We start from the raw sequence: 72,089 nt of genomic DNA on the forward strand, positions 1-72,089 counted from the left end.
AGTTTAACATCTTGAGTGCCTACAATTTTCTCACTGTTATTTCTTGATTTGACTTGTGATGTGGAGTCTGTATCTCAGATGTTTGTTCATATGTATGAAGCTTCTTGCTGAAGTGACCTATTTCTTTGCTGAGGTTTTCTTGACTGTTTATTATGTAGTTCTAGTTGTGTCCCTTTCAGACTCTTTATTTTTATTTCCTCCCCCATTTTGAGACTGCTGCTCTGAGTGCTCTAACTCATGAGTAGATCTCTCTTGGGTCTCTGCTTCAGAATTTTCTTTGGAGCTATCCTCCAAGCTTACACTGGGAGTCGGCTCCCTTATTGGTTCAATCTGTAATAGGTCCAATGGGACCTTATTTAATCTCCTCTTTCTATACACATGAAAATCTTCAACATCATCTGGGAAGTAGTGATGCCATATGCGTCACATCTAAAAATGTTTCTTTTTGTAGGAAGAGGTCATCGAAGGTGTCTTCCTCATGGGTGAATGGTTTCACTTTCACCATAGTAGTGAATTCCTTAACAATGCCATTTGCGTCATACTACCTTCATGGCAATGTAGCTAATTTCATAGATTTCATAATCTTTGCCTCTTTGCAAGCATGTCCAAAATCATCTAGTGCAAATGTGCCACATTGCAATGGAAATGTAGGCCAAATGGCCTTCTTCTGTTCTTTCAACCCTTTTCTCATCCCACCTTCCCCTATCATTTTGGGAGGACATGCAGTGAAGCAATGCTCCCAAATACTCTGATATAGGTAAATGTCTCCTCCCCAAAGCATCTGGCTATAGGAAAAATATCCACTTTACCTTCTTTCGAAAACCTAGGGGCAGTTGCGTTGTAGAATTGTTTATGGATGGGCAGCATAACTCCTTGACAAATCTTGTAAAAATAGGGGTGAAACTGAGACTCCCACAAACTCTTATGGTACACATGGATAGGAAGCGGGTCTTGCACAATCCACTTCCATCCGATAATAGCAAATTTAGAGCTAAAATAGATTGCGTCCATTACAAAGGAACTCATGAAAAATAGGGGATAAACCATTAAAGAGGGACTCCCCTTTCTCCTATACTCCCTAATGGCTTTCACCAGATTATAAGACAAAATTTTCAGCCCAATTCATTATTGTTGCATTCACAACTGCTTCTATTAATGGAAATCACTTCGAGGAAAATTTGGTACTATCGGTCTTACCAAATAATCTACATAGCATGGCTACTGCAAAACTATAAGGGGAAGAAATAGATGCCATAGAATACATACCCATATTATCCCATTTGATCTTGCTTTTGTTTTCTGTCCAGGCCCACGTAACGTCTGTTGGGTCTTCATTCTCCTTAGAAAATTTCTCGAGGAACTGTTTATTGTAGATATTTTGTAGCTCTGGTAGATTGTACATAAGCCATAGGTTGTCTGTTGAAAAGGATCCCATAACCTCCTACCTAATATTCTTGAACTCTTTGTCTGAGACGTCCACCACATCAATTATCCACTTGACCATATCTGTGTATGGGATTATCTTCGGCCTTGCGGCTATGCGGTGTAGAAACGAGCATGTTGTCTCGAAGTAAGAGGCATCAGAGGAAACATGAGCATTGACTGTGTCCTTTGCTATCATAGGCCTTGGTTTCTCTTCTTCTAACAAGTCATACATGGCTTCCCATGTTGAAGTTCATCCGTCTCTACTGCATGTAGTATCAGAGAATACAGGGATCACTTCTGACTTTTTAGATGCAGATGCCTTTCCCTTCTTCACCATTGCTACTAACGATTCTTGGTGCGTATTTTTCCTGAAATGAAGAAAAGCAGAAGCTATTGGATAGACACAAGCGAGAATGAAAATAAGAATGAATGATACAGATAACCTTGAAAAGGTGACAAGTAAGGAGTTTTAGTTAAACGCAGATGAAAATATATTGTATCACATCGAGCCGCTTTTCAAACATAAATGTCATTAACCTATACTAAATTCCCACTAATTGTTTGTTATTGCTACCTTTATTGCTCATTAATGTTCCGCATCGTAAAATGGGAAGAAAACTTTTTAAGGTTATAAGCTTTGATTTGCGAAAATGTCGATTTTGCGATAGTGATGCAATATCGCAAATCGTATTATTGTGTATTGATTGTGCGCTTTATTTAAAGTTCCTTAGTTATCTGTAGGATGCAAGATGCAGGACATTATTTATTGTTTTTTAAAGCATAGCTTGTTTAACGGGATTTTACCCTATAAAGCATTTTTCATTTGCATAGTGGACTTAAGTGTTACTTTATAACATCGGCTCCAATCGGGTCCAGGCTTTTATCACATTTCGCAACATCGCGTGGTTTGTAAGATTTCAAACCTTTCCTAAATATTTCTTATGCGATTCGATAAGGTTAACCGTCACATCGCAATATCACATTTCGCGTGATTCAACATACTTCGTGAGGATGCAACCTTTGTGAATTGTGATACGTGATACGGGCTTTTTTTTTAGAGGAAATGCCTTAGGACCTAGTTTTTAATGAAAAAAATGCCCAATGATATCTAGGTTAAGTGTGATGATTCCTTTAGATCACATTTCACGTGTTTTTCTTGTTAATAAGGCTTTTGATACACTCGGTTCAACAATATGCAAAAAGGCGAGCATTGCTAGCTTTCACAAAGGGTTTTGTCTTGATATCTTATTTTATTCCAAAAATTTAAAAGAAAGTATCTAAATACTAAATTTGTTTTTTGGAAGGATTCTTTAAGGGTCCCCATTTATTGATACAATATTAGTTATTATATTAATAAATGGCCGTAGGGTGTGGGTGGTGTTGTTGAATAGCACAACGGAACAATATTACGATGTCGGGAGCTATGAAGATAAATACATAAAGTGGACCACGCTATGGTAGGGAAGGGACCAAGATGTGTTGGAGTTCAAAAATATTTTCCACACCCTCCACACTAAGTTGGCTATCAAGGATTTTGAGAGGCATTCGGTACTCAAGTACTAGGAGCATCTACACAAGTGCATCTAGGATGAGATGGAGTTCCTTAACATCTCCTCTCTCGACACGACATACCAATACATTGTCAAGATTGAGCAGAAGTTTAAACAAAAGAAGCGAGACTTTGGATCTGCAAATTTGAAACAAGGATTAGGCATCCCCAAACTACAGAGCAAAGGCCAAAGCCAAGGAAGTGCATCCCAGGAAAACTTGTCGAATCCACAAGCAAATAACAATGACACGAGGACAAATATGGAAACGGGAAAATGGTGTGAGTTCCATAAGAGATCTACTCACAACATAGGTGAGAGTCGGGCCAAGCAGTCACTAATGGCCGAGCTGAAGGCTTCTGAATCAGAAGCATGTTTTGACTCTGAGTCAAAACCTGACAAGAGGAATGACAAAGGGAAGCATATCATTGACGCGGAGCCTAGTGCCATTGTGGCCACCACCAAAATCCAGAAGAATGAGCCTGGAGATCTAGAGGAGGGGGAACACCTCTTCTGCTCAAAGATGTGGGTGAAAGGTTCTCCGTTGCAGTTCATTGTTGACAGTAGGATCCAAAAGAACCTCATTTCAATAGAGTTCATGAAGCGGTTGGGTCTACCGATGACAACAAATCCACAATCGTAAACCATCGGGTGTCTTCACCAAGGACGATATCTCCGTGTTAGCCAATAGTGTCACCTTCCCTACAACATCAATCCCTTCATGGATGAGGTACTGTGTGATGTTGCTCCTCTTGAATTTTGTGATGTATTATTAGAACAATCATACTTGTGGAAGTGACATGCTATATATGAGTCTAGACCTCACTCTGTGATTATTACTTTGGGTAATAAGTTGTACAAGATACCGGAGTGAGCCCCGCCTACCACCATCTCTTTGATCAATATAAAGAAATGTAGTATGATCATTTCCCAGAAAAGGAGATTTGTTTTCCTTATGATTTTCCCTTAGGGCAAGAAGGGGCTTGTGGCCACGACTTCCATATAGAGCTCCTTCTCACAACAACAAGAAAAGGACAAGGTCATGGAGGAGTATAGGGACATTTTCGGCTCACCTACAAGGGTACCTCTACATTGTTAGGTCAAGCACTCCATCGATCTGATCCCAAGCATGCTGCTACCTAATGGACTGATCTATCAACGCTTTGTTTTGGAGAATGATGAGAACAAGAGGAAAGTTTAGGAGCTATTGTAGAAAGGGCATATTGGTACAAGCTCAACACCATGTGTGACCCCTATTATGTTGGTACAGAAGAAGGATAAGACCTGGAGACTCTATATCGACTATCGAGCACTGAACAAGATCACTATTCGGAAGAGGTACCCAATTCCATGGGTTGATTACTTTCTGGACCAGCTCAAAGGGGGCAAATATTTTAGCAAGATTGAGTTAAATTCTGATTATCACTAGGTGCTTATTTAACCCTTTGATGTGTGGAAGAATCTCTTCAAATTCAAGGAGGGCCTCTTCGAATGGTTGGTCATGCCTTTTGGGTTGACGAATTCCCCCACAACCTTCATGATATTGATGTACGACATCTTGCTATTGGAAATACTAAGAGGGGTGGTGGATGAGTATTCCTTAGCAATTAACACTTTTAAATATTTTCAGTGCATTAGTTAATATTCAATTATTATTAATGTTTATCCAGTAACAATAGTAAAAAAAGAACACAATAGGCACAATAATTTTAGGTGGAAAACCCCCTCTGAGTCAAAAGTTGCCAAACAATTCTCCAATAAATTCTTTAATATTCAACCCCAACTGAAATGAAAGTTACAACTTTCTATAATTCTATAAAACATTCTTCTCCATCTCCCACTAGAAGGATGCCCCAACACCTTGGTTCCTTCAGTAGTCAATTGAAAGTATGCCCCAACATCCTAGACCAAACTACCACATTGAAGAGTTCACAGGCTCCAACCTATAGGCGACTCCATGCACTTGCCTAGAACCTCCCTGCCACCGTATAATGAGAAGAAGTGAGACAAGAGTGTGGACTCCCATACCAAGGGTAATGATCCATGATACAATATGATTTATAATTGTTTTCTTGTACTTGATTGAACAGTCACACTATGACTTGCAACCCAACCATGACATCATCCTAGCAGTGACTACTATACCTCCCAACAATGCCTCTTTAACTCTAGGAAGATTGAATCTTTTACAATAATGACTCTTTCAATGATGATTCTTTTACAAATTATATTGATTACTCTTTTACAAATTTATAATGATGACTCTTTTACAAGTTTACAATGATGTCTCTTTTACAAATTTACAATGATGACTCTTTCATAGCACTAGTTTTTTGACAAGATTTGATACTTGACTCAACATTACTTCTTATATCACTTGCAGATGCTGAGGTACTCTTATTCTTGCTTCAAGTAATGGTACTTTGGAATTTCATTTCCTTCTAGTATGTGTTTGAGTTGTTCTAAAGTGTCATCCTTCCTTCACATGCATTAACAAGCAAGACCCAAACAAATACAAAAAAAAATACTTACGTTGTCCTACAAAAACATACATCAAAGATGATGCTAAAAATTCAAATGCAAACATTAATCATACATACCTTGTTGTAGAATACTTACCCTTGAATGTTGATGTGTGTTCCTTACTACAGTGATCCTTGAATGCATACTATTTCTTGCCTTCTAGGAGCTCAATATTGAATCTGTTGTCTCTGTGTAATTTTGGATCTCCAAGGTCTAAAATTTCACCTTGTGGTAGCCCTTTGAGTTCTCTTTCCAACCCCATAGGTCTAATTAAGATTGATTCTTCAAGAAATCCTTATGCCCAATCTCCCACGATAACCTTATTATAGACTAGTTAGGTAGAGAGAAATTGTAAGAAGTTCCACATGTCATTGTTTCGACCTTCGGCCTTGAAAATGATACCCAACAAACTACATTTCTTCCTCTTTCTATCACTATTTATGAAATTTTAATCCAATGCCAGAGATAAAGTTATGATGATTTTACGAAGGTCACATGTTTGAAATGGAATTCAGAGCCTGAAAAAACCCTAACTTGATCAGATCATATCTCTGAAAATATACGAACCAAGATTTTAAATTATGTCATGAGGGGCATCAAGGTTTCAGATCAAATGGGAGTTGATTTCAGCTTATGAAGCTTCATAGAAAAAAATAATAACAAAAATTCCATGATGACCTGTTTGAAGTAGAGAAATCCTAATATCAAGGCTCTAAACTTGCTTCAAAGCATACCTTCAGACTTGATAATAATTTTGTTCCCTAACCAAACCTCAACTAAACCTTAAAATTCATGTAATAGATCTTGCATTAGAAGCTCATGAGGGCCGAAAAATTATAGAGGTATTCTCACAAGATAGTTCGTTGAAAAGTGCTTGCTAGAGGAGGATATGAGGGTCACTATTTATAGAAATGTCTTGAGTTGAGAGGGTCCTGAGCAAGTGAATGTTGGAGGGATTTTGAGAGCATAAAACATTATTAATTATTGAATATTCAATGACCAAAACCAATGATGAGTGCGATGCCACAACCCCATGGGGTTTTAGCCCACTAATTGAGGTTACTAAATTCAAACACAAATAAATCTCAAACTATGAATAACTACGTGGCGTGCTATATATCAATGGAAACATCTCGACACATAGAATCTGTCTAGAAGATCCTTGACTCAAAATATGATTAGTTGTCAAGTCAAAATTCCCATGAAATATCTAGGTAGACCCTGGTACTACTTGGGTTGACATCAATGACAACCAATGATCAACAATATCCCCCTTTGGCATTAAGGGAAACACAAGTACTCCCCCTGTGATCAAGAAACCTCTTCCTACTACCTTCTCTCCCCTTTTGTCAGCAATGGCAAAGGGTATCTCCCCCTAACAAATTGTCATCCTGTGGACCTGTACACACCTCCACTCCCCCTTTCTAATTAGTGAGATAAGTGGAAGAGTCTAATCAGAATTTGGGAGAATCCCAAGCTTTTGGTGAAGATACTCAAATGCTTCATGAGGTAATGGTTTGTAAATATGTCAGCAATTTGTTCCTTTGTGCTAACATATTCAAGCTTGATAATATTTTCAGTGACCTTCTCTCTAATGAAATGATATTTGATTGGAATGTGCTTTGTTTTGGAATGCATCACAAGATTCTTGGAGATATTGATGGCATTGGTGGTATCGTAGAGCATGGGAATAGGCTCATAAAACTTGACTTGAAGATCTTGCAAAGTTTCCTTCACATATGTTTCAAATTTTCTATTTGTGATATTCCTGGTTAGGTCACCCACTGCAGCCCTAAATCCACCACACAGTCAACAAACAAGCCCTTTAAGGCATGTGACACACCCTTAGCCATATTGTAATCTAGGATGGGTATCTACCCTTAAACACCTCATACATAGCCCTAGTTGTGTGTTATGTCCTGCGACCTATCACAACTACACCCCTATAGCACCAGCCTCCAAAACAATGCCTAAATAATCTATAAATAGAAGTGTTTCCCCCCTTAGGAACTTGACCTAACAGCCAACCTCCTCGTCCCCCATCATAGCAAAATCAGACCCTTGTTCCAGTCCAAAAACAATCCTTGACCTCCCTGTGGTGTCCTTCTCTTGTTGCGGCTAGGGATTGACTGTTCCTTCCTCCACCAAAACTCTTTTCTAGGGAAAACATTTCTCCAATGGATGCTCTAAAACAAGTCAAATCACCCTTTATTTATATCCAAATGAGGGGCTCCATGAATTAGTGAAGAGACACATTTATTGGACAAATTTTACTTCAAGCCTACATGACATGAAAATCAATAATTATTTATTAACTTCAAGAATTATTTCTCCACTTCTACAACTTGAAATTCAATGATTCTCAAAGCATTGGATTCTCCTTTCTTTCCTCTATTGTCTCATGCCATAACATGTAGAAGTGTTCTTCCAGAAATTCCCTAAACACAATTGGGTGCAAAACCCCATCCTTGGGGTCTAAGCCCACCAGTGATTCTTGAGGCGATTTTCCCTCCAAACTATAGACCATAGGGCTTGGAGTACCTCCAAAGCTACACAAATAAACACTCCCTCTTAGTGAGGGAGTTACTTCCAAGACTAGGAAGTACTTCGTCATCATCATCATTGCTCGCAACACTTGCCAAACTCCTAGCACTCACAATCGCAACAAACACAGTATGGTGAACTACACCATTCTCGAAAGTGTCATTGTCACTGCTGGAAGCACCCTACTTCTTATTCATATCTTGTAACTTCTTCCACTGTCCATTATTCCTTCTTGCTAGTTTTATGAGCACCCTTTCTCCTCACTAACCACATGCTCTTCTTGGGTTGCAAAGTCTCCCTCTAGATCTGCAAGCTCCCTCTCGAACTAGATTCCCTCTGAGTCTTTGGAAACTAGAACTTCTTCTCGAGAAAGTGCACCTTCTTCTAGAGAACTTGTGCCTACTCCTCTGAAGCCTGCATCTTCTCCTTCTTCTTTGGAACTTGTACATGCCTAACATACTTCTTTCCATGATCCATAGGCTTTCCCTTCAACCTGTAGAGACCATGCTCTCTAACTCTGAGTACAATCCCATCAGAATTAGAGCCTCTGGGCCTGACTCTTGCCTTCCCATTCTAGAATAAGACCTCCAACCCCTTCCTCTCAATCATTGTGATGGAAATCATGCTATATCTAAAACCTGGCAAAAGCAATACATCTTGGACCTACATCACACGTCTTGTCTCCATCCTGAATGGCACAACACTCAATCCTTGGATCTCCAACTAACTCTTGTTACCCAACACCATGTGAAACTTCGAATCCCATTCAACTAGACTCTCAAAAGCCTCCTGTGATGCTATCATATGCTTCATTTCACCACTGTCCACGTACTACCCATCTTCATTGAGAGTATCCTATGAGAAATGAGAAATCATAGCAAATCCCTCCTCTTCCAATCTCCTGGTGAGATCATCTATCTTAGATGAAGTGGCAACATCGAAGGCCCGCTTTCCTGTCCTCTTCTCATCATCACCCTTCTTCTTCATCATACATCTTGATGAATAATGACCCATATCTCCACAGTTGAATCACTTGACTTTACTCAAGCCTTCTTTTTCTTACCCTTCATTCATGCTGCAAGTGCCATGTCATCATCGAAATACTTCTTCTTTTTATGAAGATCCTTGTCCCACAACTCTTCCTGAATGAATTCATCCCATAGCCTATCTTATTTTGGAAGTTTCTCCCTGGCAATGATCCCTTTGATGAAGGGCTTCCATTCCTCGGTGAACCCTTTCAAAGAAATCCTTACCATATCTCCATCTCAGATAGTCACACTGATGGTAGCACGATCATCTTTAACCTGAGACAATCTCATCAGATACGAGGTCACACTTTCAGCCTTTATAATCTTCCTGGACTTCAAATTATCCTCCAATACTAGTACCCAGTTCTCGTTCCTTTTCTGGAAAAAGTTCTGAAGAGCCATCTACATCTCATGTTCATTGTTCTTCCGAGACAAATGAGGTATTAGGGCATCATTCACACCATTGATGATGATCAATCTTTCCCTCGCATCCAGATCATCCCATATGTCCATCTCCTTTAGTTCGGTTGCCTTCTTGATCTCTTTCTCGGCGAAATCTGAGATCTTGTTGACTTGCAAGACCAACTTGATCCTTTCCTTCCAAGGAGTATAGTTGGACAACCCTTCTAACCTATCCTCATACCGAAGACCTACCTACAACTTGGAGATTGTAGTGATCCCTTCACTGACAATGTGATCAACTCCCTCTCACATTGTACTTCGTTGCACACAACTTTGATTTACTTACTTCCAAAGTATCTCAGACACGCTCTGATACCATGTTTTATTTCCATGACCTTAGGTCTAGGTTAGAGTCTTAAAATCACTGACGTAACCAAACTAATAATCTCAACCATAAACTACTTTTCACAGTGGAAATATAAAGAAGTAAATCACATATGCATAAATATACACACTTTTTTAACAAAATTGTACAATCACCAATGTTCGTTATATTACACCAAATATGAATAATACAACATTCTATGGTATACAAGGTACAATGACAATATTCATTGCATATTTTATGTCATATCTTGTCCAATCGGTCCTTCGCTTCCATACTGCTCACTAGTAGTGCCTTAGTTCATCAAGGCCACTACACATTGATACTCAAGGAGGGCTTCCACCTAACAATGTTGCATGTCACTTCTGATGCATGTACATGGGCTCATAAATATTCTCTCTAGGTAGGTCTGATTCCTGAGCTCTAATTTTCCTTCTAGTAGCCTCTTGTTTTGATCAAAGAGCTACTCATAAGGCTAAAAACTTCACCCAATCACACACCCAACAACGTCCTTCTTGTATGTTTCTCTAGGGCTAATTTGGGTAGCTAACACACTACCATTTAATTAGATCAATTTCACCTAATCCAATCAATGTCGAATTTGCACCAATGAAGGCTTATGGCCACCCAAACAAGCCTCCAAATTGGCTCCCACATGGTACAAATCAAACTAATCCAATCTGGTCAATCCATGACCCAATTATCTCCAAAACACAGATGCACATGGAGATGACCCAATTATCTCCAATTTTTTCACTTCATTGTTTGTGACAGTCCTAGTTAGGGCACTTGCTGCAGCCCTAAACCAACCACATAGTCAAAAAAGATGCCCTTTAAGGGTTGTGTCACACCCTTGATGACCTCCTCCTTAGCCACGTCGCAATTCAGGATGGGTATCTACCCTTAAAAACCCCCTACAAAGCCCTAGTTGTGTGTTATGGCCTGCAGCCTAGCACAACAACATTCTTGTAGCACCGACCTCCAAAATAGTGCCAAAAAAATCCACAAACAATAGTGTTTTTCCCCCTTAGGAACTCGGCCTAATAGCCAGCCTCCTTTGCCCTCATCACTACAACCTCAGACCCTTGTTCCAACCCAAAAACAATCCTCGGCCTCCTTGTGGTATCCTTCTCTTGCTTCAGCTAGGGCTTGACTATTCCTTCGTCTATCAAATCTCTTTTGTACAGAAGACATTTCCCTAATGGATGCTCTAAAACACATCAAATCACCCTCTATTTATATCCAAATTTGGGGCTCCATGAATTAGTGAAGATACACATCTATTGGAAAAGATTTACTTCAAGCCTACATGACTTGAAAACCAATAATTATTTTTCAGCTTTCAAAATTCATTTCTCCACTTATACAACTCATAATTCAATTATTTACGAAGCATTGGATTCTCATTTTCATCATCTATCTTCTCATGGCATCACATGTAGAAGTGTGCTTCCAGAAATATCCCAAACACAATTGTGTGCAAAACCCCATCCTTGGCTTCCAAGCCCAGAAGTGACCCTTGTGGCACTTTTCCTTCCAAACCCTGAACCCTAGGCCTTGGAGTACCTCCCAAGCTACAAAAATGAACATCTTCAAACCCAATTTTTTTATAGATAATTGATATATTGGATGATGACATCCTTGAATTTTGTGGCCTCGTCTTAAGCAAGGATTAGTCTAAGAAACTACATCTTTATTTTGCAACATATTGGTCACATATTTGGCTCCCTTACAATAGAAAACCTAAGAAATTTTTTATTGATAGGCAAAGGAACATGAAATACTCTATGACCGATTTAGATGAAGAGAATGAACTAGTAGTTTTCACAAACAATATTTTGGGAAATTATTCTTCAGAATCCTTCTTTGGTAGTTTCCCTGCTCTAAATTCCCCTTTTCCTGTTGATTTTGTTTTCTCAAAAATAGAAAATTTCTCACCAATAGATTTATCAAGATGTATTAATATTGTAGATAATATTGTAAATATGTGTGATGAATTGTTTTGAATTCTTTATTTTGATGGATCAAAGTCTAGTGATGGTGTAGGAGCTGGTCGCATTTTAATTAATCCAAATAGAGAGAAAACCATTATTTCATGCAAGTTAGAATTTGATTGTACTAGTAACATTGTTGAGTATGAAGCATTGGCTCAAGGTTTGCAAAAAGCTATCAGTCTTGATGTAAAGTACCTTAAAGTTTATTGTGATTTAGAAATTGTTATGAAACAAATAAGGAATAGTATTCATTGTGTTTCCAATCATCTAAAACATTATCAATCCTTTATTGAAGATTTAACCACCCATTTCACAACATTCAATATAACTCCAATTCTAAGAATGAAAAATGTTAGTGCTAATATCTTAGATAACGTTGCTTTGAAGCTTATTCCTCCAGCAAATTCCAGTCCTGATAGATTTTCAATAGAGTTTTTTTCCCCTCCATTCCTGATAATTTACTAATTGCTGAGTAGTCAACGATGATAGTGATATTCCAAGTTTTTTAACTTCTGAAGGCTCTTATTCAGATCATATCATCGATGCAGATGAACATGATAAGCAAATTAATAAGTCTTCTAAAGAAAATTCCTTACCAAAACCTATAGTAAAATTAGAAGACTTATATGATTTGAAGGATAGATTCAAGAAATCTACTAATTGTAAACTCAAGAGTAGAACCTTAAGATTTGAACTAGATAATCTAGGATCTGACAAAAAACCCCAAAATATAAATTCAGGCCTTGGACTATCAACTAATGAGAGGTATACTTTCATACATTTGTTAAAAATATACAAGGAAGTTTTTTCCTGGAGTTATGATGATTTAAAAATATATGATACATCTATCATTCAACATACTATACCCATGCTACTTGATGTAAAACCTGCCCAACAAAAACTTAGGAAAATCCATCCTAATCTTGAAGCTCAAATCAAGACCGAGTTGAATAAATTACTTAAAGCCAACATTATTTTACCAGTCAGACACTCAAAGTGGGTTTCAAGTCTCTTTCCACTTAGGAAGAAGAACGGAGACATTCAAATTTGTCTTGACTTTAAAATCTGAATAGAGCATGTGAAAAAGGACAAATTTCCTTTACCACCAATGGAAAAAATCTTACAATTCGTTGTAGGTTTTGAAATTATGTAATTTTTAGATGGTTTTTCAAGATATAACCAGATTCTTGTACATCCTTAAGACATATTAAAAAACACATTCAGGACCAAATGGGGAACATAAGCCTATCGAGAGATGCCTTTTGGATTAATAAATGTTGGAGATACATTCAAAACATCTATGGAAATATCTTTAAAAGTTTTGATTAACAAGTCCGTTGTTGTTTATTTGGATGATATTAAAATATACTCAAAGGAAAGAAATAATCATCTTAATGATTTAAAAAAAATCTCTAAAAGATAGAAAAAGTTTGGGATTTATATGAATCCTAAAAAATCATTCTTTTCTCTTAGTAAGGGAAATATTTTAGTCTTCATTGTTTCAAAGGAAGGAATTAGTATAGATCCAAAAAGAGTTAGGGATATGTCAGAAATATCCTTACCTCATAACAAAATATCTATGCAATCCTTTCTTGGGAAAATCAATTTTTTGCACTGCTTTGTCCCTAATTTTTCACATATCATCATGCCTTTACATAATATGATAAAAAAGAAGACAATCTAAAAATGGGGACAAATCGAAAGAACATATTTTGAATCAATAAATAATGCCATAATAGATGCTCTTTCATTATCATCGCCTGATTTTTCTAAGGAATTTGTCCTATATACTTTTGCTTCTGAAAAATCTTATGCAATAGTTTTAACTCAACCAAATGAAGAAACAATTGAAGCTCCCATTGCCTTCTTTAGTTCTAATATACAAAGGGAAGATTTGAATTATTCAGAAGTAGAAAGGTATGTGTTTTTAGTCTTTAAGTGAGTGAAACAATTTAGACCATTTCTCTTGAAACCACATAAAAAAGTGATTGTACCTTTCCAAACAATTATGAAATTGCTTATTAAGATAGATTTAGGAGAAAATAGGGCTAATTGGGATACAACCTTACAAGAATATGACCTGGAAATTAAACAAGCTAAAATAGTCAAAGGTTAAGGTTTTTCCAGGTTGATAACTAGAACTTTTGATAATTTGGCTTAAGAGGATTCAGGGAACAACGTCCAAGTTTCAGAGGTATGTCTTATTGATACTAAATCTCAGTATGTTGATTTAATTTTCTAATTGAAAAATGGTTATTCTCCAGTTAAACTCAATTACAAGAGAAAAAGAGCCTTAATAATTAAATTCAACTAATATAAACTTGTTAATAATGTTTTGTTTAGAAGAATTTATGATTTTTTCTTACTTAGATGTTTAGAAAAGCCCGAAGTAGAAAAAGTGTTGTAGGAATTACATGATGGACTAGTTGTTGGATGCTATAGTGGGGATACCACTACTCACAAAATCATTCATGCTAGTTACTATTGGCCAACTTTGTTCAAAGATACACATGCTTATGTAAGAAAGTGCAAAATATTCCAAACAACTTCAGGGAAAGAGAAGAAGCCAGCCTTGCCTTTGCAGCCAATCAATATTGAACAACCTTTTGAACAATGGGGACTGGATATCATAGGTGAGATTGTTCCACACTCTTCTAAACAACACAAATATATTTTAACTACTACAGATTATTTCACCAAGTGGGTGGAAGCAATACCCTTAAAGGTGGTCAATTTTGAAATTGTTATTGATTTTATCAATCAACACATAATTACCAAGTTTGGCCTTCTTAATGCTCTCATGTTTGATAATGCATCATACTTTTCTAGTAATGTCATTACTGAATTTGCACTAAAGTGAGGTTTTAAAGTTAAATATTCTACAAATCACTATCCCCAGGGGTCCGGAATGGATTGGTTGAATCCGCCAACAAAAATCTCATAATAATTATTAAGCAAACTATTGATGAAAAGCAAAAGAAATAGCATAAGGCTTTAATTGTTTCTCTATGGGTTCATAGGGTTACTCACAAAGCTTCTTTAAGGAATTCTCCTTATTACCCAATAAATGGAAGAGAAATTGCATTGCCTCCTAATTTAGCCTTATCTTCACCAGCCCTAGTGCTATCTATTGAGGAATAACCTTGTTCTTCTTTACAATTAAGAATGTCTCAAATTTTAAAACTAGAAGAAGGAAGAGATAAAACCAAACAGACTCATACCGAACATTAGCATACAGTCAAGTCTTGGTTTGATGTAAGTTCAGTAGGTAATAAATTTTTTGAAATCAACGACTTGTTTTTGAAATGGGATAAAGCCCACGAAGAAAACGGTAAACATACAAAGTTCCAAAAACTTTGGCTTGGCCCATCAAAATTTATCCTCCAAGATTTACAAGGTAAGCGAGATTCTCTTCCTATAAATGGGCTAGTTTTAAAGAAATATTTTTCTTGAGAATGGATATTCTATTGTAAATATGTAAATAATCATATTTAAATATTAGTGTTCTTAGATTAGTGGTGTTGAATAGCACTCTTTTGACTTCATATTGAGTTCTCTTTTCATTAATATGAAATTTATGAATTAAAGGAGGATTATTTAGAAAGAAATTATCACATTGACGTTTAGTATTGCACCTATTCTAATCTCTGATATCTTTATCTCCATTAGCTTGTGAATATTTCATAACTTGAAACATTAAAATATTCTATTATCCTTTGATTTTTCATGTAAAATTTATTTTAAAAATAAAGACTATTTGAATTTTTTAGCACCTTATGACTTCAATTGTCATCAATAACACCTAAGGATCATTTTTACCTCCCCATCCACTAATTTTACATTTTTAGAGTGTAATTCAAAAATATTTAAAATTGAAGGGTAAGGGGTCTCATTATGAGCCATCTTACCATGATCATTGGGAGCTAATGATACTGAGATTATCACAACTAGTCACCAAGCCAGGATAATGTCTTATGGTTGCAACACTGTAAGAAAATAGGTCTCATCATGAGCCAACTTCTTCAAGATCATTATAACTTGTGAATTGCATTGTCAACGTCTGGCTACCAAACTAGGACAATGGATTTCAAGCAATTAAAACAAAAGTTTTAGAAAAACATTAATAGCTCTAAGATCTATTATAGTGGATGGGATACTAGTATTACTTAGTTAAATGGTAACCATGCCAAGGCTATGGATGCCTATTCGAAACAGTGGCTCTACCAGTGACAAATAAGTCAATCTTAATGCAAAGCTTCAATAGTTATTTATTTCATCTTTTCAATTGATAAAATGACTAACAAAGGTAATGTAGGTTCTTATAAATAAAAAGTTATGAAGTTTCCAAAGTAATGAGTTGTGCTTTATTAAGAGTTATTTCAAACAATCTAAATTTCAGCATTATAACCTTTCTAAGTCTGATTCCTTTAGTTATTAAAATTTCATTTGTTATAATAGAGATAATTGTTTCACCCAGTACATCGCCAATTGTTGTAGCATTCAACAACTCCCCCATATTTTATACTAGTTGTCAATAAATAAAGGGGACCCTTTGCTTTTTATATTTTATTTTCCTTGAATGAAATTTTTTGATTTTAATAAATTTGGAACATATTCGATTTTTTTATGAAGTTTAATAAACTTGAACTCCCTTACTTATTAGAACTTCACATATCGAAGTTACAATTTAAAAAATGTTACGAGAAACCAAATATCTGATGGGCCCTACTCCCAAAGTTAAAGCTATATCAGAAGATTTCATATCGAAATTCTATTTTATTGTAACTTTATTTTAGAGATTGTTATGATAAAGCTCCTCCCTGATGCTTAACTCCTTGATTCTTGTTCTATTAAAATAGTCGTATAAAAAGCTTTATCGATATTTATAAATCTTGCATGCTTTACCCATAAATTAATATTATAAAGCTCCCATCAGCCCCACACGTATTTTTTTTTATATCGACACTTCTAATATTGGAGTTCTCCTTCAGTTGCATCTCTGATATCTAATATCTCTAAAATCTTGCATCGTTGATATCTTATATTTCTGAAATTTCCATCGGAACATTTCTATCAGAGTGTTTCCCATCGGAAGTATTTCATTGAAACCCCCAATAAAATTCTCTCGATATACCTCGTGCCTCTTTCATCGGTGCCTTTTCATCTGATATCCTTCATGGTTGTTGTTATATCAGAACCTTTTCACATCGAAAGTTTAGTTTATCGTAACTCTCTAACATAATCCTCTGATGAGCTGACATGGTAAGCCCACTTGATTCTTCACTTGCGCACTTAATCTTTGATAATGTGGATTTATTGTTCTCCAAATTATAAATTCCTTCATTCATATCACTTTGATATTCTAAATATTTATTTTAAAGGAAAATATTACTATTGAAAATTGCATTGTTTGCGCTAAGTCTCGGATAAAGAGAGTGTTCCACTGATCTCTGTGTTTTTTATATAGGAAAGCTCTGATTCCTAGAATAACGAAGAAATGTTGAAGACACGAAAGGGAAAGAACAAAGTTACAAAACAACAACAATCCGTTTCTCCTTAAATAGAAAATATTGAAGAGAAGACTTCTATGTTGGGACTGTTCTCTGATACATTTTGCACTAAATATTCTCGACATTCTTCATGGGAAGAAAGGTACGAATTCTTCGAAGATGAAGGACCAAGGCTTACTCATAGACCAATGAACACTAAGGATTCTACTCTGGTTTCAAATACAACATTTAGCAATGTGGAAAATTATTTTCTACACATAATTGAAGTCGTACCGAGACTTCTTCCCCATATTGATATGGTTTAGTGGGTTGTGGATAATGTAAGTATTTTTTATAGGAAGATTATCACAAATAAGCACACAATCATTGGGTATTTTACCAATAATGATTTGCATAAAATGTATCATCTTCTTGAACCACAATGTAAATATCACAAGGAATATGTTGAGGCATTTCTTAAAGAGCATGGACATGCATCAGAGCCAATTAAAGGATGGAGAAAGGACTCAAACAAACAAAAAAGAGAATATAGTGGTATGTATGTTATAGACTCTCTTGCTGGTCCTTGTTCTCAAATTGTTCCTATGATGTGTAGGCTTCATGCACTCCTAAATGTACAAAAAATTCTTAATCAATAGGTACCTCTAATAGATGGGGCTTCTGAAGGGATTATATTTGATTGGGCCACTACGATGTCAAATCATTTAGCTGCCCACATTTTAAAATTTAGAAGTAAATGCAGGGTTTTTTAAAATATAATCCCTCCCTTCTATATGAGTGCCTATATTATGGATGCTTTATGTTTTTCTATGGATTTTTCATCTATGGGTTGGAAGTGGACTCTGCAAGACCCGACTCCCATTCATGTTTATCATGATATTTTATGGGACTCAAAATATCATCAACATTTCTATCAAATATTCTATGAGGTCATATTACCAACCTATCAGGTTATCTTTGATACAACAACACCTCAAATGTCTCCAAAAGCTGAACCTGATCTTCTCCAAGTAGGAAATTGGTTTGGTGAGGAATCATTCACCTATATCAGAGTATATGGAAGATTAGAAGACCCTCATGTTTTACCATTTTTCAGCCCAAATAAACTCCTGAGTAGGGAGACAGCTTATCAAAACTATTGGTAATGGTATTTCCAAGGTTTTGAAAGAATCCAACAAAAATATGTGGCCCTCTTTCCCAGCTCAATTTGGTATATTTGGTTTAGACAATTATAAGCACAAACAAATTTAAATACAAGCTATTCAAGATCTTGATTTTCCTATTATACCAAATAGGAGCTATGATACTCATCATGTGGTTAAAAAGATTATAGTTGCATCAAGTATCGGGGAGTTTGTTCATGAGCTCGATAAAATTGATGATTTATTTGAAAGGGCTTCTTATTATTTTTTGGTGGTACAAAGAGAAAAGGAACAATTGATCCTTGAATAAATGAATTAGTTTACGCATTAAACAGCCTCCATGCTAGCGAAACTTCCCATGGATTCGTTGCAGGTTCCTTAAGAGAAAATTGTTCATGATGATGCTAAAGTTATTGATTCTACATAGTAAGTTGATCCTTCTTAACCAAAAGTAGCAGTAACCTCTTCTTCTTCTCAGTTAGAATAATTTTTACCTAATGCTAGGTTAGAAGAAATTTGGTAAGAATACAATCAATCTATCAAATCCAAGACTGATGCGTCTCAGGCTTTTAAGACTGATCAACAAATGAAGCTTCACGACACCCTAAAGAACCCTTAACAAACTCCTAAAATAATGAAGGTTCCTAAGAAGCCTTTGGATGACATGGATATAGAAATTATACCAACATTTCCTTCCTCTCAATTTATTTTAATTATTGAGAAGACTCCTCCATTGGACATTTTCTACAGCCCTTAGCATAAAGTTGTAGTAAAGAGGGAGAGAAATACGAGAAATCTCGACCAGTCCCAGGAATTAGTTCCTGGTAATGTATCTTTTGAAGTATTATTGAAAGAATAATTGGGTAGGATTACTCAATTTACAGGTGCTAATGCCTCAGCCACTATTGACAAAGTTATAGAGGTACAACAACTGATCAAGGAGAAAGAGGAAAAAATTTCATTGTTAGAACAAAGTTTTGAAACGGAAAAGCATAAGATAACAGAGCAATGACAGTTATAGGTGATAGAGCTTCAACAAAAAATTGATTCTCTTAGATTCCAGTATGATGTAGATACATAGGCTAGAGATGCACAGATTTAGGAACTACAAAAAAGGATTGAATATCTGAATGTCAATCAAGAATTGAATGAATTCAAGAAGGAGACTAAAGAATTAAACACCATTCAAAGCCCAGTAGCAGATACTCTTTTACCATAAATTTCCAATTATTCATTATAAATGCAGGACAACAAGTTGTTTGATAGATCAACTATCAGATATAACAAACTACTTTGAATATATAGAGGAGAGGATTCCTAGTTTCCTAACCTTGCAAGAAAATGAAGAAGGAAGATCAGCCAGTCTTCCTAAAATAGAAGAGACCCATAAAGAAATAGCTTTCAGAAATGGGAGACTCACATAAAGAACGTAGAAGCAACAATTTAACAAGCATGATACATTTCAAGCAAAATCATTGAATCAGACAGTGATATTTACTCCAATCTAATCTCATTCTGAGTTGTCCGAGGGAACTTTATCTGGCATCGAATTGGTGACTAACACATGCCAATAATTTTCCATGAAAAGGGCCAAGATGATTGATCAATTGTCCAATATTAACTTAGAGAGTGGCAATTCTTGGTAAAACCACACAATCGGTGGCTAATGATTCGATGCCTATCGAACACTACCACACAAATGTTGCCAACATTAAGAGATTCTGTATTCGTGAGTCAGATGCGGATTCATCCAAAATATACACCCGAACTGAAGAATTTGATTAATATCTATGGATTAAAACAACGCATTGGACGACAGTATTCCTCCCAAGCATAGGAAATTTGTTGTAACTAATTCCAAATGTGTTCCTTGTAGCTACATCTATTTAAAACCACTTGAAGTTTTTATTAGATTTTCTCTCTTTATTTTTTGTTAAGAAATTATAATTTCCCTCTCTCAGATAGAGACAGGGTTCTGAAAGTTTGTAAGATGAAGCTTAAATTGCACTAGTGTAATTAAGGTTTTTCTTAATATCAAGTTGAACCAGTACCTTTCTATGATGAGAAGATCCATGGTGTATCGGTACTATTATCCTTTATCTGTTTATTTTCTTAGATAAGAATGATTATTTTTTTTGTTCACCATATATGTGTTAGAGAAATCTCTCATCATCACTATTGATGTGTCCAATTGAAATTTCAAATTATATGTGAACACAGAGATCTCAATATATGTGGCGATTTAATAGACTAATTTAATTAACAATTTAATTAAATTAGTTTTATTTCTTTGAGTTAACTTCATAATTACATGATGATATATATTGTTATGTTAATTGTGAAATCTTTATAATTACATATACCTTCAACTTACTTGGGATAAATAGTAGTATATTAGTTTTTATTTCAATTCCTAGTCATATTAGAACATTATATTTTTATTTACCCCATTTCATATTGTTTTATAGAAATGGAAACTGGTCCCATAATTCGAGTCAGATCCATCATCCGAAACGGAAAAGGATATGTTCTAAAGTCTCGACAGTGTGGTTTCCCCTAATGTTGATGTAGTTAATTAGGACCATCAACAGGCATTAAAATATATATTTTGGAGTCAAAGTGGGGGTTACATGGCCTTACGGTACAAATACGCCCTCATTTTTATCAAAATCGCACAAAAAAATCTCAGGGATGTGATTCTTCAAAGCATTAAAAAAATGGATTCCTACTATCTTATTTACTGCTTTTGTCAAACACTTGAATGAAAACCTCATATACAACTTTACATGGAGAAATAAAACCCATATTTATGTTATTATTAGTTGTTTATTAAATTTACAAACCACCATATGAGTTCTTGATACCTATACTTAATTAAACATTGCACAACCTATAAAGCTATTTCCCTCAACACAATTTAACAAGTTATTGTAGCAATTGTTACAATTTTATAAACACATGGAATCCCTGAATGCTAAAGCCATTAATAACTTCTGTCAATTAGTTGCAACATAATTATACAAAAAAAACTTAGATACAATAATCTACAACTATTAAGGAATTTCTTCTAACATTTAGTGTGAAACCTTTTATACACATCTATGTTTCAATAAACAACCCAATTCATAGTAAGAAGGAACCATATAATGAATTTCTAAAAGGAAAAATAAAATTATATCAGACATAGAATATTGAACTCAGATAATATATATGATCTGCTATGGACGAAATTTCATTATAAACTGAATTTGAAAACTTTGGCAACACATTCTTGTTTTAGTCACCTGCATGTAAAGTCTCAACTATAGATGCTTTCAAATTGTTAACTCATTATTGGTTAGGTCAGAAATAAATCTCTAAATATTTCATAAATATTCATAATTCTCCAATAATTTGAAGTAAAAATTTCCAATAAATTAAAATTTCTACATCATCTGTATCTCTTCAGCTACCAGAATTAACCAAGATCTTTTACTTTTGTAATGTTAGAAAAATTTCATATGAAAGAATATTAAAAGCCACATGTCCCCGCTTTAAAGAAGATGAAACATAATGAAAACCATCAATAAAAGGGACACACAAACATTGATAATGGAGCTCACCCAGTGTGGGTTACGTCTTCAAGCCTTGGTGTCAAGATTGGGGAGGCTGCTTCATTAAATGCGGCAAGATGATGATGAGTACATAGTACATTCTATCTCATTACAATGATAGCTTCCCTTAACTAGAGTGGCATGTATGTCCATGAGACGTTCTCTCTATAGTAATTGTCATTCAAATGGGCCCTTCTTCAGCATGACAAGCTAATAAAATCTCACATGACATGGCATACAATTATTCTTTCAACATAATAGTAATAAGGATCTTGACCACAAAACATCATCTCAGAAAATCAGAAGAAAAGCATGAAATAACTGCATCGTATACCTCCACATTTAGGAATGGCCTGAAATTGTGAAGCTATGCTGATGAAATAGACTACACAGTTGAATTTGTGGCATGAAATTGTGTCAAACAACTAAAACGTTGCCCCTTTATGACACTGTCAAATTCTGGACACTTGGGAATCCTAAATATTCTTTCAAAGATTCCTTCCTAGATATGGCCGAAAAATTTGCTACTTCGATGAAAATTCTATGCACATCACTGCGGTCCCTACGAAATTCTATGAAAAATGACTATAAATTTGGCATCATTCTACCCCTGACAAAAATCAGCCTCCCAGAGAATCTTTTATATTCCACAAGATTCTGCAAATATTCCTTGCTGCTGGACGCCTGAATTTGTACTGCTCATATGGGGAAGTAGACTATAGGTTTGGACTCTTGGCGAGAAAATGTGCAAAAATGACCATAAACTTGTCAAATTTTGACACTTGCAACTTTGGCCCTCTAAGGGAATATTTTTAACATTATATGGATTCCCCTACTCATGGTTCCATTGCTTTTGTCACTCATGGTTCCACTCTGGTCCACCCTCATTTGGTCTAGTCAATTGGAAAATGACATGGCTTAAATAATGTTTGGCCGTGTTAATTTTAATGCGGTCCATTTGGCCTGTTGGAAACAAAGGCTTAAGTTGGTGGGGGAGGTCGGTGATTGCAACCCCTGTTCGACCAACTATGGCATATGGTTATGTTTGCCACATTAATGTTTTAATGTATTTGGTTGGTGTTAACAACTGGTAGTAGAATTATGTGGCATGAAACAGTTTGTGGTTTAATGCTATGGTTCCAACAGTTATTTTAATTTTGGTACGTCCGTTGGGGGCTGGTCCACGTGGGCTAGGCGGGTTCAACCCTTGCCATATTCCTTCCACGTGGTTCTATTGTTCGCATATGCCCGTGGGTAGGGTTTGAGTCACTTGTGGCCCCAATCCACTGTACTTTTTTATTACATATAATATAATATGACATATGTTTGTCACAAAATGTGATTCATCGAAGGTCTGGGTCAGCAAGGTCTGGTGGGTCCACTAGGGGTGGCCCACCCACCCATTATATATATTTTTTATTTATATATATATATATTATGATGGACCATTGGGTGGGGTGGTAGCATTGGTGGCCCGCCACCCAAAAAATTATATTTTTTTTGTTTTTATATAACACCATAGTTAAAAATCTTCCACCAAAAAATAAGGGTCACTGGAGAAATTAAGTAGGCAACAAATTTTCCTATTCCGGTGGTCATATTCCATGCACTGGGACTTTACCAAATTGTTTCCTCTTTAGAACTTCCAGTTGGCCAAGTTTGACTAGCTATAACTTGTGTGTACAAACTCAGATTTGAGAATCATTCACATTGTTGGAATTAGGATAGCGGACACTATGATCTAGTCCTTGTTTCACTTCAATCTCAGAACTTTGATTTTTTGAGTTATTTCTAGATTCTGAGCATCTCTGGAGCCACCTGGATCATTCCTCCCCACCAAGGAGCTTTTGGTCCTCCAAAAGCATGAACATAACATGCAACTACTACGTTACATTTTATGCACCACAAGTGTCCTGAAAGACCACACTTCCTTCTCCTTCACTCCTTATTCTTTGGATCCATAAGTGATGAGCTGACACCTGCATCCTCTACAAACCTATAGTACAACTTTGCAAATTACATTCTCAATTACATGACCAATAATGACCCAAACATCCCCATACTTTTCAAGAGTTTATAAGACACACTCTTTGGTCAAGTTTACATCATAATAGAAACCAATACCCCAACTATCAATAAAAGGCCAAAACATCATTTTTTCTTTAATAAGCGATGGAAAACACATCATCACTTTTACAACTTAAATCGCAACACATGATTTACAAAATGTGGCCATGACAAGCTACTATGTCTAGTAAAACTATCTCTGACTCATTAAAGTGAATGGATCATCATCTCCCTATGGCAGATTTGCTTGTTGAACAAATTTTCCAACTGGTTCCTGTACTGTCATTTGGTCCTTGCTACGTTACTCTAGATGGAGCCTCCAAAATGTGGCTCTTTGATGTCCACCTCTATTGCAATGAGTGTAAACATTATTCTTCCTCCAAACCTACTTAACCTTCTTCTTTCCCTAATGTGGAGAAGCCCTTTCACGTGCCATCCTCTTTCTTGCCACCATTCTCTTGCAGCACTCAGCAACCACATGGTTATGTAAACCAAAAAAACTACATAGTCTTCGATGGTAATTTTTGTTCATCATTAACAATATGCTTGTAATCAAAATGAAATTTAGAATAATGAGATTTTTTATACCTCTCTTGACCATCTCTGGTGAAATTCTAACAATGAGAGCTTGCCCTAACTCTTCCTCTAAAATGTGCATTGTCATCGGAGGATTGTGAGGTGTTCCCATCATCCTCTTTGCTCAACGGTTTCAACAATGAATTGGAAGCTTCTGATAGCTTTGAGCACTCTCCTTCAGTGTATCCCAAACCTAAAAAACGAAGTCTTTGTACAACCTCCAATGGCTGAGTCATTCCTTGGCCATTAACACCAATTCATGAAATGGGTACCTCCATGTTTCCAACAGAAATAGTGTCATGTGAAAATGAAATTGAAGAATGATCAACATTGTTTACCTCAGTTGTCGATTCTGAAATAGGTGATGATGGCTTCGCTAAGCCTTTGTTGCGCTTCAATTTTTCTAAGGCCTCTTCCATGGCTCATAACTAAAGCTACAATCTCTACTTCTCCTCTTTTTCTTCTCGTAGAAGTCTCCTCAATTTAGCATTCTCTACTTGAAGGCTCTGATTAATCTCCTCATCTGAATGATGAGAAGATGATGAAGAAGATGAATGTACACTTGAGGGGGTAGATGGAGCATCGTCCTCTACTCTTTCTTTCTCTCGTTCCTCTCTTTCCATCTTCTCCTCATAATATGCATACATTATGTCATCTGTGCACACCATTCTGAGGAGGTCCTCATAGAGATATTTGTTGTTCTTCATTCCCTTCTTCTTGCACGTTCAATCATTCACACTCACAATTTACATCAATGAGAAGACACCTCTGATACAAAACTTGATCCAGATCTCTTCAACTAACAAAATTAACCAAGATCCTTTACTTCTATGATGTTAGAAGAATTGCATATGAAAGAAAATGAAAATCCACATGTTCATGATTTAAAGAAGATGAAACATAATGACAACCATCAATCAAAATGACACACACACATTGATAACGGAGTTCACCTAGTGTGGGTTATGCCTCTGGTCCCTAGTGTCAAGAGTGGGGAGGCTTCTTCATTAAATGATGCAAAATGATGATGAGTACATAGTACATTCTTTTTCATTACAAGGATAGATTCCCTCAACCAGAGTGACATGTCTCTCCACGTGATGTTCTCCCTATAGGAAATCTCCCTCAAATGAGCCCCCCTTCAGCATGTGTTGTAGCGGCTACAACTACCCTCAAAAATTTTGCCTTAGCTTTGTTTTGGAGTCTCCCTACCAACCTTCACAGCAACATGTCTTGGTTGGTGAAGTGATTTCCAGTGATTTTCTTGCAGAAAGACAGCCCGCCATTCAAACCTTGATGCATTCCCCTCACAGGTTGTTCATCTAGACTTGGTCTAGCAGCAGGATGAGTAGATGCTTCAAGAATTTGTGCAAATCTGGAGGGAAAACAACCTTCCCTCCAGAAATTGTGCAATCGTAACTGGTAGCCTGCTGGGTCCCAGAAATGTACAATTCTGTTGAGCAAGCTTCACCTGGAAAATTGCACAATCCTTCCTAGCTGGGCTGCTCAACCCAAAATTTGTACAAATTTGGTCAGAAATCAACTACTCTATCGAGAAATTGTGAAGATCTTCTGAGCAGCCAGCCCAGCTCCCAGCTAGAAATAGGCATTTTCTCCTAGCAGTTGAACAACCTCTTTCATGTGTAGATGAGTTGACCGGTTCCCTCTCGGACTAAGAAAAATAGACTTGCTTGCATGGGTTGCTTCTCCCAAGGTAGCATGTAAAGGCATCCCTGTTTCAGGGATCTATTTTTGGTAGTTGGAGGTTACATGCAAGGATCGTTTTAGAAACCTCCCACTGAGTGTCGCTTTCCCTAGATTTGTGGCATGTGTGTCACAACCTCGATTTTATCAAAACTCATCAACCGGATGCTACAGAGCTCATTCCTCACATAAATCTTGCAACTCTGACATCTCACACTGCATCTAGGAGTTGTTGGCACATTCAACTCAGCTGTTTTGGTGTAAGCCCGCTTTCCATGTCTTATGTTGCATTTCTGGTGCTTTTCTTGTTTCACTTCATACGAACACTGTATGTTTGATTTTAGTGAGCACTTGCTATCATTTTGATACATACTAGCTTGTGCTAGAACCGTTTTAGTTTTCATTAACATCTCAGTGTTGTCGCATGCATGAAATATTTTTCACGAACGGTCGCTGATTCGGCGACTTGCCTCACCCACATGCATGTTGTTCTCTTTTGTGAATCTATCATTCACTGTTTGCATGCAAGATCATTCACCTATGCTTACACTTAGTATCACCATGCATTCACATTCACATTCGCATTTAGTTTCCCGTCAGCAAGTCTGGCAGCCTTGGCCCAGACTCTGCCTCACCAAGACAACATTGCGCAATCTTGAGAGGGAAGGCTTTGTCTTCCTCTCAGGAAATGCGCATTTCTGCTCAGTGACTATCCTCTAGTCTTGCATTGCGCAATTCTAAGGGACAATGACTGTTGGCTCAGAAAATTGCGCAATGCAATCACTGAGCCTGCAACCATTGCCATCTCAGATTGCGCATTGTGCAATTCCAGCAGTCAGCAGCCATACTAGACTGTGCATTGTGTAGTTCCTGTAGTTAGTCAACCTCCTAGCAGCCCAAACTATGCCTTGCACAGTTTTGGCACTCAGTCTCCTGACTTCCCAGTCGAAATTGCACAACCTTCATGATCAATCACACAGGTATGTTGTAACTTAGTTCTCAAGTTCATTTTGGTTTTCGGTTGATAGATTGCTTGACATGAGTGTTTCCATTTCTCCAGGTATCGCAGGTGTCCTTTAGCCTCTTAGCAGCATAGGTACAATGGTTTCCAGGCAAGCAGAGTCGAAGACACCATTCAGAGCACACTTGGGGATGCAGTCCATCAAGTGTCTTTGAGATTGCCTACTCACGAAGACATTAAGTTGTTCGTAGACAAGCACATCAAGATATGATGGCAACGACATCACAGAGAGTAGCATCATGAACAGCAGCTGAAGCTAACATACTGGATGCAACGGGTGCAAGAGGAAGGTTGTTGAAAACACTGAGGTGAAACAAAGTTGCAAGCTCAAGAAGATACACTGATGATGGAAGAAACTTTGGAGACTCAGGTTATGAGGTGACGACACGACATGAAGATCGCACGAAGATAGAGAATCGAATAGAGAAGGAGCTACATTTGTTGAAGCAGCAAATCAAGGAAGAACATGAGCTGCACAGACAAGAGAATGAGTTGCAGCAGGAATAGGAACAACAGCGGCCACAACATGCAATCATGGATGAAACTAAGCCCGTACAAGTTATAGATCCATCCCAGCAGTTGGCATGGAGAAAACATGGTGAGAAGTGTTGTTGATCACATTTAAGTGATTCAGTAGCATGTATTTCATTGTGTGCACACATGTGATCCAACTAATTCAGCACACTCACTAAGGCAAAGACAAGAAGCAAGTCCAATTGGAGCTGAACATGTAGTTGAAAGTTGATGCACATGACCACCAGCACACGCTGGAAGATCAGCACGAACACTATGCATCAGTGTTTTTCCAGCTCGTCCATACCCAAGAAGACCATTCTCATGTTAGCAGACGAGTTGGATGGAAGAAACACACCAACGCACTCGGATGTAATGGAGGCAAGAGTTCGCTTCAGCAAGATGTCACCATGGAGTGCATGCACACCATCACGAACGACCAAGCTTGGCATCAACTCACCACCTTCACCATCACAAGCATGTCAAAGATTTTGTCTCACCATAATAGATCGAGTGTCAGTGATGTGTTGCATGGCTTGCTCAAGCCATTTTGCCTCACATGGGTACGTGTGCATTGTAATGTAACTTCTTTTCAAGTGGAAGTTCAAGTGTGGATAGTTGGATGTAGCAGTCATAGAGTAGATGAAGATTCATGAGGGTAGATGAACTATCAGAAAGGGGAATGTCAAGGGTCACCCCACCTTTTGCTATAAATAGAACCTCATAACTCATTTTAGAGGCTTTTGGTAAGCCAAGCTTCTGATAAGACTATCATAGAGAGAGCTTGGATAGTATTGTAATGAACCTTGGCTTCTCCACTACGCAAAGCTAGTACATCTCTTTGGAGGAGCAGGCAGTTGTGGCTATAACATTCCACTATTGGAACTAGTGGTTGGACATGGATGTATTGTATGACTGGAACTTATACTTCTTAATTTAACAGAGCCAACACGTTTCATGCATATGTTGTATTGTATTCTATGCTATTTGGTTTACTCTAAATGATATATGTATTGTTTGCTTACGCATCCATGTATGGACTATTCTATATAAGTATGTATGAAACTTTCTGAAATGTGTTCTTGGTTTAACCATCACTTTGGATTGCTTGCTAACTTGCTTTCAAGCTTGTGATGCATCTTCACTCATGTGTTCCCTTCCAAGCCGAGTACTATTACAAGTTTACAAGGGGCACACTCATCTCAACCCCCATGTGTTAGAACCTCTCATGCACCTTCTTTGGCTCACTACAGCTATCACTCCCTTTCTACCAACAGAGTTATCTTACTTGCCTCTGTGTGAAATCACGGTCAAGGCATAATGATATCACCCACTGCTGGGACTCCTACACCAAACAATCTGAGGTCTAATTGGGACTTCTTACCATGGAGATCCCCTAACATGTTGGTTGTCCAGCACTGTCAACATTTATGGTGTTAGAAGGAGGGCCAGATGACAAGCTGTGTCCTCTCATATGGCTTTAAACCTTTACATATCTATCATGGATTCTTGCACTCTCCTCCCTCCGTGATGTTTTTCAAATCATGAAGATGTCACCATCACGAGGGATTTTTTTGATCTCTTTTCCACTTACACATATGATGGTGAAGGCGGAGTGGCCTGGCCTGAGTACTTACAAGACTTTCTCTCCATGCTTCGTGAGGAAGATGGGTGTTGTGATGAACATGCTAGCTTGCTGCTTGCATACACACTTTGCAAATCTCCACTTTGATGGTTGTGCAACCTACCAGCTAACAACATGCACTCACTTGAGCATTTTTGTGATCTCATTGAAGACACTTTCTATCATTTTGATCCAGACCATCTTGACCAAAAACTATTATAACAACGGAAGGCTCCACATGAATCGATCATGGATTTTTGGTAGCACTTCTATGACTTGCCATTTAAACCTCTGACGAGCCAGATGAAATTTCTCTATCTCTAGGACCAATTCAAGTATTGCATCAAGAAATCTGTTCGTCCCAAGAAGAAGTCTGAAATCAAGCCTCACTCAAAATTCTTTAGTGATGGAGCTGCGTAATCTTAGACGGATGTGGTCACTGTCACGAGTGACTATCCACCATCCCTTCATCAAACAGCTTCACCACTGTTGAGTGATGTTGAGGATCATGCTCACACATCCGTTCAGCTTTCACATCCTCCCAACATCACTTCACTTAATTTTCACGCAGATTTGGTTGTGGGTCCATCGAGTTCTCATATACATTCTATTCCACAAAATCCATCTTCACACTTGGCTATTCCTCTCGATGATACTGTCTTGTGTTCTTCCATTATGGACTCTACACTTGTTGTGAACAAGGAACAAGCCATTGACGAAGTTGGTGTTGCACAACCAACATGCACTGTCATTTGTGAAGAGTATGAGTGGGGGATCTTGAGCATCAACACTTGACGAAGGATGAATCCCTTCTGTCCAAGCCTCCTCCATTCTTTCCTGGCATCTTTGGGGAATCCGCCATCCATGATTTTGCATGTGTATCTCCATCCACAAATGCACCCATTGTTGATCACTCACATGATACATCGGATGTTGGTCCATCATTCAATAATAGAATGGATAAGTTATTCATTGAAAATCCACTTGATCTTTCATCTGCCTTTTTCAGAAACACAGTGGATGAATTTGTTTGCTTTTCATCTACCCCTCTATTTGATTCATCTGATCATGAGGATGCCGCTGAAATCATTGATTTTTCTGATAATGGCAGTCATGATCCATTCACTCCCATATTTAGTCACGATCATGACTCTATCACAGTTGATCTTTCAAAGCGACTGGTTTATGATGATATATCTGATGATGAAGTTGAAACGCCCAAGACTGTCGAGGCACTTCAGCCCAAGCTAATGGTTATGTCAGGCCCTCACTCAGGGTTAGTCTCACTTCCGATTAGAAAATTGTTAAATCACCCAAGGATCCTCATCACTCATTTGTATGCATTGAAGATCAATCTCACACATAGATCATGTTTCCTGCACGACACAAGTTATCACAGTCAAGAGTGTGCTTATGCTTCAAAGTTGCACACAGTGTCACACAACACCATGATAAGTCCATGGACTGCTCGTCATGTACTTGTACTCACGTATGTATAGTGGGAACTTTGAAACACGAAGTGTGGTTGTCTTCATTGCTATCTCTTTCTTGTTTGCTGGTTTGCACAACTGGGTTGCTTGTGGACCAAGCCTTCACCAACATGGGTCAATCAATGCACTGGCAGCTGCATTGGAAATATCACTTCACATGATCAAGCCCATGCACCATAGCTTAGGGGTAGGAGTAGTGTTTTCTTTAAGTCAATTTTCTTGCATGCTTGTTTGCTTACTTGCTTTGTTTGTTGGTTTATCTGCTTGTTTTTTTTCTTACTTGATTTTCTTTCACTTTTGCTTCTGCTCTTGCTTTGCTCTGTTGTTTGTTAGTTCAATTATTTAGTTCGTAGCTTAGTTTCACATGAAACCATGTATGACTATTGAAACAAGCTGGGTAAAGTACAAGAGGGCTTGTACAACTATCACTACTTGGTTATCTGTCATCTTGCCTTTGTATGAAGAACTTGTTACTTTTAGTCCATGATACGTCGAAGGAAAATACATATTGTTCGAAGTGAACCTTGGTGAAAACACAACGCTTGTGTGCTAAATAGTATCACCTACTCTAGTCGATTGTTTTTGGGTTAACCCTTGTCAGCTCAGTTAAGTAGAGAATGGTGAGGGGGAAAACCTTAATAGGCACGTTAGAGGTATAATAAACTACTTCTCTGCTGGAAAAACCTCTCTTTCTCTTGATAAGTCGGGATCCCTCTTCTGCCTCTGAAATGAATAAGTGCTATGTACAGTTACAAAAAAAAAATAAAAATGAAAAAGTGAAAAAATTTCTAAAAAATGAAAAACAAATAAGGTGAAACAAGAGAAAGGATTCCTGCATAGAGAGGTGATGCAGGTAACTCCACCGGGGTACTGACCAGGCTTGCTGGTAGTGGAGGCATGCTTGTGCTCCTATGTGACTCCATCAGGGTACTGTCCAAGCCTGCGGGAAGTGAAGAAACACCAGAGTTGAAACCAAGACTCTGATGACTATAATGCTCGTGCATTAATATACCCCTCAACTGCAATAAAAAAAAATGTGTTGACCAGGATGGGAATGTGTGTTAATCAACCAAGAGCATGGTGGATGCTACATCTTACAATCAAGCTAGTGTGAAATCAAAAGAAGTTGAGAACTGACAAATACTTTCAGAGGTCTTGGACTTGTTTTTCATGAGCAAGGTCCATTCGGAGAGTTGGAGTTCTACCAGTGTGTCTCCAAGTTTTGTAGTGGCTACAACCACCCTCCAAAATTTTGCGTTAGCTTCATTTTGGAGTCTCCCTACCAACCTTCACAGAAACATCTCTTGCTTCTCAAGTACACAAGCTCCAGCGATATTCTTACAGAAATATAGCTTGTCGATCAAACCTTGATGCATTTCCCTCGTAGGTTGTTCATCCAGACTTGGTCCAGCAGCAGGCTGAGAAGCTCCTTCAAGAATTTATGCAAATCTAGAGGGTAGCCAACCTTCCCTCCAGAAATTGCGCAATCCTGACTGGAAGCCTGCTGGGCCCCATAATTGCGCAATTCTGTTGAGCAAGCTTCACCTAGAAAATTGCGCAATCCTTTCCAGCTGTGCTGCTGAGCCCAAAATTTGCACAAATCTAGGCAGCAGTCAACTGCTCTACCCAGAAATTGCGCAAATATTTTAAGCATCTAACCCAACTCCCAGCTAGAAATGCCTATTTTCTCGCAGTAGTTGAGCAGCCACTTTCATGTGCAGCTGTGTTGACCGGTTCCCTCCGGGACCAAGAAAAATAGACTTGCATGCATGGGCTACTTCTCCCAAGGAAGCATGCAAAGTCATTCTTGTTTCAGGGATCTATTTTTGGCAGTTGGAGGTTACATGCAAGGATTATTTCAGAAAACTCCCACCAAGTGTCACTTTCCCTAGATTTGTGGCATGCGCGTCACAACCTCAATTTTATCAAAACTCATTAACCGGACACTGTAGAGCTCATTCCTCGCATCAACTGTAGTATACCTATGGGGGATAATATGGGGTACAAAGGGAGGTAGCCAAGGGAATAATGTAATAATGGGATGGGCCATAGTAATAAATAAGGTGGTTAACCCGTATCATGTAAGGGGCCACAAGTAGCTAGCAATAATGTAATACACCCATGGTATTAGATAGATGGTATTGAGGGAACCATGGTAATGACCCATGGTATTGTATGTATGAGGCCTATATAGAGGCTAGAGACTCCCCATATGCCTGTTCATAAAATATTCCTTGACACCTCTCAATGGGGAGTCTCTAGCTTCTATATAGACCTCATACATACAATACCATGGGTTATTACGATGGTTCCCTCAATACCATCTATCTAATAACATGGGTTTATTACATTATTACTAACTACTTGTGGTCCCTTACATGATACAGGTTAACCACCTTATTTATTACTATAGCCCATCCCATTATTACATTATTCCTTTGGGTACCTCCCTTTGTACCCCATATTATCCCCCCTAGGTATACTACATTCCATCCCCCTTAACAAGTTTCGTCCCCGAAACATACGATGAACACAAATAATAAGATCTACTCAAAAGAGTGGTCCACTCGTACCATGCACGTGCATCTAGACATCCAAGAGAAAGGTGAACCCTCGATCTAGCTGGTGCCTCGCTCGCTTGAGATGGAAGTTGACCCAGGCGGCTCTTTTGTGTTGATGTGTAGTGGGTGGATCATCACTCCTCTCTATCTATCATGCAGGGGTTGTTGTCCTTGTGGCTAATTCGTTGCCATCTTGTTGGTTGTTTTCTTGTGGGGTGATGTGGGTGGTGATATGCTGAAGTTTTAACCAACGATGTCTTTTTCTTTAATTCATCACCTAATGGAGCCTGATTGGTAGCTGGTACATGTTGTGGTGCCTGCTGTTGTTTCTTATCTTCCAATATTACTTCAACCACTGAGTCCTCATCTGATGTATCCGTACCTGTAACAGTTTCTGCTTCAGCCTCCTTGGAATCTACCTATTTTTCTTGTACCTGGTTTGATGTTTGTGTTTGGTTGTCGACCATCAAGGGCTCATCATCTGATGTGTTAGTCCCTGGAACATCTTCTGCTTCAGCCTCCTTGGACTCTGCTTGTTTATTGATGGAAATATCCTGTAATGCAATATTCTTCTTTTTATACTAGAGCTTCAGGAATTTCTTCTGCTCATTACTATTGATAGTACCCACATATTCTATCCAAGAGTATCCCAAAACAACATCCATGTTATCCATATTTGAAGTATAAAAAACGGAATGCAATACATACTTATCTATATATATCTTCAAGTCTTTATAAACTTGCACCTGGTCATGATTAACATGTGTGTGCTCTATTTCTTTTGCTGGAACTTGCAATTTTTTTGCCAAATTGACATTTATAAGATTTTGCTTGCAACTAGGATTTATAGATACAATGATCTTCTCCTTCTGAATATATCCATGAACATGTAATAAACATATACCAGTAGAACATAACCCCACATGTTTGTCATTATCTTAATTTCTATCATGAGACCATCTGTCTAAAAGGAATTTTTCAAATTCGTCATCTAGCAGGTTGTAACACATCTTTTTGTTAAATAATTCCCACCATGTGGCCACCTTATCTCTAAATTGGTCCACTACCAAAAATTTCCAATTTTTTCCCCATACTCACTGTATTTCTTTTATGTATTTTTCAATAGTAGGACCATCATCTTTTCCTATAAAATATAAAATCACCATGAAGGGTGTTTTGAAAAAAAATTCACTTACTTGGCGAAAATTTGAAATGGCCACAATTTAGTCAATATTGCTTAGAATCCCTATTGTGATCTATTTTCAAAAATGGAACCACCATTTTGCATCTTCCCATGTGGTAGAAATGCCAATCTAGACACTGGAATTTCAGATTCGCGGTTCAACTGTCCCGCCATCACAAAAAATTTCTGAAAAAAGAGCTAATTTTAAATCAGCGATATCTCCTTCATCCGAACTCCGATTCGACCGATTTTTAATTTTGAAATTGGGTATTGTTTCACAAAAATTCTAGATTAGCAATTAGATTCTACATATTTTGCACCAGAATGTATAGATCTACTCCGCAAACTCGCCACCCCGAAAATATGCAACCCAACTGATTTTTAAATCAACAATATCTCCCTCATCCAAACTCCGATTCGGCTGATTTTTTTTTCAAATTGGGTATTTTTTCACCAACAACTCAGATATAGAATTAGATTCTATAGATTTTGCACCATAATGTACAGATCGTCTCTCCAAACTCGCCGCCCCGAAAAATGTCTGCAACCCAACTGATTTTTAAATCAGGAATCTCCCTCCTCCAGACTCCGATTCGGCCGATGTTGTTTTTGAACTTGGGTATTTTTTCACAAAAAATATAGATCTGCAAATATATTTTGTAGATTTTTCACCAAAATGTACAGATCTAATCTACAAACTCACCGCCCCAAAAAGTTCCTGCAAAAATTTTAAAAAAAAAAAAAAAATCTCCACTTTGCCCAAGAAAGTGCTCTGATACCACTTGTTATAGCTCTGATACCACTTGTTATAGATCTGATATGAAAATATAAGACAATGCAAATAAACCCAAGAAATAACAAGATCTAAATATAGAAAATGCTTCACTTTATTAATATCAAACCCTTAAGGTAGGGCAACACCATACATTCACTCCTTAATGAAGGAGAGCACTCCACAAGCCATATGCTTGTTCATAGAATATTCCATGACACCTCTCAATCGAGAGTCTCTAGCCTCTATATAGGCTTCATACATACAATACCATGGGTCATTACCATGGTTGCCTCAATACCATCTATCTAATACCACGGGCTTATTACATTATTGCTAACTACTTGTGGTCCCTTACATGATACGGGTTAACCCCTTTATTTATTACTATGGCCCATCCCATTATTACATTATTCCCTTGGGTACCTCCCTTTGTACCCCATATTACCCCCCCAGGTATACTACATCAACCTTGCAACTCTGACATACCACATCACATCTAGGAGTTGTCGGCACATTCAGCTCAGTTGTTTTGGGGTAAGCCCGCTTTCCATGTCTTGTGTTTCATTTCTGGCACTTGTTGTGTTTCACTTCATATGAACTATGTCTGTTTTATTTCAGTGAGCACTTCATGTCATTTTGATACATACTAGCTTGTACTAGCATGATTTAGTTTTCATTAACATCTCACTATTGTTGCATGCATGAAAATGTTTTTCACGAACGGTTGTCGATTCGGCGACTCGCCTCACCCACATGGATGTTGTTCCATTTTCTAAATTTATCATTCACCATTTGCATACACGGCCATTCACTTATGCTAACACTCAGTATCGCCATGCACTCACAACTCACATTCGCGCTTGGCTACCTGTCGGTGAGTCTGGGTAGCCTCGGCCCAGACTTTGCCTCACCAAGATATCATTGTGCAATCCTGAGAGGGAAGGCTCTGTCCTCCTCTCAGGAAATGCACATTTCCACCCAGTGACTGTCCTCCAGTCTTGCATTGCGCAATTTTGAGGGAGAGTGACTGATGGCCGAGAAAATTGTGCAATGCAGTCACTGAGACTGCAACCATTTCCAGCTAAGATTGTACATTGTGCAATTCCAATAGTCAGAAGCCAGACTGGACTGTGCATTGTGCAATTCCTGCAGTCAGTCAACGTCCCAATAACCTAGACTGTGCCTTGCGCAGTTTTGGCACTTAGTCTCCTGACCTCTTGGCTGAAATTGTGAACTTCATGATCATTCACACATGTATGTTGTAAGTGAGTTCTAAAGTTCATTTTGGTTTTGGACTGACAAATTGCTTGCCATGAGTATTTCCATGTCTCTAGGTATCACAAGTGTTTTTCAGCCTCTCAGCGGCACAGGTATAATAGTTTCCAGGAGAGCAGAGTCGAAGACATTGTTCAGAGCACACTTGGGGATGCAGTCAATCAAGTGTCTATGAGCTTCCCTACTCACGAAGACATCAAGTTGTTCATAGACAAGGACATCAGGATATGACGATAGCAACATCACAGTGAGAAGAATCATGAACAGCAGTTGAAGATAGCATACCAAATACAACGAATGCAAGAGGAAGATTTTTGACAACACGGAGGTGAAACAAAGTTGTAAGCTCAAGAAGATCCACTGATGATGGAAGCAACTTTGGAGACTCAGGCTATGAGGTGATGGAGCGACATGAAGATCATGTGATGATAGAGAATTGAACAAAGAAGGAGATGCATGTGTTGAAGCAGCAACTCAAGGAAGAACATAAGCTGCATAGACAAGCGAATGAGTTGCAGTAGGAATAGGAACAATAGGGGGTGCAACATGCACTCATGGATGAAACTACACCCATACAAGTTATAGATCCATCCCAACAGTTGGCATGGAGCAGACATGGTGAGAAATTTTGTTGATCTCATGCAAAGGATTTAGTAGCATGCATGTCATTGTGCACATGCATGTGATCCAACCCATTCAGCACACTCACCAAGGTGAAGACAAGAATCAAGTCCAATTATAGCTAAACATGTAGTTGACAGTTAATGTGAATGACCACTACCACACACTGGAAGATCAGCGTGAACACTATGCATCAGTATGTTGTCGGTTCGTCTGCACCTAAGAAGGCCATGCACATGTTATCAGATGAGTTGGATGGAAGAACCACACCAATGCACCCGAATGCAACGAAAGCAAGGGTTCGCTTCAACAATATGTTACCATGGAGTGCATGCACACCATCACAGATATGCAAGCTTGGAATCAACTCACCACCTTCACCATCACAAGCATGTCAAAGAGTTGGTCTCACCACAATGGACTGAGTGTCAGTGATGTCCTGCATGGCTTGCTCAAGCCATTTTGTCTCACATGGGTACATGTGCATTGTAATGTAACATCTTGTCAAGTGGAAGTTAAAGTGTCGATAGTTCGATGTAATAGTGATAGAGTAGATGAAGAGTCATGAGGGTAGATGGAATGTCAAGGGTCACCCCACCCTTTGCTATAAATAGAACCTCATAACTCATTGTAGAGGCTTTTGGTCAGCCAAGCTTCTGATAAGACTATCTTAGAGAGAGCTTTGATAGTATTGTAACGAGCCTTGGCTTCTCCATTGTTCAGAGCTAGTACATCGCTTTGGAGGAGCAGGCGATTGTCGCTGTAATGTTCCACTATTGGAACTAGTGGTTGGACATGGATGTATTGTATGACTGGAACTTACACTTCTTAATATAATAGAGCCAACATGTTTCATGCATATGTTGTATTTTATTCTATGCTATCTGGTTTACTCTAAATTATATATATATTGTTTTCTTACACATGCGTGTATGGACTATTTTGTATAAGTATGTATGAATCTTTCTGAAATGTGTTGTTGGTTTAACCATCACTTTGGATTTCTCGTTAACTTTCTTTGTAGCTTGTGATGCATATTCTCTCATGTGTTCCCTTCTCAGTAGAGTAATATTACATGTTTCCAAGGGGCACACTCATCTCAACCCCCATGTGTTAGAACCTCTCATGCACCTTCGTTGGCTCACTGCAGATGTCACTCCCTTACTGCCAACAGAGTTATCCTACTTGCCTCTATGCGAAATCATGATCAAGGAATTATCATATGACCAACTGCTAGGACTCCTACACCAATAGTCTAAGGTCCAATTAGGACTTCTTACTGGGGAGATCTCCTGACATGTTGGCGGGTCCAACACCGTCAACAACATGCCAAACTAATAAAGTATCACATGATGTGGCATACAAGTATATTTTTAGCATAATAGTAACAAGGATCTCGACAACAAAACATCATCTCAAAAAATCAAAAGAATGGGATGACATAACTGCATCATATACCTCCACTTTTACAGAAGCCTTGAAAATGCAAAGATCTGCTAATGAAATAGACTGTACAACTGAATTCGTGGAGTGAAATTGTGTCAAACGACTATAAAATTTTCCCCTTTCTGACAGCATCAAATTCTGAACCCTTAGGAATGTTGAATATTCACCAAGGGTTCCTTCCTGGAGATGGTCGAAAAATCTGGAGCTCGAATGAAAATTCTGAGCACACCAGTGCGCTTCCTATGAAATTCTATGAAAAATGACTATAAAGTACGCATCATTCTGCCTCTGTTAAAAATCAACCTCTAAGGGAATATTTTAGATTCCACAATATTCTACAAAGATTGCTTGTTGCTGGACGCCTGAATTTCTACTACTTAGATGGGGAAACAGACCACACGGTTGGACTCCTAGAGGGAAAAAGTGAAAAAATGACCATAAACTTATCAAATTCTGACATTGGCACCTCTAGCTCTCTATGGGAATCTTTTCGACATCTTGTTGATTCCCTAGCTCATGGTTCCTCTGCTTCTACTACTCATGGTTCCGCTCTAGCCTGCCCTCTGCGAGTCTAGTCGAATGGAAAATGACATGGTTTAAGTAATGGTTAGCAACATTAATTTTAATGTGGATCGTTTAGCCCGTTGGCAACAAAGGCTTAAGCTGGTGGGGGAGGTTGGCAGTTCCAACCCGTGCCCGACCAACTATGGCATATTGTTATGTCTATTGCATTAATTTTTTAATGTATTTGGTTGGTGTTAACAAGTGGCAGTGGAGGTGTGTCGCATGAAATGGTTGCTGGTTTAATGTTCTAGTTCTGATGATTATTATAATTTGGCGTCGCACGTTAGGGGCCGACGCATTGGGCTAGGTGGGTTCAACCCCCGCTGACTCCCTTCCACGCAGTTCTATTGTTGGCATATACCTGTGGAAAGGGTACCCATGGCTCCGACCCACCATACATTTTGTATTACATATAATATAATACGGCATACATTTGTTGCAAAATTTGATTCACCCAAGGTTTTGGTCATTGAGGTCAGGCGGGTCCATTGGGTGTGACTGGCCCACCTATTACACATTGTTTTGTTTATATATATATATATATATATATATATATATATATATATATATATATATATATATATATATATATATATATATATATAACAACATGGTTAAAAATATTTCACCAAAAAATAAGGGTCATTGGTGAAATTAATTAGGCAATAAATTTTCCCGTTCAAGTGGCCAAATTTCATGTGTCGGGATTGCCAAATTGTTGCCTCGTTAGGACTGCCACTTGACCAAGTTTTACCAAAACTTTGACCAGCTATAAATTGAGCATACGAACTCAGATTTGAATGTTTTTCGCATCGTTTGAATTACGGTGATGAGCACTATGATCTGGTCTTGGTTTCACTTCAATATGCAAAATTTGTTTTTTTTGAGTTATTTTTGGATTCTAAGCATCTCTGGAGTCACCTGGATCACTACAACACTTTAAGCTAATAATAAGCTAAAATTTCAATAATATTTATAAGTATACCTGATAGTGTATATATACAACTCCAGAAAGATGAGAGTATGCTCTAACTCCAATGTCCTAGATGAGAGTATATTCCAGCCCTAATACCCTTACTAACTCATTATGAATCTTCTATTTTTCCTCCCAACCATATCAAGGAATAAATTCTCCCCCCAGAACCCCTGAGGTGTAAAAGCTCACAACCAGTACCAAAATACATCAGTAGAGAGATATACAAGCCAAACTGAGGAAGATAATTTTCACTTCCTCTCAATACCACTCATGTTCAACTCCACTGGGTAGAGCTACTTAGTAATTAAGTTTAGGAATTTCAGATTAATTTTGACAGCATTTGGCTACTCTACAAGTCTCTCCCTCACAATATTCTTCAAGTCTCTCCAACTCTTGGCATCACAATGCACCTCGACCTTCCCTCCTGGGTGACGAGACATGAGACACATATATAGGAGGAGCAACCAATTCTTTTCATAAAGGAGTAATATTCACAACTTGAGGAAGAGTAACTTATTTCATTTAGAGTGTAACTCATGTCATTAAGGAGAGTGTAACGTATGCATTAAGAAGAGCGTAAGAGCAATATTTTATGACATCCCTGAAGTGATTGTAAGAGGAATATGCCATTTTTTGATGAGTGTGTAAGAGAGAGTGTATTGTATCATTAAGAGCGAGAGAGAGAGAGGTGTGAAGTGATTTAGGTGAATAATATGACTTGTAATTCCCTTTTAGTAATAATATCATAGTCTCATAAAGGATAATAATCATAATAATAATAATAATAGCATTTATTATTAAGTTGATATTGTACTATTAGGATTGACTAATGATAAGTTAAGTCATTTTCCTTTAACTACACTTGATCACCAATTTATTGCTTTGATTGTTCAAAATAATGTTTTAGCTTCCACATGGCCTCCTCCATTGATCTATGCTCATCAAACTCGATCTTGTTTTTGAATGCTACTAAAAACCCAATGATGAATCACTAGATCTTGGCCTTATCCTCATTGAGGTAAGGCACATACCACAATAACTCCACGAATATGCTAGTGTACTCCTCATCAGTCATAGACACCATATTCAACTCATAGAACTCTTTTGCCTTGTTATCATAATATATCTATGATAGATACTTTTTCCTTAATAGTCTCTCAAACTCACTCCAAGTCAAATCCTCTTCATGAATACCTCTGGCATTCTTTACATATTCCCACCAGATATCTGCTTTAACTTTAAGACTAAATTTCTCTCTCCCGACCTTCATGTTCGTTGTAATCAAGCAACCTGAAGAACATATTCATCCCAAGCAACTATGCTTCAACATCTTGTGACTTCTTCATTACCCCATCAAATGTAGGTGGCTTTGCTTTATTGAACTCATCTATAAATTATCCCCTATCACTCCTCCTATAAGGATGATAATGATGATGACCATTATACTTGTCTGAACCAAAACTTTATTAAATCCCATGTCCACTGCCTCATTTACCAGCTATTCCAAATGTTCTTCCATCTATGACAATGTCATCTATATCCAACTTGTGCCCGCCATGTGACTTGCCACCATATGCTCTATTAGTCATATCCTCCTATCCATGCCTAATTCTAAGTGGTCCTTATCTCTGGAAGTTTGACAAGCTCTGAAGAATCAATTCATTGACCTCTACTTGTTTCTCTTGTTCTCTAGTGAGTCTATCTTATGATTTCATGATTCATTCGTTTTCTTCTTTGTAACTCTTTATTTCTACCTTCAAGATTCTCAAAGTGTCTATTATGTCAAGAGAATATCCCTCACCATATTCCTCATCTAATCTATAGGGAGAATCTCGTCAGCTGTAGTTTACCATCTTTCTAGTCATCTTTGATGCTGTCTTCCTACAAGGTATATCATGTTAGCTAAACAAAATCACAAACAAGCCAACATACCTCAGTTAAGTTAAGGGGAGGATATCTCATCTGCAAGACCAACCATATTAGCGAAATAGATATATAAACATAATAATATCAATATTTAATCATCATCTCAACCATTATCGAGTCATCAATGCATGACCATAACCACCACATACCCTGACCTCGTGCATGACAACTATCACCATGTTAATGTATTCATAACAACATATAAACACTAACATGCATGACCAATGCACAACTGACATGCACTCATGATGACCACATCTAACAAAATCACCATCAAATTCTCACATGACGACACCAGTGCAACTATGAGAAATGTCATGTGTATGCAACAAGTACATATACCATAATCATAAGGAACACATGTGTAATCTACATATACACATGACCAACACACACTACCCATCTAGTCTAAGGGGTGAACCATGCTCTTATACCACTCTGTAACACCCTCCTCCCACATTTATCCAAGTTAACCAATCCGTTGGGGTAAACATGTGATGACAGGATAATATGATGTGATTCAATTCCTCATGTACAGTTAAGGAAGTGGATCTAAAAAAACACAACCAATCTGACCTTCCACACATGCTACAAAACCTTTAGGAGGGAGCCAGCACTTCTAGGTGACGAACCTCTGAGAAAACTTTCCTTTTCACTACCCTAGAGCCTCATTTACTCCCATGAAAAGGAATGCATGCGACTGGGACCCTCCAGTCGCTCCAACAACAAGGAATCCATGTGACTGTGGCCTTTAGCAGGCAGTTTTGTGCCAGAGACCTCGAATTCTATGCCACTTTTCCAGGGCTAGGACTTAGGTCAATGCCTAGAACTTCTTGAAACTTTCAAAAAAGGTAAATAACATTGAAACAAGATTACTAATGTAAACATTTGATGAATGCATTAACTCGACCCCTACTAACCATGGCAGGAATTTCGTCAAACATGTCATAAATATGTAATCTACAGGTTTAACAACAAATCTGAGCATAGGGGTCTCATAATTATATGAGTTTCATAGATACGCATTGTTTCTCTATCACAATATCTACATTATCATTTATTAGGTCATTTATTCATTGTACTTTCAGTTCCTAATCAAAGCATGATGAGATCCATACACCAAGACTGTCGTAAAACATCCTCATAGCAAACATATATTCAACAGGATTAACAAAGATATAACAACCATAAAACCACATATGAACAAGAATATTTACCCATAAATACAAAGGGAAATGAGTTCTTATTAACATATGAAAAATGCAACCAGGTTTGCGAATTCAATGTACCACCCGACCATAGATTGGTTGAACAAAATCTTTCTTCTAGCCATTCACCCCCATGCCATATTCGAAGCATGAATATGGGTTCACATGGAACAAATCCAACAAAACCAAACCATGTCTTCCAGAGGAAAAACCACCTCACCCCTCAACCAATGATTCCACCTCACGGTTGGATATCACTAACCATCACCATATTGGTCTCTACCCAAGCTATCGAGGGCTCCAGAGCATTTGTTCCAACCAAGGCTTCCAGGACTAGTAACTCAACCCACAACTGTTGTCGGACTTCCATAGAATTTGTCTAAACAGGGCTTCCACGACTAGTAAATCAACCCACTAATGGCCTCCAGAGAATTCGTCCATCCAAGGCTTCTAGGACTAGTAACTCAAGCAAGTTGTTACAGGGCTTCTAGAGTGTTTGTCCAACCAAGGCTTCCATGAACTAATAACTCAACCTGCAGCCAAAGGTACATGAGAACTAATCAGAAAAAAAAGGAAATAAACCCATAACACCATGGCTATCTAGGAAATGGCAAGGCTAGGAAAATCCACAGTCAATCCAGGAAACCCTCCATGCCAATGAAATATCATGACTAAGAAACCACATGCATATGTCGTGCATGCCAAATATAACAAGGAAATCATACATGAAACTTGGTAACTGCAAGAAAAACCCATTGAAGTTGTTGGTCCTAATGTCCACTTGCACTTTCTTGCTCTTTCTTTTCCTTCTTTCTCCAAATCCCAAGTATGCTACACTCCTCTAAGAGTTTTGCAAGAAAAATCTAAGCGTGAAAGAGCATGAGAGAGAGAGTAGAAAATGAGAGCTCAAAAACTGAACTGACAAAAAGCTGCAAATTGATCCTCAGGAGCCTTTTTTTTTTAATGAGGCATCTATTTTTATTTAATTTTCCATTATTTTCCTTCATTTTCCTCCTGATATGCAACCTATGACCTTTCACCTCCCTTTTTTCCTAATTTCCATTAATTTCATAAATAAAATTCCAATTAATGTGAGTTTTCCTTTCCCAAGCCTTTTCCATTTCCTTTGTCAATTTCCATAGCCATTAATTAATCACAAGTGACCCTTGTCACTATGTTTTTTCCCAACAGTAAGCTTGGAATATGTGTCCCATGACCATCATTATTATTTATCCTTTATTAACTTTATTACATGGATTTTTTACCAGGGTTGGTACACCTCTATTTTCTTAAATTTCCATTATTTTCCTTCATTTTCCTCCTCATGTGCAACCTATGACCTTTCACCTTCCTTTTCTCCTAATTTCCATTATTTTCATAAATAAAATTCCAATTAATGCTTCTTTCCTTTCCAAATCCTTTTTCATTTCCTTTGCCAATTTCCCTTAGCCATAATAAACCAAATGACCACCCACACTAGGATGTTTTACCCAACATTCAGCATGGAACAAGTGTCCCATGACCTTGGTCTTATTTTTCCTTTATTACCTTTATTCCATGGATTTTTAACCTGGTGATGTTATAAACATTCACTACAGATTCAAGGGGATCAGAAGGCTTACAAGATGCCTTTTGAGAGGAAGAAGTTGTATCACCTATTCAAGGTTGTGAAAAGATATGGACAATAAGTTCACGCTGGCCTATGATCTTTGTGAGCTCATAGATAGACATGTTGGCTCACATTTTCTTCATATCTTCCACTATGTTATAATCAATCTTTTCACTTTGAGCAACAAATGTTGAATTGTCTTGAGGAGTGGCTTTATTTGACACTTATGAAGTGGTGGAATTATTTTTGTTGTTGGAGGAAGTGCTATTGGAGGTATTTGCATTCCAAGACTTCCTCCGTGCATTCTAAGTGGGGTTGACCGATGGTGAAATTCTTCATAGGAAGTACTCTATTATTTTTCGTATGGTCAACTCTTATTTAGAGATGGGCCCTTTACTCCTTCAATTATACCGACTAGTTTGCTTCTGGGGGGTGGATCTTTAACATTATTTTTTTGAACATTGTAGATACCATGGAATGCATTCACTTCATGTCCAATACCTTTTTTCTTCTACTACTGTGGGGTCTTCTATTTCTTCTATTTTCTATGTCGGCTCATCTACTAATACAAAATCCACCATATGTTCCGCCAGAGCATTCAAGTTGTGTTTCCACTGAGTGCATGTCTTTTCTGAATGAAATTCCTAGTGGAAAGAGAAATAATTATCCATGTCGATACTTTCATATTTCATCACAACATTCGAGCTCTAGGGAGATTTGGCAGGGTGATTGCTACTATTATGACTATTCCTTCGAAAAGGGAAGGACCTGGTAGGCTTGTTGCTAGTAAAAGTCTCATGTGACCTATCCTTAAGTCTTGAGATTTCTTTTGTAAATGTATTTACCATCCTAGTTAAGCTTTTGATGTCTGATGATTCGTTTTCTTTATCCTTACTAGAAGAAGGTTGTGACTTCCTAGTAGTTTCCTTGGAGTCTTTTGATTCAACATCATCTATAATAACTCCAATCGTTCCAAGTATATTTCAACAGTAATTGCTTCTGCAAAGTTTAATGCCAATGTTCTCTATGTGCCTGTTTTTATGATTTGGGAAATGTTGGTGGTAAAGGAATTTGTGTAATAACCAATAGTGATTGAATCATGTGGTTGTATGTCTAAGGGAAAGTTGTTCAATATGCAATTGAACTTTTGGTTAAAATATTCCACTTTCACTTTTTCTCCCATCTTGATGTTTTCAAGCTCTTTTAGTAAAATGGCGAGAGTCTTGTCATGAAAAAATTTCTCAAGAAATAACTTCTCAAACTCCCTCCGAGTGTGGATCAAATGGAAGGGCACACTATGGTACCATTTAGCTGCTTTACCTTCTAATGTATAAGGGAAAACTCCACAAGAAACATCATCATACCTCACCTCCAAAATTTGTAGATGCATGTAAAAATCATCAAGGTGATATTTTTCCTTCATCTTCTTATCTAGATCATACTTTGATAGCAACTTTTCCATAGGCCTGGGCATCTTATGAAGATTTCCTAGTAGAGCAAGAGGTCCTTGGGACATCCAATCCAAATCTTGGTTGACCACGTTCTCATATTTTTGTTCTTCCTCCTTATCAGAATCTAAGGAATATTCTCCTTCACTGTCTAATACATAAAAAAAACGTTAAAAATAAGAACATCATCCCCATACTCCTCATTAAGAGGTGGAATATGATCGTGATGTATTGTATCATCTGCAAATTTGACCAACTCTTCAAGAGTGGAAAATACAAAATCTCTACTGTATAAACTAATATACCAATACTTGTTGTTTATTTCTTCTTAAGAAAATGTGGAATATTTTTCATTCCAAGAATTAATCCGATAGCCTTTATGTGCTGATGGGTTAAAGGTTAAAGTTCCCATATCTGTTTGTAGGTAGAATCGCAACTCAATTCCAAACCAGGATGAGAAGATCCTCCTACATTAGGAACACGAGTCAAAGTGGTGCTTGAAATATTTCTACCTTGTCATGAAGAAGAATGGTTTCGGTGTGTGGAGCTATCAGCCATAAAAAACTGGTGGCCCTCCTTCTAGTGCCAACATGTTGATAGTGTTTGATATTGCCAACATACAGGGGATATCCTGGATATAAGGTCCAAATTAGATCTCACACTATTTGGTGCATGATTCCCATCTAAAATATGATCCAACTACCATTTACTTAAATATATGCCTTGGCTTTAGTCGTCAACATGAGAGAGAAGCACACATGTCCTTCTGAACGAGAAAGCCAGGGTGCCTTGTGAATGTTCAATTGTGGATGTATCATGGTTCTCTTACTGTGGATGGGGGAAAATGAGAGCCTCTAAGAGAGAATTCATAGTACTACCCTAATGGAGACGCACATAAATGAGAAAGGCTCGTTTAACATGAAGCGAAATAGTTCACAAGGATGTGAAAATTGTTATAACATTTCAAATAATATTCTTAGAAATATTCACAATCCATGTGTGAAAATGTGTGGGCCTGAAATTCTCCAATATTAAGCAAAAGTCCCAAGATATATAAGTACAATGAACATCACTAGTTCCAATAGTGGAGAGTTAGAGCCACTACTTTCTCCCCAAAAGTACTAACTCTCTCTCTCTAATGCCTTGTGGGAGAAGCCAAGGTTAAAATTCCTTTACATGATAAATTAGGATCTATTTATAACTTCAGGAATGACCTTTCACATTCTCATGACTCTTGACTTTCTAACTTCTAGTTACCTTTGTACTTATACAACCTTTGGAATTCCAAATGACCATTGGAATTACATATGACTTTTGGTATTACATGTCTTTTGGAATTCCATGAGTCTTTTTTCCATACATGGCTCTTAAACATCAACTTATTTTTCTTTATAATGAATACAACAATACATCATGAATTTCATATCATCATATGATGAGACTTGAGACATCACAATCTTTGATGACTGAGGCTAATAGTGACTGATGACATGGACTTTATTTAGTGGTGACATGGCTTCCACTTGTATCTTTGTTCTTCATGTGGCTTCAATTGTTGATTTCTTCACCCTCCAAAGGGTATTTTTATCTAATGGAGTCTTTACGGTGCTTTGATCATGAATATTCAAGTGTCTTCTTTATTATTCCGATGTGTCCCTTTTTTGTTCTATTTCTCTGATCTTCCTTGTGCAAAATTGTCATGTTATTCCTGGAATACCTATATCTGCAATCACTCATGAAAAGAACCATCAACCTAAAAATATCCTTCTCTACCATGCTTTATTCATATTTTTTGTTCGTTCCTTTTTGGTGTTCTCAAGAGGGACAAAAGGAAATTTTGGGTGCATGGGAACACTTTGAAGAGATAAAGGGATGAGGAGGGAAATATATAAGGCTTTAATATGTGCTCATGTGCTCAAGATAGAAAGATAATCAAGGTAGGGCACATGGTTCAAGTCCGAAGGATGAAGGAGGAGGCTTCAGGCTTTACAAGTGTGTTGTCCATTCAAGGGAGAGAACGAGGGCATAGGGTGCACTCCTAAAGGATAAAGGAGGATGGCTTTAGGACTTTAGGATGCACACATGTGCTTAAGAAGCCTAAGAGGGCACAGGGCACACTCTTAAAGGTTGAAGGCAGATGCTTCGTGCCTTCAAAGTGCACTTATGTGATCAAAGGTTCCAAGAGGGTGCAAGGTACACTCCTGAAGGTTGAAGGCTAATGGTTCATGCTTTCAAAGTGTGCTCATGCACTCGAGGAGGGATCACTTCTTCGAGATGAAGGAGTGCGCTGAAGGAATACTTAGTCTCTTGAAGGGCACAGTTTGAAGCAAGGAAAGGGAAGGAATCTTAAGTAGTACACTTTGCAATCTTTGATGGTGCATGGCATACTTCTGAATAGCGAAGGATTCCTAATCAAGTCTTCAAAGTGTGATGATGCACTCTTGGCCTCAATGGTTTTCTTTGAAATCAAATATTTGTCTAAGTTTGAGGTATAGGGTGATTAGCGAACAAAATGAGATTTAGACATAAAACCATGTGCGACACATACCAACTCTTCAAGAAAACTTATAAAAACTTGAAAAATGAGAAATAAACATCAAAATGCCACTTTGTACACATTCCCCAAGTATAAAAATTGAAGTGTGTATGACTGTGATCAAAAGTGTTGTTTTACAACAACACAGATGATATGATCATGAAATGCACTTAAAGGTGTTATAATCAATGCAACGACAATTGGGACCATTCAAGGACACTTGAAACACATAGAATAACATGAAATGGAATTTGAAGGGTCTTGCAACAATGAAAACATCATGTAATATCCTTTTCCTTCATTCCATGAGAAAACTTGGTATTCTACAACTAAATCATGGCATTTCCATTTAACTAGTGATGTAGGAGCATTTAGGCCTAGTCAACAATGTGATGGCATGATCACATGTTGTGACTAACAAAGGGTTGGAAGAAAATAGTTTAGTTAATTTTATTTATTTAAATGTATGAGAGTGTTTATTTATTGTAAAATATGAGAAAAAGGGTATAGTGGCTAATTGATCCTCCCTGTGTGGAGATCAGGCCAAATAGTTAGATTTATTTGGTTTGAATAGGATATGAGGGATTTGAAAGCTTGATTTAGCATTTGTTTAGGAAATAGTGGAGTTGAAGAGATTCTCTAGGAGAGAGTTAGAGATTTTTGGATCTGAACTAGAATTGGTTCATGAATCCACTTTTGTATAAATTGTGATCTTTTTTCAGAGGCTCAATAGGTTAGCTGGAGGTTAGAGAGGTTAGAGAGGCTAGCTAGAGGTTAGCTAGGTTAGAGTCGAGTAAGAGAAAGCGAGGATTTCAAGATTGAGACAGAGTCTTTTATCACTGTAATCGAGCCAGAGGGTCGAGACTCTGTAAACTTATTGTATTGAATAAATGATTCAGTGTGCGTGAATGTGTTGTTTTTATTGAAATCCTTTGCTTGTCTCTGTACAGTTGCCTGCGAAACAAACTAAGAATTCTTCTCTTTTTTTACACCCTGAAGATATAAATCATAGCGTTCAAAGCACAATTGGGGTTCTTAGTGTTAATAGCAGTGTTTGAGCCATATTAATCCCAGTTGTTGATCCAAAGGTATCATAGATTGTTATATATGGAGTTGTGGTTGTGAAAACAAAATATCACAAAGGAACCATGTTAAAGCACAAAGTTCATCACAAAAGGAACGAGATCAAGGGCAGAGACAGAATAAAGATTATAAGGATCAATATACAGGATTTGTTGAATCTCATGCATCAACGGACCGGATTAAATCACTTGAAGAAGGAGCGTAGGTGTTAATCGGCCGAAGGTGGCTTCCATACGTGGTAAGCAAAATATCGGGTGGCCAAAAAGTGGTAAGTGGTATTTAGGGCTGGTCACCCAATACCATTCATCAATCGACATGTAGCTGCGTAGGAGAGAGGAAAAACTGCTTTATCAGGTGGTTAACTATTTTGCAAGTTACTCACCCAATATTGATGTCAACCGTTAGATCAAGCGAACTGTTTGGTCAAATCGGGTGAAGTGTAAACCGTTGGATCAGGGAAAGGATCAATGGTGGAGATCTAATTGCTGATCACACTTCGGAAAGGTTAAGTGACGGCAGACGGTGTGGTGGATATGCCGATAGTGATGAATCATTGATCGAAGATCGGGGAATGTAAAGGAGCAGCGCAGCTGAAGGGACCGAAAGTTTATAGGGGCATATTTAATTCCATTTGAGTTCTAGCCTTAGGCTTTTGAAACAGGTTTCTGTGTGTTTCTGTGTAATGTAGAGATCAGAGGAATAATGTAGAAAGGCTTGGTACTAGCAGACCTGAGAGATTTGTATATGCGGGTGGAATGTGTTTGAAGTCTAGCTTATGTGTTCGAAGCGGGTTTTCCTGTGTATTCCTTTGTATTCTGATAAAGTTGTATAGCCAGGTTTTTAAGGCAATAATGCATCAATAACGCTTCCAATGCAAATGTGGCCTTAGCTCCTAGGTCCACATGGGATTTATGAAGGGATGTTAGTCAGCTGGCATCATTTTGGTATCAGAGCCAGGTTAATGCTTTGTAGAGATTGGTTGAGAGATTGAATTTTAATTCCAGCATATGTATAATTGCACTGACATGAATTTGATACAGATGGGGATCACACTACAAAGGACACTGAGATTAGAATGGGAAAGCAGTGAACTTCTGATGAAGGTCTGGTAAGAATGTTTATTTTGATGATTTTGCAGATATTTGTTCTAAATGACTGAGGAACAACAAGGGATTGAAATTTCAAAGGAGAAGGTGCCTTCCTTTTAGGAAAATGAAAATTCCATGTAAGTTGATTGAATGATTGGTTTGATCTAAAAGGTAAATTGAAGTGAAAGGTTTTGAAATTAAAGTTAAATAGAAGAGTGGTTTGCTATAGCATTGAAGTCATTTAGACTGAAGGTTGGACTCAATAGATCTGAAAAGAGAGCCATTACAAGGAATGAATTTTGGAATTTGTAGAAGCAAAACAAGGTTTTCTTATAAACAGGTTATCAAAAGGAATTGATAGTGTCTGCCATGAATTGGTAAGATAATTGAAATTCAGATCTAATCTTAATTGACCTTGAAAGTTGAAGAGTCCATTATGAAAAGTAAAATGGGAAATAGTTGTTGGTTGTATGGAGTCCTTTGAATGGAAAGTCTAAATGAAAGAGTGAGCAGATTAATCTTTTGGAAAAGATTTAACTGATGGAATGGGAATTAGTTTTAAGACATATTTGAAGAAATATTGCAGGTTTGAAAGGTACTTTGATGTATCTTGAGATAATATTATGCAAGTCAGTGGAAGCGGTGGAATTGTTGAAAGATAGAATGAGTTGTACCAGCGTCATAGCATATGAGCTATGTTAAAGAAGATAGAGCAAGAAGAACTCTCAGATGAGTAAAGGTGACAGTACCTGACAGTAAATGAAATTACTAAATGAAAGAAGGAAGTGAGCAAGTGAAGATGCAAAGCCTAAAGCAAGGAGTTTTCGAGAGAAGCTGAGAACAACTTCCAACTGTGGTTGGCAGAAGTTGTTGAGGTGGCTCCACAATTGTGATTGTGGATAGGAGATAACAATTCCAGCAAGAGGAGCACTGGGTATAATTCTTAGTCAGTGAAAGGTTCGACGAAAGAACCAATAGATGCCAAAAGGCTAAACTCATGAAAGTTTGGTGAGGCATGAAGGAGACTTGTTACCGATGAAAAAGGCTAGTTGCAGCTCACTAGTGAACAAGGAAAGTTCACCAAAGGAAGAAATGGAACTGACTATTGTTAGTCATGGCAGGGGTACAGAGGAAAGTCAGAAGTAGAGGAAAAAGAGTGTTGAAGCAGTTGGACTCAAAGGAATGAGTAAAGAAGAAAGGAACATAGAGTTGGCTGAGATGAAGATAGAACTCAGTCGTTTGAAGAAGCTAGTATTGAAAGGAATTAGAGAAAAATGGAAACAAGGATTTTATGTGGGAAAAAGAGTTAAATGGCCTGTCAGAGAATTGTTTGCTAAGAAATTAATACTCGAACAATTGAGAATGAAGGAGTAGAATACATCTGTGAACCAGAGAAAGGATCTCTCCTTGGGGAAGGAGACAGTGATGACAGTGATGAAGAACTGATCTATGCAGATCAGAATGAGAGGAATGTGCTAGTAGCATCCTCACAGACAAGAGGATCTCATATTTTTGGGATTAATTATTTCTGTGAATGTAAAATTGAAGGTATGTAGACGAATGAATTTGAACCTGTGTATGAAAAGGTGAAAGAGGTAGAGGTAAGGAAAACACAAAAGGAGGTGCATAAATACTTTCAAGACTTCAATTGGTGGAGGAAATTAAAAGGTATCGCTAAATGGTTGTGTCTTCTCTTAGTGAAAACTTATTGGATCATTTTTGAAGGAATTTTAGCATGGATAGAAGACCAATGGGAAATGGAAAAAGGAAAGGAAACAAATGCATTACAAGTTTGTGAAGTGAAGAAAAGGAAATTTGACACAGAGAACTCATCGGAAGAAGTTAAGTAAAGGAAATCTTTGAAAGATAAAAGACTTATCATAGAAGAGGAGGAGGAATTGTTGTCTTATTTGAATAAATTGAGTGTTGGGAAAAATTGTGTAGAACAGAAAGGTATTTGACGAACTTATGATGAAGTTGCCAACCATAGTCAAGAAGTTGCAGTCCTAGAAGTTTTCTTTAATGAGGAAGAAGTCAAAGATGTTGAGGAAGAATTTCTCAATAACTTAGTGAACTATCAGAATAGTTCAGAGAAGCATGAGGAGTTGATCACTGAGGCTTCAAATGAAGAACCTTGTATTATTGAAACTGACATGTTGTGTATGTTTTTAGGTTTGACAGGTGATGAACAACAATTGGACAATATGCTTATGCATGTTGATGAAGAAGTGAGATTACTGGAAGAAATGGCTGAAACAGAAAGATATTTTGAGCATGTATTTAATAATTTTGAGATGATGGTATTGACAGGGAAATTGTCATTATTAAAGAAGCTGAAGATAAACAAATGAAAGTTCGTGATGATAACCATAATGAAATATCTTCAGTAGAGAATCAAAATGAAAGTATTATGGAAATTATGAAGGAATATATGATGATGTTGACGAATGCAGAAGTTCAAAAATTCTGTGATTTTAAAGTGGATTATTTTTATGAATCTGTAAACCATGAAGAAGTCTTAGAAGACCAAAATTTTGCTTTTGATGTAGGAGAAGATGAAACAACATCATTTTTTTGCAATAGTATAAGTATAGAGGACAAAACGATACTTCACAATGATATGCTCCAAGAAATTCTAGCTATTGAATTATTGAATGATAGTCTTGTGTCAGAACAAGGAACACCATATAATATAGAGCAAAGTATGGAAATAAAAATTGATGACAATTTCATAACTTATGGAGAAGGGCAGTATAAATATTTGAAGGCAGAATTACCTATGGAAAGTGAAAACCATAGTTATTTTGAATCTGACAATTGTGATGGAAATACTGTCTTATATAGGAAGGAGGAGTCATATGCAAATGACATGCTTATTAAATATGAAGGAAATGACATTTTGTTAGAAAGGTTATTAGATGAATCTGATAACATAGAGGAAAAGATTATCTTTAATGATAGTGGAAGAGAAGCTGTAAAGTAAAAACAACAGTTTGTAAATGACAGGGGCGAAGAAGAATTGGACAAAAATGTCATAATTTCTATGGTGAGGAGAAATGTACAACAGGCAGATGTTAGTGGAGTTCAGTTGAGAACAAATTGTAAAGAGGAAGTTGAAAAATTATGGAATATGAAGATAGTTAAAAAGAGGGACAGCAAAGAAGAGAAATTAACAAAAGGAATTTGTATCAGCAAGGAAAGAGGACAACAACAAAATAAGATTTGGAATCCTGGAAGACAAAAGTGACAGTGGCAGAAGAATTGAATCAACATCATGATGAAAGTGATGACCAGTTACAAAGTAAAGTTTGGGATACTAGATGATCAACAGAAGAAACACATGACCAGGAGGTCATGAAAACTTTCAACTTTGGGAGTCTGATGCAGGAGCATTCAGGCCTAGTCAACAATGTGATGGCATGATCACATGTTGTGACTAACAAAGGGTTGGAAGATAATAGCTTAGTTAATTTTATTTATTTAAATGTATGAGAATGTTTATTTATTGTAGAATATGAGAAAAATGGTATAGTGGCTAATTGATCCTCCCTGTGTGGAGATCAGGCCAAATAGTTAGATTTATTTGGTTTGAATAGGATATGAGGGATTTGAAAGCTTGATTTAGCATTTGTTTAGAAAAGAGTGGAGTTGAAGAGATTCTCTAGGAGAGAGTGAGAGATTTATGGATCTAAACCAGAATTGGTTCATGAATCCACTTTTGTATGAATTGTGATCTTTTTTCAGAGGCTGAATAGGTTAGCTGGAGGTTAGAGAGGTTAGAGAGGCTAGCTAGAGGTTAGCTAGGTTAGAGTCAAGTAAGAGAAAGCGAGGATTTCAAGATTGAGACTGGGTCTTTTATTGTTGTAATCGAGCCAGATGGTCGAGACTCTGTAAACTTATTGTATTGAATAAATGATCCAGTGTGCGTGAATGTGTTGTTTTTTTTTTAAATCCTTCGCTTGTCTCTGTACAGTTTTCCGCAGAGCAAGCTAAGAATTCTTCTTTATTTTTATGCCCTGAAGTTATAAATCGTAGTGTTCAAAGCATAATTGGGGTCCTTAGTGTTAATAGTAGTTTTTGAGCTGTATTAATCCCAGTCGTTGATCCAAACGTATCATAGATTCTTATATATGGAGTTGTGGTTGTGAAAACAAAGTATCACAAAGGAACCGTGTTAAAGAAAAAATTTCATCACAAAAGGAATGAGATCAAGGGAAGAGACGGAATAAAGACTATAAGGATCAATACACAGGATTCGTTGGATCTCATGGATCAACGGACTGGATTAAATCACTTGAAGAAGGAGCGCAGGCGTTAATCAGCGGAAGGTGGTTTCCATACGCGGTAAGTAGAATATCGGGCGGCCAAAAAGTGGTAAGTGGTATTTAGGGCCGGTCACTTGATACCATTCATCAATCAACACCTAGCTACAGAGGAAAGAGGAAAAACCGCTTTATCGAGCGGTTAACCATTGTGCAAGTTAGCCACCTGATATTGATGTCATCCGTTAGATCAAGCAAGGTTGATTGAATAGTCAAGATCGAGGAAACTATTTGGTCAGATCGGGTGAAGTGTAAACTGTTGGATCGGGGAAAGGATCAACAGTGGAGATTTAATCATTCATTGTACTTTGTAAAGGTTAAGTGACGATGGACAGTGTGATGGATATGTCGATAGCGATGAATTGCCGATTGGAGATCAGGGAATGTAAAGGAGCAGCACAGCTGAAGGGACCGAAAGTTTATAGAGGCGGATTTAATTCCATTTGAGTTCCGGCCTTAAGCCTTCAAAACGGGTTTCCGTGTGTTTCTGTGTAATGCAGAGATTGGAGGAATAATGTGGAAAGGCTTGGTATTAGCGGACCCGAGATATTTGTATATGTGGGTGGAATGTATTTGAAGTCTAGCTTATGTGTTCGGAGCGGGTTTTCCTGTGTATTCCTTTGTATTCTGATAAAGTTGTATAGCTGGGTTTTTAAGGCAATAATGCATCAATAACGCTTCTGATGCAAATGTGGCCTTAGCTCATAGGTCCACATGGGATTTATGAAGGGATGTCAGTTAGCTGGCATCAACTAGTAAGTTACTGTTGAGAAATGGCAACAAAAAATTCCACTTTAATTTGTCCTTGAATTAAACTATGAATTCAATTCGAATTCTATTCTCATGGCAACTTAAAATAGTTAAATTAAGTGTATTAAACTTACTTAACATAGGAAATTCAGGTTGGAAGTCTTTTGGAAGTCATGTATATGTTCTCCCTACTTTGTATGAGTCCAGTGTGAGTTAATTGTGAGTTGTAAAATAGAAGACTCAGTTTCATGAGTCAGTTCAATTAAATTAGTTCTCAAACTAACTGAGAGAACTAATAGTGAGTTAACAGTCAGTGGTGGCACTAATGAACTCCGCCAGTGCTACTCTAGTTAGTTGATTATTTACTCAGTAGAAACCCATGCATGTCGATTATGAGAAAGACCCAGTTGAGACTAGAGTGCAGGGATAGTATACTATTTGTTTGAGATTTTTATGAGTTGCACTAATAGTGCATGCAATCAGGAACTGATCCTTCAGGGATTGCACAAATTTTAGAGGCTAAATTTCCCTTTAAATACAAGCTATCCTTCATAGGAATTACACATTGGAATAGAGACTTGGAGATCTTGTGAAGAGGCTAAGCTTTGGCCTTGAGCTTGCTTATGAGTTAGAGATTGATTTTACTGAGTGCTGGGATTGTTCTTGTGAGAACAAGAATTATATTATCATCTTGGATTTCTTATTAATGTAATATAGATAGTGGGGTTTTGAGCTATGGCTTTCCACGGATATTTATTGTGTTATGTGCCATTGATGTTCTTCCTCTTGTCGAGTATTGTTTTTATCGATCTTTATGTGCTTCCATTGTAAAGAGTAGAAGTAGATTCTTGTCTCTTGTTTTAGTAGATTACATGAGCTGGTGAATCTATAGGAAGTTCTACATGGTATCAGAGTATAGTAGGGGAAACAATGGTGATGTTGCATGATCAGGGCCTACCACTACACTTGTGGGCTAAGGCATGCAACAGAACATTTTATGTTCATAACCATAGCCCACATTAGATACTTGAACTGAAGATACCAGAGGAGGCTTATTCCGGTAAGAGGCCAAATGTTGGTCACTTCAGGATTTTTGGGTCATCGTTTTAATGCCATGTGACCAAATATGCATGGAAGAAGATTGAACCAACAACAGAGTTGGGGATCTTTGTGGGGTACACTTATACAGCCCACAACTTTCAGGTGTACATGTCGATGAGTTGGATGATAGTAGTTCGCAAGGATATCAGGTTCAATGAGGAGAAGGCCATGCAAGTATCCCTTGAGACAGAGCTTGAGCTACATGCAGATAAGGAGCTTTTAGCTCCTAAGGTTGAGGGGCCTCAGATTGACATGGAGCAGCCACATGCATAGGTTCAAAGAGTGGAGAAATCCACCCAGGCGGAGTCTTCTAGAGAGGGAATAAAGTGCACTAGAGAGGCTGACACATTGTTGGATGATGCACGAGAGAATGTGGGAGAACCCTCTTCTTAGCACAAATAGAGTAGGTCACTAGAGAGGTACACTAGATACATGGCACTTATGGGTGCATGTGTTGTGACAGAGCCATCTTCCATTCAGGAAGTAGTGCAACAACTGGTTTAGGTTGATGCAATGGTGGAGAAGTATGAATCCATAGTTCGAAACAGTGTTTGGCATGTGGTCCCGAGACAGAAGGACAAGTCAGTTGTGAGCTCCCATTGGCTTTACAAGGTAAAGCAAGTTGCAGATGGTAGTGTTGAGAAGCATAAGGCCATATTTATGGCCCATGGATTTTCACAGGTAGAGGGGATTGACTATGATGAGACCTTTTCTCTTGTTGCAAGGTACTCATCAATCATATCTATTTTGGCACTATCAGCACAGATGGGGAAGATCCCTCAGATGGATGTGAAGACTACCTTCCTCAATGACATGATTGAGGGAGAGGTGTACATAGAGAAACTTGAATGTTTTGAAACCTTAGATTGTGAGTCGCATGTGTACTGACTCAAGAGAGCGTTGCATGGGCTGAAGAAAGCACCTTGTGCTTGGTAGACCAGGATAGATAGCTACTTCACTGGGTTGGGCTTCACGAAGAGTGAAGCAGATGCGAACCTATATCACATAGTGCTAGAAGGTAAGTTGTTAATCATTGTACTTTATTTAGATGATGTTATACTAACAGGTGATGAGAAGCTCATAAAATATTGCAAGGAGGTCCTTGCAAGAGAGTTTTAGATGAAGGGCATGGGACTCATGCATTACTTTCTTGGCATGGAGGTATGGTAGGGAGATGGGGAGTTGTTTGTATCTCAAGGAAAGTATGCCAATGAGATATCAGGAGATTCCGCATGGAGAGCAGTAAACCCATGCAGACTCCTTTAGCTGGTAACTGGAGGAAGGAGGATGCTACTTCAAGGGAAGTAGTGGAAGCTACAGTTTACAGGTAGCTTATGGTTTCACTCATGTACTTGGTGAACACACGACCGGATATGTGCTACGCAATTAACCAACTTAGTCAAGCGATGGTTAGGCCTACCAAGCTATATTGGAAGGCGACAAAGCATGTTTTGAGATACCTTAGAGGAACCACTCAGTTTGGGTTATGGTATAGACGGACAGAGGGAGTGAAGCTTAAAGGCTTCACTGATGCAGATAGGCTAGGGAGTCCATCTGAAAGGAAGAGCACATCAGGAGGGATCTTCAGTAATGGGTTAACAACAGTTTCTTGGTAAAACATGAAATAGATATTGGTTGCACTTAGTTCAGCAGAGGCAGAGTACATGACTGCAAGTTAGGCAACATGTGAGGCTATCTGGATGAGGAAGATCCTGGTTGGTTTATTTTGTCAACATATGGATCTGGCAAGTGATTTATTGTGATAATCATAGTTGTATCAAACTCTTTGAAAATAAAGTCTTTCATGATTGGTTCAAGCATATTGATATCTGTATCATCATCTTAGAGATTGTGTATTGAGGCGGATCATGTTGTTAGATTACATTCCCACGGAGGAGCAAGATGCTGACATCTTGACAAAGGCATTGTCAAGATGTAAACTTGAGTTTCATAGAGATAGGATCGAGGGAGTTGACAATCCCTTTCTTGTTGAGAGGGAGTGTTGATAAATGGAAACAAGAAATTCCAGTTTCATTTGTCCTTGAATTAAACTATGAATTAAATTTGAAGTCTATTCTCATAAAAACTTAAAATAGTTAAATTAAGTTTATTAAACTTAACTTAGGAAATTTTAGTTGGAAGTCTTTTGGAAGTAATGTATATGTTCTCCCTACTTTGTAGGAGTCTAGTGTGAGTTAATTGTGAGCTGTAAAATAGAAGACTCAGTTTCATGAGTCTGTTTAGTTAAATTAGTTCTCAAACTGATTGAGAGAACTAATAGTGTCAGTGGTGACACTAATGAACTCTACGAGTGCTACTCTAGTTAGCTGATTATTTACTCATCAGAAACTCATGTATGTCGATTCTGAGAAAGATCTAGTTGAGACTAGAGTGCAGGGATAGTGTACTATTTGTTTTAGATTTTTTTGAGTTTCACTGATAGTGCATGAAATCAGGAACTAATCCTTCAGGGATTGAGCTATTTTTAGAGGCTTTATTTCCCTTTAAATACAAGTTATCCTTCATAGGAATTACACATTGGAATAAAGACTTGGAGAAATTATGCAGAGGCTAAGCTTTGGCCTTGAGCTTGCTTATGAGTTGGAGATTGATTTTACTGTGTGTTGGGAATGTTCTTGTGAGAACAAGCATTGTATTATCATCTTGGATTTCTTATTAATGCAATACAGATAGTGGGGTTTTGAGTTGTGGCTTTCCCCAGATATTTATTGTGTTATGTGCCATTGATGTTCTTCCTCTTGTCGATTATGGTTTTTCTTGATCTTTATGTGCTTCCCCTGTAAAGAGTAGAAGTAGATTCTTGTCTCGTGTTTTAGTAGATTACATGAGCTTTTGAATCTATAGGAAATTCTATAGTTACCAACTCGAATTTCAGGTTATCGGGATACTAATAAACATGGAAAAATTTGAACGTATTCATGAACCACACTTCTACTTTCTGTTCAAAATATCCTTAAAAAATGAATGGCCTTAGTTTATTCAATTCCCCTTAAAACTCTTCTTCCCTAATTCTTTTTATTGAATTTTTTTTCTCATTTTGTTCACTACTACTTGATGATTAAGTTCCAATATCGATTCTGTCATTTTTATTTAGCGATCCATTTCCTAAATCAAGTGGTTCCTTTCTTTTTAAGTGTTGCTATAAATTTCTTCCTCAATACTATAGTTCTTCATATTATTGTTTGGCTTTATCTCATCATTGAGGCTTTTCAACAATGTTTCATTTATGCTTTATTGTTATTCTTTCACTTTGTTTTTTTCTAGTTGCATCTTCAATAGGAGTTTGTTATTAGTTCTATACTTTTCTATTTCGGTTTACATGATCTTAATGGTTGCTAATGGAAATGACTGCATATCTTCAAGGATATATTTATCCTATAATTTTGTAATTCGACATATATTCCCATACATGTTTCTTTACCCTGATGATGTTCACTCCCTTCAGGGCTTCCTTGTGGAATCTCACCTTATCCCTGCTCAACCATTTAACTTGTAAGAGTACTAGTCAAACTTTATTAATTATTCTAGTTCCTTTTTTTTTCTTCATTCATTCTATTCCCATGTAGGTTTTATTGTCGTAAACCCCAACTCGAATACCATTTGTAACATCTCTTAGGTTACATTATGGTACTCCTCTATAAATGGCCCTAATTTTTCTTTTTAAAGATATTAACTCCTCTTTGCATAGATACATATATAAAAATACATATACATATAAATATAAATACATACATTCATACATACATATATATGTATGTATGTATGTTATTTTTATTAAATTCAAATATGACATGTGTCCCAAGACATGGGCTCATACACAACATGATGGTTTGATCTGAGTCTCTAGACCACCTTAGTCATAATGTGATAAAATTTGGGGTGAGAAGAGATTGAATGATCTATGATACCTATGCGATATCCGACAACACCAATACCCCACATTCAAATACTCAAGTCAATGTTTTGGTACCACTCCAAGCACAAGCCACATCGAGATAGATGTTTCTCACCCTGTTCCACATGGAATACTTAGATTCTGACACCATGGCACTTTTCTAACATGTAAGCAACTTGTTAACTCCTCCTTACCTTGTTTCGATCACGTGTTAGACTATTGAGGGCCATTGGATGGAGTAACCAATGATGATCCCTCTTTTTCCTAACATGAAGGCCTCCATGGGTATATTGGCAACTAGCTACTGAGCCTAGCTAGGCTAATCTAAGGTTCGAATATGCCCATTAAATAGTGGAAGGTAGATCATTCATTTGGTGGCATGTCAAAATATAGGGTTTCAAACATTGGTTTAATTTTTTTCGTCTCATTTTCTTTGGCTCTGCATGTTAGATCCAATACTAAGCTTCTACATTTTTTTTTTCATTTTCCTTTTCTCTGGGTAGTTTTCCTCCCCTCCCTTTTCCACTCCATAGATCTGAGTGCCATTATCAAGGTTTACCTATGTTTTTTATCTCTTTACATTGAACATGACTCTCTTTGATAGTGATTATCTCCAATATACAATAGTTTCGAGGAAGATGGAAAACAATACTAGACTTGTCATTTTTTTCATTTGTGTAATTATTTTATGATTTAATTACTTATGTTTTAGGACATTGACTTTTAATTTCTATGCTTGTATAGGATGCTTACTCCTCAGAACAAGGAATCTTGGGTGACTTCATTGCAGGTCGAGGCGAGGAGGTAAGTTCTCTTGTGGACCAACCCCTCTTTCACATTCCCTACCCTTGGTACAATGATGAGGATGGCTATTACCCTTTTTTGGCTTATCTCCTTGCATGGTTCGAGTTTGTGTTGGTTTTTTGTGGATTATTTCTAGTTGTCTCTAGTTTTTCTAATGGTTATTCAAATTCCGCCGAAACTCGTGGTTGTAATATTTGGGAGATGGCTAACACCCTAGGACCCCTATTAAATGTAACATTGATTGGACAATTTCCTTGTAGATTTTAATGTAAATACTTTGATATTTAACCTCTTTATGGTTATTTTAATTCTTTGGTCGAATAGGGTATGGTACTAACCCATAACCCCACCATTCCGTATTTTTTTCTTATAGACTTCCATGCATGGTGCATAAACTTCTGATATGTAAGATTCACATGACTTTGACAATTCTGTATTGTGACTTCTATTTATGGTGATCTAACTATACAAAGTTTTTGATGTGATGTGTATAACCTAGTTGGCATTTAAACGCTTGAATTTTTTTATTTTCTCATCATTGGCTTTAGTTTTTTTCCATCAAGGATTATTGGTGGGTTGGTCTTCCAAAAACCCTAATCCTAATTTATTTTTTATATTACATTGCATCCCTTCTCCATTAAAGTTGGAGTCCTGATCATGTAATTTAGGTACATTTTCTTTTTTTTGGTTTTGGGAGGTCATTTACACTCTATTTCCCCTTGCCACCTTTTCTTACTATCAGTTGCTGTTTCCCCTTGCCACCTTTTCTTACTATCAGTTGGTACAACATGCGCTAGAGAAATATTACCTTCTAGGGAATCTTCTACCTTGAGGTTTTCACTTGGCCATTTATAGAGCATACTCACAGGTTATTCAGGGTCTTAATTTCCTATAGTTGATATTGTAATATTTTGTTTTCTTGATTATGACTAGTCACTTTCCTTTTTATATTCATGTGATAGCTATCAATCAATTTTATGTTGTGGCTACCTACCCTACTACCCCACCTTGTGTTGGGTTTAATGGTCTAATTTCTAATCATAATAATCTTTTGATTCAAGGCACGTAGTGGTAACCCCCTTAATTTTTTTACTGTATCGGAGGAAATACAAGAAATAAGAAGGAAAGAGCTCATGTAGGACTAACCAAAAATAGGGGTCTCGATATATTTGAGCCCATGAGGATCCTTTAGAATTGAAGGCTTCCACTAGGATAACTATTATTTTTGAAATTGTTCCTAGAGGATCAATGTGAACATTGTAACATTGTCCTCTTATCTTTCCCCTTCGCATCAGACCCTAACCTACATATAATCTCCCTAGCGAGTTGTTAAGGGAATACGTGGAGGGCTACAACCCTTGCATCGACCTCCTCCTTTCTTTTTGGGAATTCCCTTAGGTATAAGAAGTAAATCCTCATCCCAATGATGCATACTCTTTTTTTACCCTTTCCTTTTACTAATATAATTGTGTTACTTTAATGGTTAATAGTTTGACTATTTGAGAGTTATTAAAGGTATTTTTGACACAACAATGAATGCTAGTCTCATCATGAAAGTTCAAAGGAATATTAATCCATGCCTATAATGATAAAAATTATAATAATTGGCTTACATCTTATTCAATTTTCATAAAAATAAATGATAATATTCATAATAGTATATTCCATATATAACGGTAATAATTATGGCAATCATGATTATTTAGTTTTCAGCCAAAAAAAAAAAAAATAGTTGTGACAATAGTTTGTTTCAACTGTCAAATATGAAATATTAATGATAACAAAATAACAATACTTAATGAGTTAGTATATGATCCCAAATATTCTACATGAACACCAATGCTACAAAATAACTTCTACTGTTAACATACATGCATCAAATATTAGATGAACCCTCAACTAGATTTGCGATATAGGGTCATGAGGATTGTTCCACCCATATGTAGTCAATCAATAAGACAAACTTCTTTACCAAGGCACCCCCAAGCCTAGGTTATGATTTTATAGAAGTGACTTCAAAGGGACTACCTATTTTCACTATGTAGACTTCTCACTTTCACAATTATATGGTGTAGTTTCTTAATACAGTCTCCACCTATCACATCTACTTGTTCTCCAACATTTCAAGACTCCTCTTTTCTTCTCAGGTAATTCTGCACTCAACTTTCCCCTCCTAACTTCATAGGATGTAGAAAAACCTCCCATTATTAGTTATTTAATTCCTTGGACTTGTTCCACCATCTTGCCATACCACTTCTATGCTAAGTAGCCCTTAAATCTATTTTTTTTCCACCATAAGAATTTCCTTTTTAAAGAATTAGATTTATTTGGCTTATAACTTGTCTTTCACAATTTATTGTCAATTAAATGAAATCCATTCTATAAAATCACAATACATACACATTAACATCTATACTCAATCTATATTTTCTTATTTATTATTACTAAAATCAAATGGTCTTAATATTTATTACAATGTATGCCATTCACGTTCTTAAATTCAAATAATAATTTACAACAATTAAAAATAATAAACAGCTTCAAGGCATTACATATACGAATACAAATACATGTAAAGGTCTGTAACAAAAGGTCTCTAGCTCAAAGGTCTGTAACAAAAGGTCTCTAGCTTTGAATCTTATTCTCTATTCGAGGGAGTTAAGCAAATATCAAACAAGGGGCAAATTAGTTACAACTTCACTATTGATTTTTGCATCAAAAATGAATTTCACCTTTCATTAATGTATCTCCCAAAAATCCACCTCCCACTGCTTATAACACCTTTTCAATACCAATAAAATTTCCACCCCAACATAATGACTCGTAATTTAAAAAATTTCATTATGAATGACCGTGATAAGATTTTGTCAAAAAAGTGAAGCCCTGGTAACTTTTGTTAAATTCAAATATGGCTAGTTATATTCAACCACCCATTTTTCTTGATTAATATTTGACCTTGGCATTATAGGCAAGAAACCTAAGCATTGAACTGTAGGACAAAAAAATCATTATTTTATGCATGTTACTAGAGGAAGGTAGGGTCATGTCTTGTATGTTTTGTTGGGGCTTATCAACTAAGAAGAAAAAAATCAAATACCTAATCTTTATTGCATTTCCATCTGGTTGTTATGTGCATGTTACATCCAAGAAGTTGTAATTTTGAAAAGAGTGATCTTTATACAAGATAGAGAAATAGAAAATATATTTTAATGTCTAAAAATTTCTTGTTGGTGGAGTAAGCTATAAATTCAACATTATTAATTAATAATGCACAAAACAATTTAACAGTGTCTTAATGTTTTATTTTTCTTTTTTATTAAAACAAAAATATTAAAGTGTACCAAAAAAAATATTTTGTCAAAATAAATATTCTATTTAACTAATGAACAAAAATTTGGGGAAAACATTTAAAGCATGTTCGCATACATATCCATTTATTCATACATTGCAAATGATAATTCTTCAAATTTTAGAATTAATCCAGCCACCAAACCTTGCAATATAAATTGTAACTATTGAAGTTTAGAGAATTAGGTTTTGCAATTTATAAAGACAAACAACTTTGAATATTATTATTATTCGATGTACATTGTTACTATGAATGTTTGAGTTCGTTGAATCTGTAATGAGAATTTTATTGTTTGACATTTAAATAAATTCACATAAATTAATTTAGAAAAAACAAGCATCATGTTTAAGTATAAATGAATTATAATCTAACTACATAATATTTTATTGGAAATTGTAATTCTTAAAATTTATGGTCAAAATATAATCGAGTTACATAAAATAAAGTTAGCAATTTGATCAAGTTTCAATTTTTTTTTGGAGGCAGCATTAAATTATGATTTTTATGTTGATTTTAAAAATTAGTGATGCAACATTATATTTTTTACATTTTAGGATTAAAATTGAAACATTTTTCAACCATGGCATTGAAAACTCAAATATCATGATGAAGAAATAGTTGATAAACAATGTCAAAATGCAAAATTGATGATGAAACACCACCTATTTTTTTAAGGGTTAAAATACAAATATTTTTCAATCTTGGCATTAAACATGAAATAGGATAACTATGAATATGAAAAATATGTCAAAATGAAAATTTAGTAGTGATGCAACATCAACCCATTTTTCGGGTTAAAATTAAAACATTGTCCATTGCATTAAAGACCAAATATAATGGCTAACAAAACCCCTAAAAATTAGTAGCTAGAGTTTGTCTACCTTTCTTTTTTCTTTTTTTCAAAGCTTGTTTTTTAAGTCTTTTTCAAATTTGTGTAACTTTTATTTTATTTTTGGCTAAAATTATTGATTAATTGATATTGTCACCTTGACCATTTGTACCATCAACTATAAAAAGTAAATTCAACTATAAAGTGGAATTATATAAATTTTATTTAATTATTAGGTTATAAATTTTAATAATTTATAGAAAAAATTGTAAATAATTTTATTAAATGGTAAAATAAATATAATAAATCAATCAATTAATACAAATAAAAACAATAATCTTTTAACTGCAAACAAGTTCTTGGATTTGTTAGCGCTTGAAATTTCACCTCAGGCTGAGAAAGGTAAACCTCAAGCCAACATCAAACCATGTAGCCTCGTAGCTAGCCCTACGGGGCAGGAGAAGGCTCTCTCCGGTCTATCTCGGTAAAATCTTCAATAGATGAGATGACCAATAAGGTAACACTGATATTAGGCTAGTACACTGATCAAAGAGTTTGATTTGGGGTTTTTTGGGTTTTTGGTGGCAAATTGAGGAGAGGGCAATTTTCGGTGCGAGGATTGGACACAGTTTCTGCAGGGGGTTCTTTGGGGCGAGGTAGGAGACAGTATTGATGCCTTTGATTGAGGGGGATGGTCAGGAATGAAAGGTGAGGAGCTAAAGAGAGAAAACAATAACTTTGAATTCTCTTTAGACAGAAGAAAACATTGAAATTAAACAAACTTAAAAGCAGAGCATGGCAGGCATGAATTCTTACTTTAACACTTCATTTGTTTAATGTGCAGAAGTAAAAGAAAGGAAATGAATCACATAACAAGCTTACAAGTACATTGAGAAACACACCATCAACACATGAGTCCACAAGAATCCCAAAGAGGACTGCAAAACCCTGGTCTTCCTTAGCCAAAAATTGCAGAGATATAGTGAATAATACAATGATAGCTTCTCCCTCAAGAGTCCAACCTTCCAACCCCTGAAAATGACTAAGAAAAATCATAATATAGGCAAGCCAACCTCTTCCCTTGCCTCTAGGGGTCGAGCTCATCCTTCTAGGAGCTGTTTCAACCAATTCTAAACTGAGCACTAAAATCTAGGCAGTCAAAACAACTTGCCTCTATAAGCTAGGAAACCAATTCATTCATTTAATTTTCACCTATTTCATGAATGAATCTTCTAGAAGAGATACACAAGTGTAAAAGTATCAAAAAATTACATTATCTACATCAAGGAGGATAACAATCCACTCCAAAAAGTCAAACATGGTCAAATCTGCGTTTTTCTGAGCTGTACAGTGAAATTCTGAGAAAATTGCCTGATGGGTCGCGCGCCTCTGCCTGACGGGTCGCGCGCCTTTGGGACCACTTTTGGGGCACTTCCAGGTGTTCAAATTTAGCAAGAGTAGGCTTGTTGGAAAGGTCTGTGAGTCTACTTTCCAACCCAACTAGAATTTCTGAATTTGGTGGTCATTTGCCCCTCCAAAATTGCAATCTCCCAAGACTGCTTTCTGCAATTCAAAAAAGTGGCAGAAAGTCATTTTTTTCTACTTTTTTGACTTTCTGGAGGCCCAAAACTTCACCAAATCTCAAGTCCATCCATGATCATGTGTAACTTTGCATGACAAATCCGGAAATGCTGAGTTTTTGCAAAATGGAGTTGCCATGATGTAGGGTCGCGCGGGGGGTGAGACCCGTTAATGGGGAAAAACCTGTAAATTGCCTGAAAAACCAAAATTTACCCCAAAATGCTCAAAATTTCTTGGGATTTGTGCTGTGGCTAGGCTATTTAGTGCCTTGGTCCTTCAGTGAAGCCTCGGCCAAGATATGAAGGGGATCAGGCCTCTTTCTCCTTTTTTGTGCTTTGACCAACCGCCTTTAGAGCACTTTCACCTTTGCCTTGTACACATGCATTCGGGCCCAATAGTGGTTTTTCATGTTGCAGAGCAGGCTCAACTTCTGGTGTTGACTCACGGTCATCACTTTTCTCATAGTCGGTTTCGGTTTTTGACATGGTTTCAAGAGCAAAGTGGCTGAAATGTACTGCTGTTTCTGCTTTGAAAACTGCTGATTAAAATGCTGTTTCAAGGGGACAAGGAACATGAGGGAAATGTTAGGGGAGGGACATTTTTACAAGGAAAATCAGAATACATGTATATAACAGGGAATTTAGGGAGAAAACACTGCAAACATCACTGCACATGCATCATCAAATTCATGTGTTTACATGGGTATTATGAGGGGTAGGGTTAGGGCTTGATTTTTTATTTTTCTTTAGGGAAAAGGGGTAGGGTTTATTTTCTTTACAAATTTAAAAGGGAAATTTATATGGACATACAAGGAAAATGTAATGGGAATGAGGAAAAATGATTACAAGGGAAAAAACCATTGAAACAGCAACAAACCCTAGCAAATTTTTACAAATTTAATATACAGCCATATGGAGCGTTCTCTCTTGCACAATTTGATCATTAAAAACACATTCATGATGTCCTTTAAACATAACCAGCAACCATTTCCAAGTTTGGAGAACCTACCTCAAGCAATTTGATGATTTGGAGGGTGCTTGAACAAATTTGCAAAGGGTTTGGAAGGGAGGTCGCTGACGGGTCGCGCGCCTCACCCAACGAGTCGCGCGGGCCTAACGGGTCGCGCCGGTTATGAAAATACACTGCGGGAACCCCTCTGACGGGTCGCGCTCCTCTGATGGGTCGCGCGCCTGGCCTGACGGGTCGCGCGCCTGTCAATCGCCTGAATTCGCTCAACTTTCACTCCTTTCACTCAATCACTCGCCCAACTCTCTTGCAAGTGTCTTGGATGCACAATGAGAGTAAAAGGAGGGAGATTGGGTCTTTATAGGTTTCATTTGAATAAATTTCATGCTCAAACCCACTTTCTAATGTTTCTCTTTGACACTTTATAAAACTGACTTTTTGGTTTCCTTTGTCCTGAAATTGACTCATTTAGTGCTTTGACTTGATTCTTTTTACAGGGAGATCATCTGAGGGATCTTGGCAAGGGGACCAGGGTTGCATACTGTCTGCTGAAGTCTTTTGAAATTTCATCACTTTTTACAAAAATTTGAAAAATGACCTTGGCTTTAAAAACAGAGTTTTTAAATCCAAGGTGAAAATTAAATATACAAGATAAAAAATTGCGAAGAAACATCTTTACAATCACCCCTCTGGCTTGCTGAACACTTATTGACCTTCAGACACATGACCTTGTAAACATACTTGACCAAAACCCTAGACCTAGGAATTTGACCTCAAGACAAGACAAGACAAGCTTGAAAGAGCTTAATGACTGAAATGACCTGATCCAGCAATGCCAAGAGGGGTATAAACACACCAGCTCCTCCATCAGGGTTATGCCATGCCTAATGGGATGCAAAAATTGACACTGATGAGACACCTACATATGCAAATGCAAAGAGTTTTGATCGCTGATGGAGGGCTCAAGACCGACTCTAACAGGATTCATATCGCATTAATAATAATTTGTAATCAACGTTTCAAACCAACAATTGTGGTTCATCTTCAAGATGAAAAGAGATGTGAAAGACTCATTCAACAAGATTTTTAATAAATAGATAAAAGAGGTGAGAATAAAAAACTGACAATAAACCCTAAAAATTATAAATCTTATTATCAATTAGAAGTTTAAAATGTATTGATAATTTAATGTTATAAAAATTATATAAGCTTTATAAATGATTTTAATACATATTTTAAAAGATAATACTATCATAATAGAAATCTAAATTATATATATATATATATATATATATATATATATATATATATATATATATATATATATATATATATATATATATATATATTTCATGATTAATTAGTTATAATGTCTCAAATGTAATAAATAATTAATATCATTTATTATACGATTGGTCTTAATAAGGATTACATTATTGAAGTAATATAAAATATTATTAATGATTCGACAAATTCAGGAGTCTTCAAGGGCGGGGAGGGGAGGTTTGGGAGAGATTGATTTGGTTGTCAAATTGGGAATCCATCCTTCATCTCTATTAAGGTTATTAGGGTGCTTACTTATTTCTATGGCTTCTATGAATTTTCTATGGAAATAGTGATCAATTTTAGCTAGGATGAGGGTATTTTTAATACAAATTTGATATTTAGTTTTATTATAATGATCTGCTCATGCATAAATCTTGGATGATTATGCTTAATGTATGCAGAATGCTCCTAGATTCTAGTGATGATTGATCTGCCAGTTTCGCCTCCATATGGTTTTCCAAAAGACCAAGGAATTAAATAGACAACTTTATGGGACTTAGGGTCAACAAGATCTTTAACAAAATTGAGGCAACTTCGAATGGTGTTTAGAGGCTTGAAGGTGGTTAAAATGTTGTTCTTTTTTAGGATGCAGGTAATTTTATTAGTGGTCCCTAGAATGTATCAGAGTTTAACTTTGCCAACAATATTATCAAAATTTTTAATATTTCTATGCTTTTTATTGGCATTTCTTATAGATTTAATGGCTTGATGTCTGTTGTACCCATTCTTTAAAAACACTTTTATAAGATGTTATTTTTCCATTTCTAAGTGTTCCTTGTCTGAGATTCTCACAGCTTTGGTGGCCAAAGTATTAAGGACTCCCAATTTTTGGGTGGGATGATGATGGGAAGTGACATGAAAATATTGTTTGATATAAGTTTTATTTTGATAAACTTGGTGTGATATGGAGCCATCAGGATTTCTGGTGATGAGGATATCAAGAAAAGGGAGACTATTGTTGACCTCAACTTCCATGGTGAAATTAATGGATGCAGACAGACTAATACAATGTTTCTTAAAAGTTTCCAATGTTTCTCTTCCATGAGGCCATCTGATAAAAGCATCGTCAACAAATATTTTCCATAATTTTTGCTTTAAAGGTGAAGTATTTAGGGAATTTTCTTCGAATTATTCCATGAATAAATTGGAAATAATGGGGGATAAAGGAGACCCCATAGCTACACCACAAGTTTGTTCATAAAATTCACCCATGAAACTAAAGAATGTGGATCTTAGGCATATTTCAATTAACTTTGATGTGTCAGGATAAGTTATCCTTCGGATAACCTCCATAGCACCATCAATAGGGATGTTGGTATAAAGTGAAGTTACATCTAAACCTACCAAAATGTCATTTTGATAAAGCTTGATATTTTTAATTTCTTCAATGAATTGGGTAGAGTCCTTGATAAAGGAATCAGTATTGCCAACTAGGGGTTTTAGTTTCTTGGTGAGGTGCTTTGCAAGATGATATGTAGGCCCACCAATAATATTTACTATAGGTCTAAGGGGGATCCCTTCTTTGTAAATTTTCGGAGCACCATAAATTGTAGGGGTATATGGATTTCTAACTAATAGGTTTTTTGTGGATTTGAGGCTTCTGCGATCTGTATTTTGTGTGGTAATATCTTCCGGATTTATTACATCTATGTTTTCTGTAATTGACTTTTCGAACCAAACTTGGTTCGAAACATTGATTACAGAAAACATAGATGCGATGAATCTGGAAGATATTACCACACATAATAGGTTTTTATT

The sequence above is a fragment of the Pinus tabuliformis genome, chromosome 5_1 (assembly GCF_031772625.1).
Source record: "Pinus tabuliformis cultivar Carrire ecotype Pingquan chromosome 5_1, CPIR1, whole genome shotgun sequence".
NCBI classification, from domain to species: domain Eukaryota; kingdom Viridiplantae; phylum Streptophyta; class Pinopsida; order Pinales; family Pinaceae; genus Pinus; species Pinus tabuliformis.